Source organism: Phacochoerus africanus, chromosome 2 (assembly GCF_016906955.1).
Source record: "Phacochoerus africanus isolate WHEZ1 chromosome 2, ROS_Pafr_v1, whole genome shotgun sequence".
NCBI lineage: Eukaryota > Metazoa > Chordata > Mammalia > Artiodactyla > Suidae > Phacochoerus > Phacochoerus africanus.
Window position 1 is genome coordinate 92,773,333 of NC_062545.1, and position 72,089 is coordinate 92,845,421.

The following is a 72,089-nucleotide window of genomic DNA, read 5'->3' on the forward strand; positions in this document are numbered from 1 at the left end:
ACCTGACCAAAAAAAAATGTTCAGATGTTTTAAAGTAAGAATTAAACATCTCAAAAAATACCATGTTAAAGAAATAGGGGATAACTGTTCAGAGTAAAAATGGCCCATATTTTGAAATTTTAGAGTTCCTTTAATGATATAGGCACTCTAAGTGGAATCCAGCAGTGACCTCCCCCCATTCCAAGTACAAAGACCTTCTATGTCCCTTCCCTCGTTTGAAAAGCTGAACTTTTCCAGGCCTCCCTCAGTAACAAATAGTAGGTGCGAGCATTTAATGATCAGGACGATAGTTAGGATGGTAGACTCACAGACTCAGTGGTACATGTTCCGGGGTTGTTATACAGGTACTATAACTGCCACCAGAGGGAAAAAAACCCTAACTTCCTCTTCCTTTTTAGGACCACACCTGTGGCATATAGAATTTCCCAGGCTAAGGCTTAAATTTGAGCTGCCACTGAGACCAAGGCCTCAGCCAGAGCAACACTTAGCCTCATCCAAGGAGGAATCCAAGCCTCATCAGTGACCTATATTGCAATGAGTGACCATGTGTGTAGCAATACCACATCCTTAACCCACTGAGTGAGGCTAAGGTTTGAACATGCATTGTTAGTGGGTTCTTAACCCCCTGAACCACAATGAGAACTCCAAAAGCTAATTTCTTGATGACTAGACTGTGGTCATGACATAAGCTTCTCCATCTTGAGCAGTACTCATTCTATGGTACTGAAACTGTTCTAAAACTGGGCTTAAGAGACTGGAATTAACACTCTTGCTTATAATAATCTATGTCTTTTTGGACATAAAAATAATTCCAGCTTGTTCTGTCTGAAACTGTAAGCTGCCCACTCAAACTGTCAGCAAAGAGATGCTTCAAGCCCATGTTGACATCTTTCTTCCTAAGACCTCAATGCCTTTTCTCAGCATGAATCATTTATAGAGGATGGACTTCCCTCCCTAATTCCATAGAAATGGAATGATATTTGATGGGTAGGGGAAGGGGGAACAGATCTTTGTAGAAAATTACCCTACACAGGAAACCCCTTTTGCCTTGTCACTACAGCAAAGCTACATTGCAACTAAGTTTTTTTTTTTTTTTTCAAATGTCCCTGGTATTTAGAAGTTCCAGGGCCAAATATCAAATCCAGGCCATGGAAGCAACCTAAGCCACTGCAGTGACAACATCAAACCCTTAACCTTCTGTGCCACAGGGGAACTCCTGTAACTAAATTTATAACCAGAATCCCCTGTGCTCTGCTCAACTCCAGCTCTGGTACTCTTTAAAATATTTTGATCATGCAACACCTTGCCATTAACATGTTGACTCTTTCTGTACGTTAAAGAAATAGAAATGAAGGATAAGTAATTAACAGATGACCAGATTGCTTCCCTAGTTCTCCTTCAGCAATCTGGAGAATAGAATTTAAAGAAGATCATGGGGATTCAACAAAGGCTGCCTGTTGTGGGGGAAGGCTACAAGTCTGATCCCCTATGTCAATGGTTAATTGAGATTATTTCCCCTTTTTCCTTTGTAACTTTCATGAGCTGAATTTTCAGAGTTTGGTTTAAAGACATGAGCCCACTCTCTCCAAATGCTGCCTGCATTCTGACTTAAAGCCTCTTGGCATTGCTATTCAAGTGGTGAGCAGGGCCATCTGATTTCCATAACAGAAGCAGAGCCATCTTTGAAAATACAGGAGTTAGAGTTGTTCAGGATATTTTCAGCTACAGAAACTCATAATTTATAATTATAATGTAATAACACCAAATTCAGTGTGTGTTTGTTTTTTTTTATTTTTAAATACACAAAACAAACAAATGAACAATGAAACATTCATTCCATTGCACTTTTGTCCATGTCACTATCTGTGAGTTTAGTCAAATCCACCTGGACTCTGTGGCCTTCGTTTCAACCATAGTATTTATTCTGAAAGACAGCATTTGGACAGGAATCTCATTTTATTTTCAAATTAATCTTAACTTAGACATGATCAGCCTAAATGGAGATTTGAGGACACTGTTACTCAGTCTCAGGAGTGCTATCTCTGAATATTTTTCAAGAAATCAGAATTACATCAGACCATAGTAATTAATTTTAATTGAATATTTGGAGGCCTCTGAAGAATAAGACAAATAATTTTCTCTAAGGTCCTGGTGGTACAGGGAAAGAAAGCTAGTACAGAAGCCTTAGCCTCTCCCCCAAACCAAAAACGCTCTCCTGAGGCTGGACGGGGCTGCCTTTTCCACCTGCAAGGGTGTATGAAGGTCAGAGAAGATACAGATATTCTGTATCATATGTGGAATCTAAAAGACACCTTAGGTGCATTTATTTCTTCATGAGAAAAATCATTTGGGAGAAATTTTGAGCCACTGAAAACATTAAGTATCAGGAACAGGAAGCACATACTTTCTACAGAGACTTGTAGAGGGGACCTGGCTTAGCTGACATCTACATAGCAGTGTCTTAAACAAGTGTTCTCTGGGGGTGAGGAGTAGAAGGGCCCAGAATGATTCCAAATATATATCTCAATGCTTCTGGGAAATTTTATAAGAATTGAACAATGGCTAATAGGCAGGCATTTAAAAAAAACTGAATAAAAGTGAATCTTCTGGAGAAATAGAATCAATAGGGTAAGTTCTAAGTATGATTTTAAAGCATGGGAAAAAGAGGCTCATTCACAGGAGCAAAAAGAAAAAAAATGAGAATAAATTATATGGATAAAAATTGTATATCCCTTTTTTTCCAGGTTTAAAGATAATATAGATTGTTTAATCTATATAATAACATCATTCGGGATAAGGGACTAGATATTTTATTTGCACATAAGTCAAAACCCTTTTTCCTTAAAAAAACTAAAAGTATACCTACCATATGATCCAGCAATCCCACACTTGGACATGTATCTGGAGAAAACCATAAATTGAAAAGATAAATCAACTATACTTCAATAAAACTTAAAAAAAAAAAACATACATAGTTAATGTGAAGAAAAAAGAGAGAGAGAGAGAGAGAAATACAAATCAAAACTACAAGGAGGTATCACCTCACACCAGTGAAAATGGCCATCATTAAAAAGTCTACAAACAATAAAAGTTAGAGAGAGTGTGGAGATCATTTGAGATCACTAATATGCAGAAACACTTGTTTCTTCTCTTATTTTTCTCAGAGGAAACACAACATATATTATTTTATTTCCCAAACGTAACATATGGTAACATTGTCCCCCTGTGATAGAGTTCATTGCTGCTGGACAATCAAATTCAAGTGAGGAGAGAATTTTTCTCTGCTTGCTGTTCCTTCTCCTGTATGGAATCAGTTTTGGCCAACCTGGGCATGCCTGCACCAATTCAAGTCAGCTCTCTACTTCACACTCCCATGCACTTTTTCCTCAGACACTTGTCTTTTGCAGATTTTTGCTACTCCACAATCATTGTGCCAAATATGTTAATATCTCAAGCCTGGAAAAAAAATCCATCCCCTTTCTGGGGTTCATGGTGAAATTCTAATATTTTGCACGTGTGTAGTCACTGAGGTCTTCCTTGTTAACTCGGATGGCCTTATGACTGTTTTGTGCCCATCCATGGCCCACTGCTGTACAAAGTCTTCATGTCCTGAAAACTCCATACAGTGCTGGTTTCTGGCTGCTTACTTTTATGGAACTGTGTGTTCTCTGACTGACTTGCATTTAGCTCTTGAGATCCCATCCTATCGATCGACGGTAGTTAGCCACCTGTTTTGGGATCTATCTGCCATCTTCATTCTTGCCTTCTGTGACATTTCAAGTAATGAGCTCATGGTGTCTTGATTAATGAACTCAAGTCCACTTTCAATCATGGCCAGTGATTGGCAAGATCATTGCCGTGTGATCATCCTCACCTCCTGTGTGTTTATTCTCATCACCATCCTGAGGATGTGCTTTGCCAAGGGAAGATGCAAATCCTTTTCCACCTGTGTCTCCCACCTCACAGCATGGTTGTCTTTCAGGGAATAGTCATTTTCATTTACTGCCAGAAAGCTTTGATTTTAGGGTTTGCATTTTAGGGATTTTAGTTACATTTCTGTAAAACAGTCACATAAAATTTTATTTTGTATTTCTTTAAGTGGTTTTATTTTACACATAAAATCTGGTTACTTCTTCACTTGCAAATTATAGGGATGAATATGCATTTCTCATTCTCTTACCAAAAGCATCTCAATTTCCTGGCGGGGACCCAGCCTCTCCTGTTTGTAGGTCCTGGTCTTTGTATCCAAAAGCATTTGGTGAAGTATTTTTTCCTTTTTTTTTCTTTTTAGGAACACAACTGTGGCACATGGAAGTTCCCAACTTAGGGGTTGAATCGGAGCTGCCGGCCCATACCACAGCTCACGGCACTGATGGATCCTTAACCTACTGAGTGAGGCCAGGGATCGAACCTGCATCCTCATGGTTTCTAGTCAGGTTCATTTCCACTGAGCCACAGTGGGAACTCCAACATTTGTGACGTGTTCATGGCCAGTCACCAAGAGACCCAGTGATTGGTTTCTGAGTGGATGCTAGTTAGCTATGGACTTAACTGTGGGATTTTTCTGGAATTACTGGAAGATTAGTTTCTGCTGAAGTTAATCCTATGGGCAAATAGAGGCTCAAAATTGCTCATAGCTCTCTTTTTCAAGATATATATATATATTTTTTCTATATAGATATATTTATATTTCTTCGTTAGGCAACATCTTCTTTCTAAAATTCAAGTCTTCAAACATGCCATGGACCTCCTTGAAACCCCTTATAGTTTTTGTTTTTTTTTCCTCTACCATGTCTCATACACTATTCTTTACTTGACAAAATTCTAAGTGTCGAGTTCAATTTATCCTCTTTTGCTCTGTTTTGTATCTAGAACACTATCTGACACAAATTCATAGACTGAATGTATTTATTGAATTAAGACATTCAGATTGATTCTGGACTTAGATGGCCAAAATTCCATTTGCATATGATGCACATATAGCACATATTCAAATTATTGACTTCATTTGTAATTTACTTTCTACCTACATGGGCTTTTAAAAAAATTTTCTGTAGTCATTCTACTCTCATTTTGACTTTATGGATCTTCTCATTTTAAACACCTGGGTAGATGCAGGTTTTTTGCTTCTTTCTAGTTTATTCCATATCCTACTACATAGAAAACTCTGATGAGATTATTTGAACAGTTTAAATCAATTTAGATAGCAAGTATAGTAATCCAATTTTATGTATAATAATCAACCACTTAGAAAGCTGTAATATATTTTTCCTTGAGACACTATTAAGATGTAGAAAAACATATTTCATAATTTTGTGTTTAATCAACTCAGCAGAATTATAATTTCCCGGGTAAATGGTCCCACTGGGATTGGGTATCAGAGTATATGTGCCTGGGATTTGATGTGAGATGAGAAAGCTAATCTCAAAAGCATCAAAGCAAAATATAAAAAGGCTTGCATTATCCTAGAGAACTACCGCCTTCCTATGGGAGGCACACCTTTCTTCTAAGAACACAGAAGGCCTGATCAAATGGATTATAATAAAAAATTCCAATGGGCCAATTTCTTTAGTGTCAAAGTGTCAAAATTGATTTTTCACATGAAACATGAACTGATGTTAACAGTGTGGTAAGAAGGTAAATGAAAAAGATAATCTGGTAAGTGTTCTTATCTTAATCCTAGGATGTTAAAGGTTGATGGAATTTTAAGTGCTTATCTTCCACAGCCACTGATTTTATATTTATAAACTGATGTTTTGAGCTTAAACATGTCTGGGGTAACACAGGTTTTAAGTCCTCAAGATTTAGCCAACAAAAGCAACAGCAACTACAAAAACATTTAACACGAGGTTTCAAAAGGGCTGGATTTCAGAACTAGGATTCACTTATTTATGTAGCTTATTTAGAATCGTTTCGCTTTTTATTTTATCAGTGGATTTCAAGCACTGTTAGTAAGTTCCTTTGTTCCTCAGAGGCAAAACCACATCTCAAGGTAAAAAAGATGGAACTTCTACTCATCAATATTACACTTCTCCTGGAATGGCAATATTTTATTTTAACTAGGAGAGTAGAGGCTAGTTACTCTGAATTTGCTGTATAGCAGTGTAATCAACTGCAATCACTTGGTATTGATGGAAAATGAGAGAGCTAATGAAAGTCAGAGTGGAGTCCAGATTTCAAGTTCACCTACTGGTTTGATGGGGTGTCATTTAATGAGAAAAACAATGGCTTTAAAGAATAGAAGTTAATGTTATCAATATATATATATATAAAAACTATGCATCATGCTGTACTTACTGTATATATCTAGGTGTTATCAGGATGCCTGCACTGATTTAAAGTTACTATTCTAGGGAGTTCCCTTGTGGTTTAGTGGGTTAAGGATCCAGGGTTGTCACTGTAGTGGTTTGGATCACTGCTGTGGCACAGGTTCGATCCCTGGCCAGGGAACTTCCATGTGATGTGGTTGTGGTCCAAAAAACAAATACATACATACATATGTAAAATTATTATTCTAATTATTTTAACTATTTAAAAATTTTTTGTTAACATTGAGGTTATTATTAGCATTGCCATTTTTACTCTGTCACATCCAGGAGCACTGCAGAGAATAGAGATGGAGAATAGCACCGTGAAGATAAAGTTCTTTCTCAGGGATTCAATGACCATCCAGAACTACAGAATGTGCTTATTGCTATGTTTTTGTCCATTTACTCTGTTATGCTCATGGGGAAACTTAGGATGAAAACCTGACCAGAGGCTCACAGGAACCTAACCTTTATTTCTCCTAGGAGCCAGGGTTCAATACTGGCTAACTCAGGTAAATTTACAGAACACGGCCAACGCAAATAATGGTAATTGACTGTGCCTGGCAATGAAAATGTCATTGATGAAGTGGGAACCACAAAGGCGACAGAATAGAGAGATAACTGAATGTCATGACACCCATGGTGTGGGTCTGGGTCTGTGCATGGCCTTCTAAGTCACTCTGTGTGGGAGGTCAGTGCCCCTTGCACACCCCTATGTACTTTTTTCTGTGCGTATTGTCTTTCATAGATGCATGCTACTATTCCGTCATCGCCCCCAAGTTACTTGCTGACTTGCTTTCCAATAAGAAGACAATTTCTTACAATGGTTGTGTGGCACAGTTATATGTTTTTTTGCTCTTTGGTTGACATGGAATCTTTCCTATTGGCTGCCATGGCTTATGACTGGTATGTAGCCATCTGCAGGCCACTGCTCTATTCGGTTATTATGTCCAAAAGGATTTGCTGCCAGCTTGCCATTGGAGCCTTTTTGGGAGGCCCCATGAGCTTGGTTATTCACACCACTAATACCTTTTATCTGTCTTTCTGCTCCGAAGAAATTAACCATTTCTTTTGTGATATCTCCCCACTCTTCTCTCTGTCCTGCTCTGACATGTATATACATGATGTTGTTCTGGTGGTCTTCACTAATTTGGTGGAAGCTATCTGCCTTCTGACAGTTCTCTCTTATGTCTGCATCGTAGCAGCTATTCTTAAAACAGGTTCTTCCCAGGGAAGAAGAAAAGGATTCTCCACCTGTGCTTCCCATTTGACTGTGGTCACTATCTACCACAGTACGCTGATTTTCACTTATTTGCGCCCCAGTACTGGTCAGTCCCTGGATATTGACAAAGTGACCTCCATGTTCTATACCTTGATTATACCTATGTTGAACCCCCTGATTTACAGTCTAAGGAACAAAGATGTGAAAAATGCCTTTAGGAAAATGATGAGCAGGAAATTGCTTTATTAAGCAAGGATGACACTGAGCCTGAGAACTGTTCAACACTCTTTCTCGAGTATTGGTTCTAACCAATGGAAAAGTCAGCTTGATATAGAAGTTCCTCAATTCTATAGGCCAAGAGGACTCAACCATAAAGTAGGCCCAGAGCCTAACATTAGAGCCAGGCCTTCTCACATCACTTATATTATGCTTAATTCTTTATCATTTTCAAGTTGAAATTTTTATCACATTCATTGTTGGTGGAAGTGAAAATTAGTATTGTTTATAGAAGATTGTTTGCTAATATTTGTTATGGAGCATAATTCATTGGGCATTTAAAAATTAAATATGCATGAACCATTTAAACTAGTAATTCTGTTCCTAGGAATTAAACTTTTAAAAGTTCATCACTTTCAAAAGTATCCATTGCATCATACTTTGGAGTAGAAAATTATTGAAAACAATCTAAATGTCCCTGAAGAGGGGACAGGTTAAATAAAATAAACTTGAATGTTTAAATATGTACTCCACGGGTAGATGTATCCTTCATATTATATTCCATATTTCCTATTCTTACTCCTTTTCTCTTCTCATCCTATGAATTTTGTTATTAGCTATTCTCAATATTAGATAAGCCATTGAAATATCATAAGAAAGGAAATTAAATCAATCCACTGAAACTCTTTGCTAATGTGATTTCTGAATAAATACATACACATCTGAGCTGTTTAAATTGTATTCATCATAAAAAGATTTCCTCAAATAATAACACATTCATGACCTTTTTTTCTGACTTCCCTCTTCAGTTACTGATCTTAGCTCATATTCTAAACATCACTAGAATCTTCTGTGTTCCTCTTAAGACTCTTAGAATTTTCTTATCATGGAGTTATGTGTGTCCATGTTATAATCCTCTACTAGATTTATCCATTAATAATTATTCTTTATTTGAACACTTGCCTCTTTATCGCTGTAGCTTCCCTATTGTATATACTAAGATTTTATAAAATATACAAATTTTTATTATTGATTATATTTAATTTAGATTATATATCTGTAATAGAAACTATTTCTTCCTCTTGCAGTATTTTTGGTTCATTTCTCGAAGGGGTACTGTATACACACATGTCTATTTTAAGATATTGTCAAGTATGATGGCTTTTTATAAAGCAGTTTGTGAATATCAACTACATTGATGCCTGGCTCATAAATTTTTTTTCACAAATAGATTTAGTCTGGGAGTCCCGTCATAGCTCAGTAGTTAACGAATCCGACTAGGAACCATGAGGTTGTGGGTTCTATCCCTGGCCTTGCTCAGTGGGTTAAGGATCCCATGTTGCTGTGGCTTTGGCATAGGCCAGTGGCTACAGGTCCAATTCGACCCCTGGCCTGGGAACCTCCATATATCTTGGGAGCGGCCCAAACAATAGCGAAAAGACAAAAAAAGTATTAGATTTAGTCTGAAATATCTTGATGGGTAAGCAACAAATATTTCTGGAAGATACCCTCTGAGAGCAGAAATGGGAACTGAAGCAGATGAATGATGAGATGATAGTTTGGTCAGCTGCTGGGGCATGACCAGTAAAGAAGACATGGGTGGAAAGCCTAAAGCAAGTGCCAGTGGTTCACATGTACCTGGACCATGTCCACGGGCGGGAAGATCTGCCCCACTCTTCCCTGGACAGGTTCCATTTACACTGCTTCCTGGGTGTCCAGTTGGTGACCCTTTTACTCTCAAAAGTGTCCCTATACAAATTAGACCATGGTGTTCACTGCACAATTCTATGCATTTGCTAAAAATCACTAAATAATACACTCACCCTGGATAAATTTCATGATGTGTCAATTATACCTCAATAACTTCTTTTTAAGTCAAAAAAAAAAAGCAAAACGCTAAGGTGAGTTGAATAGAGTAAGAGAGGATGAACTAGAGAGGAAAGCCTTCTGAAAATAAAAATGGATGCCTGCTGAGACCAGCTCAGCAGGGGAGGGCTGAAGAACAGGTGCTGTGAAACTTAAGGAAAAAAGTTAACATAAAGCAAGACACAGAGACATTTATCTTAATTAAAGGTGGGAATTGGGGGACTCAAGGTCTCAGGGACCAAGAGCACCAACTCAAGACCAGTAAAGAAGACATGGGTGGAAAGCCTAAAGCAAGTGCCAATGGTTCACATGTACCTGGACCATGGCCACGGGCAGGAAGAAACATATATATATATATATATTATTTTAAAAGTTCTTTTATTATTTTAAAAGTCTCACAGCTGGTATATGGTTAAGCTTTTATTCTAACCTTTAGGCATTTAACAATTATCAGCATTGAGGAAGCTTGGCATTAGCTATCTATGCATAGCATTCTAGAGAATCATCATTGTGCTTCTGCAGACAATATGCCTATCTGCAGCAACCCTGGGTGCCTGGGTTTGCACCTTGGTTCACCTTTCTAATGCATATCCTGCTAATGACTGCTCATAAACCACTTGGGACCATGAGGCTCATCTTCCTCTTATTCTTTAGAGGACATATCATGTTGTGCAAACAGTATGCCTATCTGCACAGTCTGGCTTGCCTAGACCGATGCCGTATGTCGTCATTCAGCTGACCCTATGAATAACTTATGCCTTTAGGTCTTTGTTCTTAAGCTTAAGTCATTTACCAGCACTGCGACTGTTTTCCAAGCAGGAACATGGAGTACACTAAAGCAGGACAAGATGGAGTTTTCAGCACAGAAAATAGAAGCAAAGAGGCTAAGAAAATATTGTAGAAACATGTCTTGCTACAGATGCCGGGTTCTAAATCCAGACTTCCATTCCACTCACTGCAGTGGAAACTGACTTTACAAGAAGGGTTTTGTCCGCACAATGGGTGGTGAGATACGATTCGGATAATGTGGGATTTCAGTGGGGACAAATGGAATGAGAGCCTGAGCGAGATGAGAGCCACGTGCATTGCCCTAGACAGCAGGAAATGGTGCCAGAAGTGCATTGGTTCTCACAACAGATAGTGTTCCCTTTGTCGGTGAGTGAGCCCTTTCAGCTACAGCCCCTGGGACAGAGTCACACAGAACATAAAGCATGGTATTTCTGGGTTGTTTAAACTCATTTCTTGGTCATGGGGGATCTGGGAATTAGATTACTAGAGTAGTTGCAGGCATCTGGCGGGGTGTGGGAGTGGTATGGCCAGCATGGGTCACTGTAAGAAATCTCCACTCATTTCCAACCTGGAATGAATTCAGGGAAATGCAAGTCCTGGGGTTTCCAGGCAGAAAACTCCAAACATGAGCATGATCTGAACCTGGATGTGCAATTGGAATCTGAAAGACTGGGTGAGCTGAAACTCCATCTCATGACTCTATATGGTGAACAATACCATCTTTTATTTCAGCACCAGGGCCTTAGTCCCTGATGGGGAGGTAGTTGGCTAAGGTCACAGATCTGACAAGTGAATGGCAGTATACAGGTTTGAAATCACGTCTATCTGAGTTCAAACGGTTATTTTCTTAAATTCTCTTCTGTCTTTATCATTTTCTTAAAGTGAATATAAAAGGAAAACAAACAAACAAAAAAAAAAAACAACATGGGTTTCCTGACCATTTGTAAAGTCTCTTAAATCGAAATCTTGAAAGGAAAATCTAACAGAAAAAAGGGAGTATCTTTTTTTGTTACATGTATATGTGACAGATGGCCAGTGAAACTAATTTTACATAGTAGAGGGGGTTTCATTTTTATAGATATGAATATTTTGAGGGGTTTTTAATAAAGTACATTGAGTTAAAAAGAGATTTGGACAGTAATTGTGTGTTCATGATATAGGATATATTCTATGAACAACAAATAAATTGTCTATGATTATATAAGAAAGTATTGAAGACATAGTAAAACATTTTGGTCTAAAATTCTGTTTAATCTACAATGCAAGACAAATGACCTGCTGAAAATTTCATGTCTCTCATATGTTGTTTCCTTCCTATGATGCTTTGATTACAAAACAATTGACACATTTTGTACACGAAAGGAATATTCATAATTAGGGGAGAGGACCTACATAAAAACCATGCATAAGACATTACTCTCTCCTCTTGGAACCAAAAATAGATCCTCCATGTTCCTTTCTTGGCAACAACCTAAGATAAAATTAACACTTCTGAGAAGTTGAACTGGTGGTATGTTTTCACAACTGGATTAATTGTTCATTGAATACAGGGTGAATCAAATATGCAAAATTAATTTAGTTTTTGGAAGAGGTTACAGGATTCACTAATATTCAACTACTCAGCACAACACAATAGCAGTGACCAATGTTAAAATTTTGTTTATCATTTCCAATTTAAATTATATATCACTGGGGCATTTCAGTTTATTTATTTTTTTTTGGGGGGGGGCACACCCACGGCATATGGAAGTTCCCAGGCTCGGTGTCAAATCAGAGCTATAGCTGCCGGCCTACACCACAGTCACAGCAATGCAGGATCCAAGCCAGGTCTATGACCTACACCACAGTTTGTGTTAATGCCAGATCCTTACCCCACTGAGCAAGGCTAGGGATCAAACCTGCATCCTCATCGATGCTAGTCTGATTCATTACTGCTGATTCACAATGGGAATTCCATTTCTTTCAATTGTAAGTGGTGTAATGCTATGAACCCCTGGGGAGCTGGAGGATGGGGGAATATTTGCTGATATACTTGAGGCAGAAGGAAGAGGAATAGTCTGAGAAGATTTTTGCAGCAAATAATTCCTGTCCTAGAGTCTCATTTCTGCCTAAGGCAAAAGAAAACAAATGCAGATGGATTTCACCTAAAGAGAACATGCTAGAATGAAATTAAAAGAGGGTCTTGGTGGGTTTTTTGTTTGTTTGGGAAATTTACAAATGTTCAAATTTGCATTACTTTTTCAGATTATACTCTTTCATTTATTCAATAAATATTAATTATCAGTATCCTGAAGCCAAGCATTGTGAAGAGAAAAGCAGAAATAATGGTGACTAAGACAGTAAGGTCTGTGCTTTAATGGAATATTTAGTATAGAGAGGGAAATTTCTTATTTATTTATGTAACAATTATTTACTTCTCAGTGTTGGAATATTTATAGGATGATGTAAGTACATAAAAAGATAAAAACAAATCTGATTGGACCCACTAACCCTCACTTTTGCCTGAGCAAGTTTAAACAACATATAATATAATTTCTATGTGGAATCTAAAAACAGAATACAAATGAAATTATTCACAGAACATAAACACTCACCGGTTTTGAAAACAAGCCTGTGGTTACCAAAGGGGACAGGTGTCAGGGAGGGATGGACTGGGGGTTTGGGTTTGGCATGTGCACACTGTGGTATGTGGAACGATTGACCAACAGGGACCTCTACCTGATATTCTGTAATAATCTGTATGAGAAAAGAATCTGAAAAGGAATGGATGTGCATGTAGCATGTATGTATAACTGAATCACATTGTTGTACAGCAGAAATGATCACAACACTGTAATTTAACTATACCTCAATAAAACTTTAAAGAAAAGTAAAACAACAAAAAAGTTTGAAGGCTTAAGGAAGATAACTTAAACTAGCTTGGGTGGAAATATTACTTGCCCAAAATATCTCATACTAGAGCAACTCAAGAACAGGAAAGAGAGGTATAAAAAGACTATCTTTGCAAAAAAGTAAAGTGACTCCAAGATGACTTTTCCTTAGTTTGGAGAAAAGATGAAGGTCAATAATGCCTGCTCCCTACAATCAACTTAGGCACAAAGGTAAGTAAGGGGCAATATCCAGAGGGTTGTACAGGTGAGACTACAGGAATCTATATCAAGGGACTTGAGCTTCAGCTCTCAGAATCTTTAAATAGATTTGGATGACAACCCTGTATTATCCAGCACATAATTTAGTACTGATTGTTTTCTTTAGGGGCAACGTTCACTTCCTTATTCCTTAAGCTGTAGATCAGTGGGTTTAACATGGGGATGACCACTGTGTAGAAGACAGAGGCTACTTTGTCCGTGTCCATGGAGTAACTGGAGCTGGGTCTGAAATACATGAACAGGAGTGTGCCATGAAACACAACCACAGCGGTTAAGTGGGAGGCACAATTAGCAGAAGGCTTTGCATCTCCCCTTGGCTGAGTTCATTCTAAGGATGGTGGTTAGGAAGTAGCTATAGGAGAGGAGGACAGTAATGATGCTACAGCCCACAACACAACAACTGGAGATGAGCAACATTATCTCATTGATGGTTGTATCTGAGGAGCTGAGGGCTAGCAAGGGTGGGAAGTCACAGGAAAAGTGCTCGATGATATTGGTATTGCAAAAGGATAATCGAAATGTACAACAGGTGTGGATTGCTGAATCCTCCAAACCTTCTACGTATACAATAGCCACAAGCCGGGTACAGACTCTCCTGGACATGGCCATTGTATAAAAGGAGTGGATTGCAAATGGCTACAAAACGGTCATAAGCCATGACAGCCAACATAAGGCATTCCACATCTGCAAAGGTCCCAAAAAGGTACATCTGGACAGCACATAAATTGTATGGAATCCTCTTTTGCTCAGATAAGGAATCAGCCAGCATCTTGGGAGAGACGGAGGAGGAGTAGCAGACATCACAGAAGGACAGATTGCTCAGGAAATAGTACATGGGTGTGTGGAGTCTGAGGTCCTTCTGGATCGACAGGATCATCCCTAGATTGGCCACCACAGTTATGCCATAAACCATCAGGAAGAGCACAAAGAGCCCCTGCTGCACGTCCTGTCTGCTTGAAAGTCCCAGGAACGTGAACTCAGTAAACATGGTGCAGTTCTCAGCTGCCATCGCTCAGACCTGGAAATCCCTGGTTGTGAAAGAGGAAATGGAAGTGGAGGGTAACATCATCTTACTATCTTAACTGTTCACCTACTAGTCTTTTCTCTATTTAGATAATTAGAGAAAGATATAATGCTAGGACTGCATGAGGTAAACTGACTCCTTAAAATATATCCAATTTAATATAAATCAATAAATGATAATAATAATGTCACTTACATTCATGTAGTGTTATACTGCTTGTGGCCCAGTTTTATTTAAATTAAATCATGCTAGTTTCAGACCAACATCGTAGTATTTAGGATCATTTTTGCTACTTCTCTCTCATATTAAGGAATTGATGTCTTCAGAATCAAGGGAGTAGTTCTTCAATTAGTTGCTCCAGATAACCCACATCTTCCAACAAGATTGTTGTTCTTTTTTAAATACTGTAAAATACTGTTTGATCCTGTTATAGAGGAGCATAGTATGAGTGGTACAAGTAACAGATATATAGTCCTTTTTATTTCCTTATTGTCTACCATTCAAGTAGGCAGAGCTATAGCATGTTCCTGGGTACAACATGTCCCTACTTCTCCATTCATCCTTCAGGTTCCGTCCAGGATCCACGAACAAAGGAAAGAAATATTTGGGGGATTCAGGATCCACTGGAGCAGGGAGGGAACCAAAGAAGGTAGAGTGATTCTGTGAGCTCTGTTTTGGGGAACTCAGATAGGAATACCCCAGGGCTCACCACAGTCCTCCTGGCACTCGTTGCTCAAGGGAAATTATGAAGAATATTGGAGCTTTAATTGTAGGGCTACTGGTAGGTCAGGTGGCACAGAGGCAAGAAAGACAGTGTGGTTTCCTGTGAGTCCTCCTGCCATAACAGACTGCAATCCACATGATGTAGTCACCAACAGATCAGACATATAAGAGGCTTGATAAGAAGACTCAAACGTTCACAATCCCCTACATCAGAGAGATTCGTATCTGAACTGTGCTGCCACCTCCATTCTTTAGAAAGTATAATAAGTTATACTATTGTTTAATTGTCTCCTTTGATACTATTGCTTGTATTTTTGAAATCTGCCTCCCTCTGGTTTAAATGAGTTGGTGTTCCTTGAAATTTCTGCCCCATTGTTATGATGCTACTCAACCAATTATCTTATATGTAACATCATAAATCCCCTTCTCTGTTCTTGGAGACTATCTATGATTTGGAGTTAAAGGTAGATAAAGAACTGAAAAAGAGGATCTGGAGAACAATCTGGTCATCAATGTGCAGGTCTCTAAACCCTTGGCTTAAACTTATTTAAATATCTGCCCATGTAGACAGATCATTTTTAAAAATGGTTTCTTTTAAAAATAAAAAATTCAAAAAAAAATATGAAAGGACAGGTGACACATTGAAAACAATATAAGATGTTTGACCACCACATTCTTGCTTTTTCATTGGTATTCTCTGCTCTCTCTCTATAGACATGTTTTAATTAAATACACAATGTAATTACAATAAAAGTTGTATAATATTTCATACACTTCTTTGGTTTTATAACATGCTTTCAGTTGAAAAGGACAGAATAACTAAAAGAATCTAAAATATAAACCTAAGAAACAGTAAACAAAAATTATTAGTACCCGAATCAGAACTATGGAGTTTTTTGTGTGGCCTACAGTTCTGTCTGTAAGAAGGTTCAGCGTTGTCTCCTGTCTGACTTAGATTATATAACACAATGTTTGATCCCTCGTTGAGTGTTGAACACTTGGTCTCTGGGGAATAAGTGACAAATATAACAGTATGGTTTAACACCTGTTATTTCTTACAAGCCAGGTGATTGAGAGAGAAGAAAATAATTTCTTAAAAATTTTACTGTTTTTACAGTTTTTCTAGTCCCTCTCTACCTTCCTGCCCAAGTATACTTATTTAACAATACTAAAGTGAGTTCTGTCAATGAGCATTCCTTATTTTCAGCTCAAAAATCTCTCTACAGGCATTTTGCTTTATTTCCATAATTTAGAACACACCAGTTCATGCTCACACTTGTGAGGTTTGTCAAACTCACATAGGTCTAACAAGATAATATTCTTATTTAGTTATTATGTTACAGTGTTTATTTAACTGAGTAAGCGGGTAAAAAGCGATTAGGTTACAAATCCTCAATGTTTGATTTCTCACTTTTCCATAAAAGTAAGCACCCCCCCATTCCCATATTCTTTAAATTTAACCATTTAAAAACCTACCTGGAATGAGCAAGTCTTTCTGTCTTTTCTCTCTGGTACATTCACAACAGGAAGACTGCGTTTTATTTCTATCTAGTGATTGTTGGGAATTACCTCTAAGCCTCAGATTGGATACTTCTGTGTTATGAGAACATAATTCATTACATTTCTGTTCCTCTAGTTCCCCTTGAGAATGGTGCATTAACTTTGGAAAAGGCTGAGTTTATAATTCTTCATTCTTTTCACCAAATTGATCAATGTCATAAATTTACCAGAATTTAATTATATGCACAATGGCTACCATACACCCACAGGCTCCTCCAGTGAAAACAGATGACTAATGAAATTGACATAGGTTCTCTACTAATGATTTCCATCTCATTTTCATTTCTGATCCAGTTTCTTCCATTTCTGAAATATCTCCCTAACTTCCCATTTAGAGTTATGACAGTCTTACTTATTGCTTTTATTCATTAGTCTTTGTATGAACCCTTTTCCCCAAGTACATACCAATCACCCTATTTCAATGATTTTTTGATTGTGTAGCTGCAGAAAACTTTTCCCTTCTTCAGTTCTAAGTTCTTTGACTAGCCAAATAATTAAATTGCTATTAAAACAGAGTAACAAGAAAAAAAATAGTTTTCTATGTATGGAGATCCCATTAAAAGAATGAGATGAAAAGTGACCAAAGCAGGCAATTTTTATGCCTTTTAGACAAGAAAACAATACATTTGTGAAGAATTGACAGGACAAAGAGGTTTAGGACCCTGGGTAGTAATTAGTAAAGAACTAACAAGGTTTGGTTATACAGACCTCTTGGTCCTAAGTTCTCTGTTTCTGATGATGTGAATATCTTTTACCTTCCTGGCACAGAGAGGAGAATTTTTTTTTAAATCTAATTTTTAATGCTACACCTGAGGCATAAGGGTCAAATGGGAGCTGTAGCTGCCTGGCTACTCTATAGGCACAGCAACTTGGGATCCGAGCGGTGTCTGGGACCTATACCATAGATCATGGCATTGCCAGATCGTTAACTCACAGAGCGAAGCCAGGGATCAAACCTGCATCCTCATGGATAATAGTTGGGTTCTTAACCCCCTGAGCCACAACAGGAACTCTGAGGGGAAGATTTATTTCCTGCTTTCTGGAGTACAAAGGAGGGTCAGCATGTCCTTTTTCCATTGGCTTCTTTTTAAATAACTTTAATTGAAAGTAATTAATATGCAAAATGCTATATTTTGGAATATCATATGCTGCTCTCTTTCAATTGTCTAACTTCCATCACACATAGTACACTCTTTATTGAATTCTATACTTTATTTGTATATGGACATACCTCATTTTATTGTGCCTCACTTTATTGTGACTTGCAGATAGTTTTGTTTTTTGCAAATTGAAGGTTTGTTTTAACCCTGCATCAAGCAAATCTCAGTGCTGTTTTTTTTCCAATAGAATTTACTCACTTCATGTCTCTGTATCACATTTTTTTTTTCAGGGCTGCAATTGCAGCATGTGTAATTTCCCATTCTAGGGGTTGAACTGGAGCTGCAGCTGCCAGCTTATGCCACAGCCACGTCAATATGGGATTAGAGCTGTATCTGCACCTATGCCTAAGGTATCATTAACCCACTGAGGCCAGGGGTAGAAGTTGCATCCTCAGGGACACTGTCAGGTTTTTAACCCACTGAGCCACAATAGGGAATGCTAAAGACTCAGATGATGGTTAGCAATTTTTAAGCTATAAAATGTGGGTTCTTGTTTGTTTTGTTTTTTAGGACCATACCCACAACATATGGAGGTTCCCAGGCTAGGAGTCTAATCAGAGCTGCAGTGCTGGCCTATTCCACAGCCACAACAGCACCAGATCTAAGCTGCATCTTTGACCTACACCACAACTCACAACAATGCCAGATCCTTAACCCACTGAATGAGGCCAAACCATGTCCTCATGGATATGAGTTGGGGTCATTACCATTGACCTACAACAGAAGAACCTATAAAGTAATTTTTAATTATGGTTTGTACATTTTTTTCAACACAATGCTATTGCATACACAATGGTATTGCATAAAACTACAGTGTAGTGTAAATCTAAATTTCATATGCATTGGGAACCAAAAAAAATTGTAAAACTCCCTTTATTGCAGTATTCACCATATTGTGGTGGTCTGATACTGAATCCCTTAATATTTCTGAGGTCTGCCTATATGTGTCTTTGTACTTTCCTGCAATCCTTAGCATAAGATTTTCATAAGTAATGACTTAGTAAGTGTGTGTTATTAAACATTTTCCTGTTGTCGAGCTGGTGAATGTTCTCTGTCTCTGGTGATATAGGCTGGTAGATATTCAACAAAATTATAAATAAACAGAATTTGAAGGTTGTATCTACTAGTATAATTCATATGAACAAGGACAATCTTCTATTTTAAAAATGTCTTGGGATAACCCTTTCCAAAAAATAGCCAAGGTCTATTTGTTTCCAAAATAGCTACTTTGTATACATAAAAACATAGTGAGAGAATGGTGATGATCAGGAGCTGGAGGTGAAGGAATTGAGGAGATGTTGGTTACAAATTTGTGCAATGAACTAGTTCTGGAGATCTAACACACAGCATTTTGTTTAATGTTACAATACTGTGTTATATAAAGTTGCTAGGAGACTAGATCTTAAATGTTCTCACCACTAAAAATAAACAATAATTATGTGAGAGATGCAGATGGTAGCTAAAGATATGATAGTAATTGTATTCCAATGCATAAATGTATCAAATAAATACTGTACTGCACAATTCCAGGGAGCAAGGAGAATAAATAAGATGTTGCCCCTGAAGTTGTGCAACATGGCAGCCTTAGGCAATTCTCTCCTTATTGGCTGTGTTCTGAGTGATAATTCATAATAGATGAGTCACTTCAGGATGCCAAAAAGCACACTTTTCTATGTATTCATTAAAATACACTGCTGAATGTAACAGAAAATAAGGTTTTACTACTGGTTGTTCTGTGTTATTTTAATTATCATAGTTCTTTACCATGAAGCAGGAAATTGCAAAGTAATTTTGTGTGTGCAAAGTAATTTACAAAGTCATAAGTATAAGCCAATGCATATTTACAAATATTACAAGAGGTTTGTTTATTCTGAACCTTCCTTGGGAACTAGATATAAGCCTAAATTTTTTGCGGGGTCCTATAATGTTAGAGTAAAATGTAGGCTAAAATCATTAAAATAAGATATTCTTTGATATGTGCTAAATGGTGCCTCAGTAATATATTAATTGTTGCTTTATTGCAATTGTTTGAGTGATGATGTCTATACAGATATACTTAATTTAATATTATAGGAGATATTTTGAGGCCAAGCCCAAACTAAGTGATTGTAGTAATTTGCCACGTATTAAATTGAACCGGCTAATGCATTTGTGTTACCTAAGAACTTTACCGCCATTATCAACTTCTCTGGTTATGTATTTGAAGGATGGAGTTTGTCTTTGCTTCCTTTATTATGATTCCTTTTCAAACTCCTTTTCCAATCAGGTGCTTCTCTGTCTCCTGGGGTGACAAATCTCTTTGGGTTTCACTCTGTTGAGATAGGACATATATTTAGCTTCCTAAACACCACTGCCCCTGCAGACCATTTAGTATAACTTCTCTCCACCACGAGGGAATGAACTATAGTGAGTACACTATTATTAAAAATTGGATAATTAACTTCTTAATGGGTTTTACATTTAATTGAAGTTGGCTTCCTTACATCATGGAAGAAAATCATGTGGCTGGAATTTAATACATCAGAGACAAGCAAGTGAGAAAAAAAAAAACTGTATCTACATGACTTGCCCTGTGCTACTGTGACTCTATATGTAAAACTTTATAGACAACTGTTTATTATAAACACCTGGCTTTAGAAAATAGTTGTGTGGCCCTGAGTCATGGGCCAATATGTGGAAGTTCAGTCATGATAATCATACCAAGGAAAACCAGCTTCATTAAGCCTCCTTGTTGCTGGAAAAAAAAAAAAAAAAAAAAAGGAGTGCTCATGGCTTATATAATTCATCTCTGGATTTTTAATAAAAGTAGATAATTATTTACTAATCTATAAATGTTGCACTATAAATACATTAGATATATTTAAAATATAAAAATAGTCTAGACTGTTTTGTGTATAAAAATGTTCTAAGGATAAAAATGTATAAGCATAAAATTCTGAAATTTCTTATAATCTAATTAACGATGAACAGATTTTTTGAAAATATTTTTGATGTGTAATGCGCATGTCAAGAATTAATAATACCTATATTGATATACATTTTCCAAAAAAATACCCCTGTAGTCACAAGACAAAGTAAAAATTTTTCAGAATCAGAAGTTTCCATAATGGCTCAGTGGTTAACGAATCCAACTGGGAACCATGATGTTGCGGGTTCGATCCCTGGCCTCGCTCAGTGGGCTAAGGATCCTGCATTGCGGTGGTCTTGACATAGGCTGGCGGTTACAGCTCCGATTAGACCCTCCTGGGAACCTCCATATGCCATGGGAACAGCCCTAGAAAAGGCAAAAAGTCAAAAAAAATATTTTTTTAAGAATTAACAGTCTTCTATATATATGCTCCCTCCTAAGCTGCTGCTCTCTTGCCACCAAGGATATAGTCCTCATTTTGCCCCAAATAAAACTTAAATTAACTCTCAGCTTTTAGGTTGTGCATACTTCTACTCTGTCTGAAGAGAGGTTTGAACTATATAATCCTATATTTATTTTATTCTATCAATGAATAACACACAAAGTTATTTCTATCTTTGGGGAGATAAAAAAATAACAGATGAGTGGAAATATATTTATATTAAAGGACTATATTACATCAATTTGACCAGAAATGGAGGTGGTAATGATGGAAGAAAAATAGCAGAGGTTTCAGGAGCCATAACACCATCAATATGGACTCATTTAACTATCTTTCTGTTCTGCATTTTGGTTGTAAGAAACTTTTCAGAAAAATGGATATCTAAATTTTTCAGTCATCAGAGAAATCATGTCCTTTACATAAAGGGGAAAATAAAAATGACAGACAATATTAAATGGTTAGGATGTGGAATAGCCAGAACACTCACTCACTGGAAATATGTAAGGTGAAATATGGATTTGCATACTTCATTGGAAACCAATTTGATGATATTTACTAAATCTAAATTTTTTTGGGGGGCTTTTGTCTTTTTAGGGTCACACCTATGGCATATGGAGGTTCCCAGGCTAGGGGTCAAATGAGAGTTGTAGCTACACCACAACCACAGCAATGCCAGGTCCAGCCTATGCCATAGCCATAGCAATGCCAGGTCCGAGACTTGTCTGCAACTTATACCATAGCTTAGGGCAACGCCAGATACTTAATCCACTGAGCAAGGCCAGGTATTGAACCCTCATCCTCATGGATACTATATAGGATCGTTAACCACTGAGCCACAATGGGAACTCCCTAAATCTAAATTTTATGCACACATGTGTATACATACATTTTCAAACTCTGATCTTATACACAAGATAAATTAATGTGTTTCTCTAACAAATGACATGTTCAAGAATTAGCATTACTAGCATTCCTGGTAATACAAAAGAGGAAAAAAATACTATACTGTCTATTAACATTAAAGTGGATAAATAACGACATAATTGCACAAACAATTACTATACAACCCTGAGAATGAGTGTTCTGCAACTACACGTGACAAGAGATGGATTGCACAAGTATGCAGTTGAGTGAAATGATACATACTGTAGGCATCCACTTATGTATGGTTCAAAAAAGCACAAAATTAATTTACCAAAACAAAAGTCAAGAAATACATAGTCTTGGTGGTAAGAGACCAGCAGTTTATGAGCGAGCATATAGAAAGGATTTGTTGATTCTGGAAATGTTTGCATCTTGATCTGGGTCCTGACTACAGGGGTAATTTTTTTGAAAATATATATTCATATAGTTATGATTTAGGTATTCTCTTTATGCACAACATTTTTACATATCAAAAACATTTTCTAAAAGCAAAGCCATTTCATCATTAAATTATAGAAACTTCAGAATTTTATTATTATATATTGTTATCCCTAGACAATTTTATACACAAAAATTCCCAGTATATTTATGTTACATTATATAACATTATATTACATTGTATTATATATTACTCCAGAGAATAATGTGGCACTAGATGGTCTCCTTATACCTCTGAGACTGAGACCCATCTTTGCTTGAACTTTAGGCCTAAATGTCTTATTCCTGCCATGCTGCTGTTCAATATAGCACCTAGATGATAAATAAAATTTCAAAAGAGAATAAACTTCAGATGGGTTAATCAACAAAATAATATAACTAAAAAAGCATCCTCCACTTTTTTCTACTTTTATGCATCCCCTGCCAGGTCTCAGAATCCCAGAAAGAGTAATACCCTGGAGTCTCATTATCTTCCTTGGTTTTACTGGAAACCTAAAATGTTTTTATTCAAAGACATTTTATAAGGGGACCTAGACAGCCTTAGGTATTGACTTTTGGCTTGTTTTATTGTGGCAAACACTCAAAAGCACCCTTGATTTTTATATTGGCCTTCAAATGCATGTCCTTTTCCCTGTTTACTAAACAAGCTACTTCCAGTGATTTATCACCAGCAAACTAAAGCATAGATATCAAATATCTTCTCTCTCTTTCTCTTTTCTTTTTTTTTTTTGCATTTTTAGAGCCACAACTATGGCATATGGAGACTAGGGGTCCTATACCAACTGCACCCACCTGTCTGCACCATAACCACAGCAACACAGGATCCTTGCTGAGAATGTAACCGACACTACAGCTCACAGCAGTGCCAGGACCTTAACCCATTGAGTGAGGCCAGGGATTGAACCCATGTCTTCATGGATGCTAGTCGGGTTCACCAACCGCTGAGCCATGATGGGAACTCCAAGTTTTTAAATATCTCCTAAATGCCCAGAAAAGACCTCTTAGTTTTAATTATTTTTCAAAAAATATATCTATAATTCTTTATAAGTATGTGCTATTTTTAGCATTCCCAACCACTTTATGCATTTAGATATAAGATATAAAATGTGGAGTTCCCATCTTGGCTCAGTGGTTAATGAATCCTACTAGGAACTATGAGGTTGAAGGTTTGATCCCTGGCCTTGCTCAGTAGGTTAAGGATCCGAGGTTGCTGTGAGCTGTGGTGTAGGTTGCAGATGTGGCTCAGATTCCTCATTGCAGTGGCTCTGGTGTAGGCCAGCGGCTACAGTTCCTATTAGACCCCTACCCTGGGAATCTACATATGCCATGGGAGCAGCCCTAGAAGAGACAAAAAGACCAAAAAAAATGTATTTTTAAGATACATACAAGAGCCTCAGTGATTTCCTTTCTTCTGCCACATATGAATATATGTTTAATAAAAATTAACCTCTCTTGGCTTTCTTTCTCTTTTTTCTCTCTTTCTCTCTCTCTCTCTTTCTTTCTCTTTCCAGTTTGTGTTACAGATGCTGTGTAAGTGTTTTGGATATGAAGGATGGGATACTTAGTCTTTGAGCAAAGATTGTTGACAGTCTCATATTCTAGGCAATGATTTAATAAAAGGGTGATATTAAAAACAATGATTAAAGAAGATAGATGTGAACTATAAAAAGGAATATTTAATCAGAGCCGAGAAGTGGAAAGAGTTGTTAGTTAATAATTATAGTATATGATATAATTTACCAGGCACTTTAATTGCTTTTTGTCATCTATCCATATTGGATTTATTTAATTCTAGAAAGGATACAACTGTGTACCTCAAGACATCTATAACTTTTGAACAAGCTGCCTAGAATTCTTTCCTTCTGCAAATTAAGTATTTTTAGAACTGAGAATAAATATCTCTATCCAACAAAGCCTCTTTCCTGCACACTAAATTTTGATATTTGTTTGGGGATTTTTAACTCTACGTCTTTTTTTACTTAATGAAAATTTTAAACCTTCTTATGAATTATTTGTGTTCTTAGATAATTCGTATTTGTTTATTTCTCTAGATTATAGCATTTATTTTTATACAGGCTACTGGATTCTTCGTGAAATGGAAAGTACTTAAAAGAAAAATATGCACTTAGCAAACACTCAATAAATCTATTTTAAATAATGTTTTATGAACAAGAAAACAAATGAGAATATCAGAAATTAGAGGCATCAGGAAGGTATGAACAGAGAGGGGTTTTCATAGATAAATTCAAAGCCCATAGTAAAGCATGACAAGTTTGGGAAACTGCAACATTTTCTTATTGCATGACTCTAGTATAAATACTCATTATTTAATAATTTGAGAAAATTATGTTTCTCATATACAATACCATACAATTTTATACAAACAATAATTATTATATGTGTGCATATGCATAATATCTTTAAAGCCATCCTTTTTAAAATTTTTTAGTTTAGTTTTCAGTTTTTCTAGGGTTTTTTTCACGTCCTTGCTCCTTAGGCTGTAAATCAGAGGGTTTAACATGGGAATCACAAGGGTGTAAAACAATGAGGTTATTTTGTCTCAATCAAGAGAGTAGGAAGAGCTTGGTCTTAAATACATGAAAGGCAGGGTTCCTTGGAAAATTGTAACTTCAGTGAGGTGGGAAGTACAGGTGGAAAAAGCTTTGAACCTCCCCTCAGCAGAGCAGATCTTCAAAACTGATAGGGAAATATAACAATAAGAGACAAGGACTCCTGAAATGGAACTCAGTTCAATGAAGCCATAAATAGTGAATATTGCTAACTCATTGATCTGTGTATCTGAGCAAGACAGCAATGAGAGAGGAGGAATATCACAGAAGAAATAGTTAATCTCATTTGATGCACAGAAGCATAAGTGGAATGCTAGTGTTGTGTGTATCAAAGAGTCTGCCATTCCCACCATGTAAGCCCCAGCCATGAGCAGGGAGCACACTCTGCTGGACATGCTGACTGTGTAGAGCAAGAGGTTGCTGATGGCCTTGTACCAATCATATGCCATCACTGCCAGCAGTAGACACTCAGTATCTGCAAAGGTGCAGGAGATTAGGAATTGCAGAGCACAGCCAAATAAGGGAATTGACTTGTTCTTGGCCAAAACGTTGAAAAGCATCTTGAGTCCAATTGTTGTGGAATAGCAGAGGTCACCGAAAGAGAGGTGACAGAGGAAAAAGTACTTGGGTGTGTGCAGCTGGGGATCCATTCTTATTGAAATGATCATTCCAAGGTTTTCCAGAAGGTTAATTGGATAAACAAGTAGAAACATGGTAAACAGGGCGACTTTCATCCCCAGTGTATTAGTGATTCCTAAGAAAATGAATTCAGTCACTGATAAGCAATTTTCTTTTTCCATTATTTTTTTCTTTTTTATCTAAATTTTTTATAAAATGATCAAGAAAAGGATAGACAAATGTCCGGACATCTACAAAATATCTGTAAAGCAGAACACAATTTCTTTCTGCAATTGTCTTTTTATGCTCAGAAAATTATCCAGCATGTACCCACTCTTTCAGAGAAGAAGCATTATAATCTACTTAGTAAAAACAAACAAAAAACTATTATAGGCATTGAAAAAAAACCACTTTTATCTAAACCTGCATGCCATCATGGTGCATATAATTTTCTATGAACTTTTCATTTTTCTAGGAGATTTCTTATCTCTAGAAGTATAGTTGAATGAATGCATGTCTCATTCTACTTTCAAAATACCATGAACGAGACACCACTGTTAGAAATATAAGGCTGTAAGTTATAGGACTGAGCATTTTCTATGTTTGAAAGAACTCACATGCAGACCAAAAAACGTTGACATTGTTATGTTTCTCAAAAAACATATCTAATGAACATTGGTTTAAAATGTTTTTCTGGGAGTTCCCGTCATGGCTCAGTGGTTAACAATTCCAACTAGGAACCATGAGGTTGCGGGTTTGATCCCTGGCCTTGCTCAGTGGGTTAAGGATCTGGTGTTGCCTTGAGCTGTGGTGTAGGTTGCAGACGTGGCTCGGATTCCAAGTTGCTGTTGCTCTGGTGCAGGCCAGCGGCTGCAGCTCTGATTAAACCCCTAGCCTGGGAACCTCCATATGCCACGGGAGCAGCCCAAGAAATGGCAAAAAGACAAAAAATAAAATAAAATAAAATAAAATAAAATAAAATAAAATAAAATAAAATAAAATAAAATAAAATAAAATAAATAAAATAAAATTAAATTAAATTAAATTAAATTAAATTAAAAGCTTTTCTGTTAATTCTAGGAACCAGAGCATATAAGTGACTAATAATAACAAAGATGATTATGTTACTAGTCCTGCTCTAAGTTATCTTCAGAATTTGGTGAGACATGAAGTATTTTTTAACTTTCCTCTAGAAATATATTATTGCTTTGCCACTATACTCTTTACCTCTCTGTGGAGTGGTCTGCTGTCAAAGGATAAATTTCTGGATCCATCAGAGAAGTGATTTTTAAAAAGTTCATACAGCAGAATTTAACATACACACTTGCATGTCTTTAATTTCAAAGATTTTTCATATTGTAAAAAAGTGAAAATAGTATGAAGGAAAATAAATATGTCTGATATACAGATGTGTGTGTGTGTATTTGTGTCTGTTGTTTTTGCATGTATGTATCTCTATGTTAAGAGAAGAATAGGAATGTCAGTGATAGATATAACATATGAGGGATCTAAAATATGGCACAAATGAACCTTCTACAAAACAGAAACAGACTCACAGACATAGAGAACAGACTTGTGGTTTCCCAGGGGGAGGAGAGGAGTGTGATGGACTGGGAGTTTGGGGTTAGTAGATATAAAGTATTGCATTTGGAACGGATAAGCAATGAGGTCCTGCTGTACAGCACAGGGAACTCTATCCATTCTCTTGGGATAGACCATGATGGAAGATAACACAAGAAAATAATTTGTATATATATGTATGACTGAGTCACTTTGCTGTACAGCAGACATTAACATAATATTAATCAACTATATTTTAATTTAAAAAAGAAAAAAGAATGTCAGTAATTTTTTTTAACTCGAATATATATGGCATGTGGTTTACATGGAGTTAAATTTGCAAATATTGCTCTTTATAATGTGGTAACTAAATTTTTTAATAAAATATTTTTAAAAATCTTAAGCTCATGTATATATTGTTCCAATGATAAAAGAGTAAAGGCTTTCCTGTGTACCTACAGTAAAATTAAAACAATCATTTTATGGATACTAAATAAATTGATACAGATTCTTCCAGTTCTGCAAAGAAAATATTATTTTTTGACCACTAAATTGATGAGTTTATTAAACTGAAAAGGCAAGGACATAATGATTAATTTATAAGCCTCTCATTTTTAATGTAAATGTTTTCTCTTATATTCTTAAATCTGGATAATCAGGAACTTACCTGAGATGAGCAGGTCTTTCTCTACTTGGTACTAATGGCAAAAAGTAAACAAGTGGCATTTTATTTTACTAGTTAGCATTTGGGACTTCCATCATCTGGTTCAATGTATGCTAATTTTCAGTACTAAAAGTCTATGAAGAAAAATCAAAAGCAATGCATAAAACACCAACAGATTTAAAAAATCAGTATCTAAATTCAATTCTTAAATTTCATTCATAGTGAATACAGGTGTTGTTTGAGAAAATACCTGAGTTCCCCTAACAATCTTTAGAGATGAAAAATGTGGAAAGACTTCTTGTTTTATATCTGTGCTATTTCTTCACTTTTGGAACAGTGATTGACTCACAAGTATTAATGACTAATTCATCTTAAAATTTCCTCTGTATTTAGTTAGTCAAAACCAAAGTATTTATATAAATAAGAATTGATGATGTATTAATGACGTGTTCCCTTAACAGTCTTTTTTTTTTTTTTTTTTGGCTGCACCATGGCATGTGGAAATTCTCAGGCCATGGATCAAACCTGCGCCCCAGCAATGACAATGCTGAATCCTTAACGTGCTGCACAACAAGAGAACTCCAACAAGAACAGTTTAGGTTCATTACACTCAAGTAGTAAACTAACAGCTTGAAGAAGGGCTGCATAAAATATTACTCCTATAACACTGATTTGTATAGTTTGGCAATTTTATCATTTGCCATTGGAAAAAAAATGTCAGCAAGCCCTGTCCTTTGCTTTCCAGAAACAATATGAATGTGTGTGTATATGTGTGTGTATCCTATTTACATTCGTGTGAGTGTGTTTTTCTATGTGCATGGACACTCATTGAAATGAGGTGGAGGAGGCAGGGTGGTAGGTCTTGGTATGTGGTTTATGCATGCAGCTGTTGCATTTCTTTAGTATTTCTTTAATTCTGCTTAATAATTGGCGGGGGTAATGTTTATAGTCATTCCTATAGTGCACACACATGTACTCGTCAGGAAATGTCTATGTATATATATGTATATATATATGTATATATATATAGAGAGAGAGACATTTATATACATTCTCGAATTAACATCAAATGCCACTTATGACTATAATTTAATAGTGATTACTTTTAAAATTGGTATCATGCATAGTAACACTAAAAAACCTTTATTTTGAGTTCATGCCTTTATTATAAAAAATAACATTTTTTCATGCTTTTTAGGGTCACACCCATGGCATATGGAGGTTCACGGGCTAGGGGTCGAATTGGAGCTGTAGCCACCAACCTACACCACAGCCATGGCAATATCAGATCCAAGCCTCACCTGTGAACTACACCACAGTTTGCAGCAACGCCAGATCCTTAACCCACTGAGCAGGACCCAGGGATCAAACCCCCAACCTCATGGTTCCTGGTTGGAGTCTTTTCCTGTTGTGGTATTGTGCCACAACAGGAACTCCACTTCTATTTTTTTTTAAATGGCTGCGCCCATGGCATATGGAAGTTCTGAGGCCAGGAATTGAATCCAAGCTGCGCCTGCGACCTACACAGCAACTAAGGCAACACTGGATCCTTTAACCCACTGCACCAGATCAGGGATCAAACCTGTGCCTCTGAGAAGCTGCAGTGTGATACTTACCCACAGTAAAAAAGAAGGAACTCCCAACATGTATCTGTTTTTAACTGAAGAAACGTTTACTTGAATAGAAAATAGCCAATATTATGTTGTTTCTTTTTGAATCTACTAGAGGGTATACAATTTTCGTTCAATAGCACCTAGCACTTACGTCACTAAATTCTCCCCTAATTCACTCTGTGTAAAAATATGTGATTAATAAATACTTTCTCCATAATATATGATGCAACTTTGTTTACTAGAGGTGATATTTTCTATTTTGGTGAAAAGAAGAAAATAACTAGGAAGAAAAAACTAATAAGAAGATCCCATCCAGGGAAAAAATCTAAATGTCCATTGACATATGAATGGATTAAAATGTGGTATATACACAGTGGAATACTACTCAGCCATAAGAAGAACAAAATAATGTTATTTGCAGCAACATGGATGGAAATAGAGATTCTCATACTAAGTGAAGTAAGTCAAAAAGAGAAAGAAAAATACCACACGATATTACTTTTATCAGGAATCTAGTATATGGCACAAATGAATCATTTACAGAAAAGAAACAAACGCATGAACATGGAGAGCAGACTTGTGGTTGCCAAGGCGGAGAGGGAGGGAGTGGGATGGACTGGGAGTAGGGGGTTGGTAGATGCAAACTACTGCATTTGGAGTGGATAGGCAATGGCACAGGGAACTATATCCAATCACTTGTGATGGAACAAGATGGGGGATAATATGAGAAAAATAATGTATGTATTTGTGTAACTGGGTCACTTTGCTCTACAGCAGAAATTGACAGAATGCAGTAAATCAACTTTAAATTTTTTTTAAAAGTTTCCCATCCAGAAATTTTAGTACCTGTGACTAAACTTGTGGTTTGTCTTGGCTGTGGCTCTATATGCCCACTCAGTGTTGTCTCTGGAATAACTTAGAATATATATCTATGTCTGTGTCTATTCCCTGGGTTTTTCAATATTTGATTCTCAGGGGAAAAAAGATTTCCAATCATGGTTCAGCAGTAATGAACCCGTCACAGGTTTGATTCTGGGTTAAGGCTCCAGTGTTGCTGTGAGCTGCAGACATGACTCAGATCCCATGTTGCTGTTGCTGTGGTGTACACTGGAGCTGCGGTTCTGATTCAGTCTCTAGCCTGTGAACCCCACATGCTGCGGGTGCGGCCGTAGAATGCAAAAACAGAAAAAGAAAAAGAAAGGAGTGAAAAATATAACCATATAGTTTATTGTTGAATATTTCATATAAGTAGGGTTATCAAAGTAGAAATATAGACTTTTCCCACTATGCTTCTTTTCCTGTTCTCTTCAAATTCCAATCATTTCACCTGGTTAAAATGTTTATGGATTCCACTCAACCAACATTTGTTATTTATGCATTACCAATCCCCCCAAAAGTTGCCTTGTTTTAATTCCATAATAGACAATGTAAACACAAAAATGTACAACACACACACATGCACATCCATTAAACTTATTGTGACAATTAACAATTCTATATAAAAATGGAAAAATTCAACACAAATCACACTGCATAGAGTTAACCATGTTTCCTTGTACATACTACCTGATTTCTAAAAAAAATGAGACCTCAATAAATATATTTACATACAAAATATTCTGAACAGAGGCATTGTACACCTTTACATTAATGTATACCCATCTATTTCATTCACATTCTGGATTTTATACAATTGTAAATACATCTTTGGCTTTTTAAATATTATTTTAGTGGAAAGAAGGAAATTTATATACAGAAATGCCTATTTAACTATATATATCATAAGCAAATGAGTGATTGTGTGCTTAATACAATTCACCACATCCAATGTATCTTTATGGAAGTCCTTTCAAATGGACTCAAGGGACAAGAAACAATTTTAGAGTAGTATTAGGAGTTTTCATATATTGTCTCTTTTATTACTATACAATATCACATGTTTAATATACTATCTAATTTATTCTAAATTGCTATTAACAGGATATGTCAGGGATACACTTGAGAACTCCAGATGTTTTCTTGTTTATTTAGAAATCTCACTTGGAAGTTAACAGGGACACAGGATTTATTTTCATGTGTTTGTTTTGTTATGTTTCTTTTTTACATATAATGATTTTAATTTTTTTCATTATACGTGGTTTACAGTGTTCTGTCAATTTTCCACTGTGCAGCATGGTGACCCAGTTACACGTACATGTATAGATTCTTTTTTGTCACATTATCATACTAGAAATTCTCATACCAAGTGAAGTAAGTCAGAAAGAGAAAGACAAATACCACATGATATCACTTATATCTGGAATCTAATATATGGCGCAAATGAATCTTTCCACAGAAAAGAAAATCATGGACTTGGAAAATAGACTTGTGGTTGCCAAGGTGGAGGGGAAGGGAGCGGTATGGATTGGGAATTTGGGGTTATTATAAGTTTCTTATGTTTATTTGCTGCTATTTTCCTCCCTTGTTTTCTATGAAGCTAGATCACTTAGGCAAAAAAAAAATCAGTGAGAATTTTTAAAATTTGGGAAGAAAGATTCTTAGTGACTAATTTTGATGGATTTTAAATTCAGTTGTCATCCTTCGTGTGATGAGCCCCAGTGCTAAAATACTAAGTGTATTCTTGTGGGGGACATTGTTGAGCCAAAGGACAAACCATATAACTGCTTGCTAGTAATTGTCTACTCGTTAAAATCCAAGAAAGGGATGCATTTGTGTTACTCACATTATTTATTACCACTCTTTACTTTCCTTGCACCCATTTTTAGGATGTGAAATTTTCTTTGTTCCTTTCTTCAGATTCTTTTCAAATTAGTTATTCTCTCAGGTTTTTCCCTCTTGTTACATTTTGTTCAGCCAAGACCTAAACTTAGCTTCTTAAATAAGGCTGATCTTCAGACCATGTAGATCCACTTGCTTTCCATTTTCTCCTCCTCAGTGGTTTAAACCTGACTTTCTGGAGCTATGCTATTATTACAAATTAAATAACCCAATTTAGCTACTGAAGAATTTCTCATCTAAGAATGGAGTTTTTAAGAGTTGGAAAAATATATTAGGAGAAATTTTATACATCAAACTGAAGTAAGTTAAAAGAATTCATCTTCAGAGTTCCCTGGTGGCTCACCAGGTTAAGGATATAGAATTGTTTTTGCTGTGGCACAGGTTTGATTCCTGGCCTGAGAACTTATATATGCTGCAGATGCAGCAAAAACAAACAAACAAAAAAGAATTCATGTATATCTATAGGTTTCTGGGTAACTCTGGTGGCACTAAAAGCATGGTGCATAAGCAAGTGTCTACCAGAAGATCACATTTTTTTTTGTCTTTGTGCCTTTTCTAGGGCCACTCCTGTGGCATATAGAGGTTCCCAGGCTAGGGATCTAATTGGAGCTGCAGCCGCCAGCCTATGCCTGAACCATAGCAACGCCAGATCCAAGCCATATCTGTGACCTACACCACAGCTCATGGCAATGCTGGATCCTTAACCCACTGAGCAAGGCCAGGGATCGAACCCACAGCCTCATGGTTCCTAGTCAGATTTGTTAACCACTGAGCCATGACAGGAACTCCGAGATAACGTTTTTCATAAAATAGTTGTCTATCCAAGAAACACTGACACAAGTTTTATTTCACAATATTGTTTCCAAAGTACATGAATTTCTTTGCTTCCAGAGGAAATGTTAGAATGTCCTGTGTGTGGACAAAGACACAGTTGTTCTACAAGAAATAATATGAGAATTTTAATAATATGAGAATTTTATGAATACACTGTGGACAAGAAACTACTAGATTGAAAAAAAAAATCTTGTGGTTGCTTACAATCTGATAGAGAAAACACTTTGGTTTTAAAAAATCTATTTAGAGTGTAATACATATATAGAAAATTTTCATTTGAAAAAGTATCCCATAGGATTTCCCTTCATGGCTCAGCAGAAACAAATCTGATGGGCATCCATGAGGATGCAAGTTTGACCCCTGGCCTCACTCAGTGGGTTAAAGATCTGGCGTGGCTGTGAGATATGGTGTAGGTCACAGATGCAGCTTGTGTCTGACATTGCTGTGGCTGTGGCTTGAGCCAGTGGCTATAGCTCCATTCGACTCCAGCCTCGGAACCTCTATATGCTGTGGGTGTGGTCTCAAAAAGACAAAAAAAAATTACAAAAAAAGAAAAAGAAAAATTACCCTGCAAATAAGGTTTAAGTAATGAAAAGTGTCCCTTCATCTACAACTAGGACAAAAAGTGATCATGACTAAAATCTCCAAAATCATCTTATAGACCCATTTCAAGTTGATGTCCAACATAAGTTAGTTTGTAATTTTGTGATCTGTATAGCAGTAAAATTGCAGGGATTTTTCCCCTTTTTTGTCTTGCTCATTGTACTCAGTATTATGTTTGTTAGATTTCTCCATGTTGTTTCATGTGGAAGTATCTAATTCATCTTCACTGCTGTGTAGTTTTCCAACATGCAGGTTTACGATGAAGTAGTTTATCTAATCTAGGGCGGATGTCAGGAAAATATGGTGCATGCAGTTTCATTGGATGTGGGAAACACCATTTCTTAATATACGCTCTCAGGAAACTTGTACCTAAAGTTTTATTGGAGTTGGGGCATACTGTTTATGTATTTATGCTCTAGGATAAGACATGGGCAATCATAAGTGGTTATGATAACAAGTTTAAGGCTAAAAAACCCTAAAATGTACAATAGCTAACACTTAAAAAAATTGTTGACTACTGTACTATTGTGTTGATGAAATTTAAGTTGCTTTCAGTTTTATACTACTGAAAATAATTCCATGATGAATATTTCCATGCATGTTGTTGAGTGAATATGTTCACTCATTTTGCTTTGCTGTGTTGAGAGCATAGAATAGTTATACATCCAGGTCTAGCAGACGTAAGCATAAGGTTTTACAAAGTATGGTGCAATTCTCATTTCTGTTCTCAAAGTATATGAATGATTCACATCCTCACCAATACTTGACATTTCAATTGCAGTTGTCATAATCCTACATTTAGATATTCATATTTTTCCCTGAACATTAATAAATGTGGATATCCCCTTCAAAGTGAGAGCGAAATTCTGAATTGGAATAACAGGCCACTAAAAAGTGTTCTATTTATAAGTATTTCATCTTCTGAAATCTTTTACCATCCCTCTGGCTTAAAATTCAGGGAGAGGAAAGCCTAAAGTTTATTGAATCAATGCTATTTTTGGAAATTCATTTATAGAGTTTAAAATTCTTATTCTGTAATGAATATGCACTAGATCATATAAAACAATCAATATGCAGATAAAATCACTATTTAGATGTTGTAAGATATAACTATCATAAGAGGGAAGTGGGTTAATCAGATTACATATCAACATTCTCTAATTTTAAACAGTAATCCACTGATACTATACTTTTATTGGATTTATATTTTCCAAACAGTTTTTTTCCCATGCTACTGCTCATAAGTGACAGTTTCAAAAGAGTATTGGTTAATTAAGAGTATATGGTATATTGGAAACCCTTAAAGCCTATTACAAAAATATGTATTATTCATGGGCTTTTTTTTCTGGTATGATAACTTCTGATAGGTTATAGTGTCCTACAATGCTCCCTTGAAAAGCAGAAGAGTTTCTTGGGCTTTACTTCCTTTCTGAAAGGTTTTTACTCAAGGGCATTTAAAAATGGCAGATGGAAAATCTAAGACATTTGATGGATTTTAAATTGTAATGTCTAAAATTGTAATGGATAATTAAAAGTGTCCTGAGTCTTATTTGATCCTTCAAATATATGGGCATATCTATGTATCTCAATAAACTGATTTAGTTTTAATCATCAGAAAATAGAGCTGAGACAGAAAAATATTGATATTAGGAAAATACACAGATGAATGCTCTTTACTTCTAGTGTAATTATTATGAAGGTTTTTAAAGATCAATTACCTTAGTATCCAGAAACATTTAATGTACCTTCCTAAAAGACATAAAATATGTATATGCATTATATAACATTTATATTACATGTACATATGTTTATTTTTGTATTTGTCACACAACATATACATACATAACTGGGGTACTAATTTCTAACACACATTCAAAAATGTTATCTGGTATTTTAAATTTATTATTGAGTTGTTTGTTTTCTAATGTTGTGTTCCAGACCATATGCAGTGCTTTGGATAACAGAAATGGAATGCCCAATCATTGTGCAAAGAATGCTCACCATCTCATAATAGAGGCAGTAATTTGGTAAATAAGGTATTATTAAAACAATGCTTAAAACAATGCCTAATAAGGCATTGGCTTATTAGGCATTGCAATAAAAGGAACGTTTAAATAGGATCCAGAAGGAGCAAGAAGGGAAGTAAATTTTCCTGGAAGGTTGATAAAGGAGTTGACTTTTGTAATTAAAACACAGTGATATATTTTGCCTAGGCACTTTCCATTGCTCTTTATAACCTAACCATTTGGACATTTTTTCTTCTATTTTTCCCAGTTTTATTGAGGTGCAACTGACAACATTGAGTTTCCTTAAGGTGCACAATGTATTTTTTTGTTACACCTATAATTTGTGTAAAGGTTGCTCCTATAAGGTTAATAAACAGATTGATTACCTCACATTGTTTCCTTTTTATTTCTGATGTGTTGAGACCATTTAAGATCTACTTTCTTGGCAAGTTTCAACTATAGTCAGCACGTTGTGGATTAGATCCCCAGAAACTACTCATGTTATAACAGAAAATTTGTACCACTTGCTCAGCATCACCATCCCCTTACCCCTGGTCCTCCAGCTCTGGTAACCACCATTCTACTTTGTTTCTTTGAGCTCAACTCTTTTAGAGTCCTCATACAAAGGAAATCATAGGGTAGTTTTCTTTCTCTGTTTGACGGATTTCAATTAGCATAAAGCCCTAATGGTCCGTCTATGTTTTGGGAACCATGATTTTGTAGGGGAGGAAAATTTGTCACCCCCAAATGTGCCTCTTTGGTATGAGGATTATTTCCAGTTGAATATTTTTAAGACCCAGACAGCTCAGGAAGTTTTTTTTTTTTTCTTTTGTACCTCTCCCTTAACTGCCTAAAAGTATTTAGCTAGAGGATCTGTTCCAGGAAGGGAAATATTCTGTAGATAGCTATAGAATAATATGAACTAGGTGTATGGACAGGGAGGAGGAACTTAAAAAAGTGAACTAAAATTTTTCTCTATGCCTCATTGTTTCTGTGCAACCAAGGAAACATTTGTTTATATTGTCTTCCTGTGAAGTGCTTTCCTCTGCTTTTAATTTTCAGACTCCTACCCCTTTCTCTTTTGTTAAAGATACCATATATATCTCATTTTTACCTGTCTTTGGAATCTCTCATGTTATAGACATTTTAAATAGGTTTCTTCTCATGTATATAATTAAATTTGTGTTTTATTTCTCTTGTTGATCTATCTCATATAAATATAATTTTAGATCAGCCAACAGAACATAGGAGGGTAGAATTGACTTTTTTCCTTCCTCAAAACTTCATTATTTCTAAAAAGTCTACCTCTAGAGTGGAAGCTTTTCCATCTCCAGACCTCTCTAATTGTCATACTTTGTGCCTGCTACATTTTCCTACCCCAACATGAGTCTTTTTTTATATTTGAGAATGAAAATTCAGTTAAACCTCTTTTTACACTAGGTTTGGAAACTTTCCTTGGATTTACTATCTATTGCATTTACTTCATGCTGATATTGAGATTAGAATGAGTTATTTGGTACTTAATGTCAGTTACTTAAAATAGCTTATAAGATTGATTGGTATGGATACTACTTAATGTACTTTGAATTAAATGCTTAATTCAAAGCAATTAAATGTTCCAAGTTCACTTAGTAAACGTACAATAAATTCAAATATATAAAATTATGGTTTTAATGAACAAATGAACCAAAAAATTGGCAACATAAGAAAGGGTTACTCTACAAAGAGGAAGTAATATATATAAATTCTAGACACATAATGAAGTATGATATATTTGGGGTATTGAAACATTTATTAAGATTGGGCTTTAAAATAAATGTCCGTTTTATCAATAAAATATTTGAGACATGATTGCTTTTCTGGAATCATGAAAATTAATTTTACAAATACAATAAATACAATGTCTATGTGTGTGTAGTATAAATATTTAAAACCAATTTTTGCATTTCAGTTTTTCCAGGGACTCTTTCACATCCTTGTTCCTTAAGCTGTAAATCACAGGGTTTAACATGGGAATCACAAGAGTGTAAAACAATGAGGTCATTTTGTCTTGATCTAGAGAGTATGAAGAACTTGGCCTGAAATGCATAAAAAGCATAGTTCCCTGGAAAATTGCCACAGCAGTAAGGTGGGAAATACAGGTGGAGAAAGCTTTGAACTTCCCCTCAGCCGAGTGGATCTTCAAGACAGACAGAATTATATAACCATAAGAGACAAGGACTCCTGAAAAGGTACTCAATTCAATGAAGCCAACGTATCATTAACACATTGACCTGCGTATCTGAACAAGATAGCAGTAGGAGAGGGGGAATGTCACAGAAGAAATGGTTAATCTCATGAGAGCCATAGAAGCGTAAGTGGAATGTTAGTGTCTTGTGTATCAAAACATCTGCCATTGCCACCATGTAAACCCCAGCCTTGTGCAGGGACATTCTAGACATGCTGACTGTATAGAGCTCTATAAAGCTATAGAGACTCTATGGAGACTGTATCGAGCAAGGGGTTCCTAATGACCTTGTACCGATCATAGGCCATCACTACGAGCAGAAGACACTCAGCATCTGCAAAGATGCAGAAGACCATGAATTGCAGAGCACAGCCATAGAAGGGGATTGCCTTGTTCTTGGCCAATAGGTCCACCAGCATCTTGGGTCCAATTGCTGTGGAATAGCAGAGGTCACAGAAGGAGAGGTGGCTGAGGAAAAAGTACATGGGCATGTGCAGCTGGGGGTCCATTCAAATCAACGTGATCATTCCAAGGTTTGCCAGAAGATTAATCAGGTAAACGAGTCGAAATGTGGTAACTAGGGTCCCTTTATTCTCCGTGTTATTAGAAATTCCCAAGAAAATGAATTCAGTCAAGGAGGAGCAATTCCCTCTACCCATTCTTCTCTGTTCTTGTCTATACTTCTGAGAAAATGATTAAGAAAATGACACATGCATGTGTAACATTCCTGTACATTGGCAAAATGTTGTAAAAGAGAACATGATTTCTTCCTTCGAGTGCCTTTTTATACTCATATTAACCAGTATTTAAATAGTATCCCCTATTTAAAGATGTATTATTCTATTCCGCAATAGCAAAAATTATCTGAGAAATAATGTTGAGGAACATTGATCTGAATCTAGATGTCATTCATGAGATATGTTACTTTCTGGGAGTTCCCTTCATGGCTCAGTGGTTAACAATCCCAAGTAGGATCCATGATGATAAGGTTTGATACCTGTCCTCGTCAGTGGGTTAAGTATCCAGTGCTGTCCTGAGCTGTGGTGTATGTCACATGTGGCTCAGATCCCACATGGCTGGGGCTGTGACATAGACCTGTAAGCCAGCATCTATAGTTCCAATTTGACCCCTAGCCTGGGAACTTCTATATGCCATGGGCCAGGCCCTAAAAGGCAAAAAAAAAACAAAAAAAGGAAAAAAGAGATAAGTTATTTTATACAAGTCATCACTGTCTTTACTTGCCTTACCTCAGGGAATAAATTTGGATGAATTTAACTCTCTTCTCCTCTTCAAAATTATATGGAAGAGACACCAGTGATAGAGATACCAGGCTGGTAAGTTATATAGGATTAAGCATTTGTATCTGCATGAAAATATTCACATTGATACAAAAATGTTTACAACATTTGTTTCTGAAAAACTTGATTAGTTTAAAAATCTTTGTCTAATTCTAGAAACAGTGAACACATCAATGATCAGTGGTAAATAAAAAAATCATATACTTCACTGGTATTAGTATGTTGTATTTAGTATTTAGTGAGATATGAAATAAGTATTATCATATTACTGACCTATTTTCTAGAAGTTTATTATTTAGATTTTCCACAATAATTATTACCTCTTTGTGGAGTTGTTATTATCAAAAGACAAGTCCCTTGACTAGTGGAAGAAAAGAGCTAAGAGAAACTGAAACAACAGAATTTACCACACATGTTTTCATCATTTTAGATTTTAAATAGTCCTTTATATTATAAAATAGAAATGAAGTAAGCAGCAATAAATGCTTGTAAGATGCATAGTTTTCTTTCCATTGTGATTGTGTGTATTCATACCTGTATCATGTACTTACATGTGTGCATACTTTTAATGTATAAGGGGATAGAAAGTAAGTAGTGGAGATTTTCCTTAGGCCTAAGAATAAATGCAAATGGTACACCTGAAGATGAATTTCACATTTTTATTTTAATGTTGTATTCACACTAGTTTTCCAGTAAAACAAAATATACCTTAACCTAGTATATACATTTCCCCAATAATAAATATTATCTCTCCCATGAACCAAAAGCAAGATAAAATGAATAAAAATGGTATATTGTGGATATTAACATGTTCTGAAAGATTCTTACTCTTCCGAAAAGAATATATCTTTTCTAGCCATTAAATAAAAATTTCAATGAGTAATCAGGCATAAAATGCTCTATTCACAAATCTAGTTTTTTTTTTTTTTTTTTTCAGAGAGGTAAGCTTTTATTCTCATACTTAAATTAAGACCTTGAAACCCACTCTAGGTAAGGAGGGCTTGCCTACCTGAGCAATAGGCAAATGGCATTTTATTTTACCAAGCACACTGGGACTCAAATCTCTGAAGGTACTACTGCTCTTAGGCTTTGTTGTTATGCAAACACTTCATTAATTATACTTCCCCTTCTGTATATTCCCCTCTGAATTAAAAAACAAATTAGCAAAGGCTGATCTTTTAGCCTTCACTGCTGTCACTAAATTGATCTATGGTAGGAAGAAAATTGAAAACAGTTTTTATGGTTTATTTCACAGTTACTCTCCACCAATATCCTCCTCTAGTCAGAGGAAATCTAATGAAAATCAAACAGATCCCTGCTTAATCTTTTCTAACTCCTTTGGATTGTTCACTGTGTTTTGGAAATATTCTTCTTCATGACCACTTTTAGGAAAATTACAACACTTTGCATCATCATTTTTATTGAAATGTAGTACTATTATTAAAAGCTATTATTAAAAGCATATACCATAAAAGTCAAACTCCTAATGTATAGAGTTATTTGGTTTTAATATATTTCATCCCAATGTCTACTTCATGAACATTTAGATCACTGCAATAAGAAGTCCATACCTATTGCTGTCGCCCCTCTTCTCCCATACCCCAGCCCTGGCAACCACTATTCTACTATCTGATTCTATGTGGTTTCCTCTTCAGTCATCTCCTATAAAGTGAATCATCCAATATATGTCTTTTTATGGTCAGGTTTCTTCAGTAAAAGGTTTTCAAAGTCCATCCAAGTTGTAGAATGTGTTAGAATTTTGTTTCATTACAGGGCAGAATCATATTTAATTTTATGGATATAAAACACGTTGTTGACCTGTTCTTTCATTAGAGGCAATTTGTTTTTACCCTTCATCATGAATAATGATGCTATAAGCTTCCTGTCAATTCTACCTTTGAAGGCTGCTTTCATCATCACACATTGTCTCACTCCCATCCACCAACCACGTATTTGAGGTCAATTAACAGTCTTTGTAACTCCTCATTTTCTCAATAGTACACTCTTCTCTGAATTATATTTATTTCAGCATATCTCCACTAAATTTAAGTCTTATTTTGTATTTTCTAAACTGCACCATAAAAGGATTTGAAAGTAGTGCTTTCTAAATATTTGTTGTTAAGTTTTTCTGTCTATTAAAGTGGATAATGTTGTACAAAAATAGAAATATTCTATTTGGGGATTTTTCTACTGATATAACACACATGTGCAAAGTTGACATTTAAAAATTGTGCATGAGTGATGATTTTTCTAAATCATCAGTTTCATATTTTTCTTAAATAAGTTGATTGATATTATCCATACCAGTTCTATGCAACATTAAGAAAAACCAGAATCTTCCTTTTCATGTCTTCCCCTAATCCTCTCCAACATATAGCAATGAAAATCTTCATACTCCTAAAACTTTGGTTTATCATCTTGGTAGGTATCTAGTGTGACTGGACTACTTCCCAAGGTCCTAGAACAAATCCTCCTTTCACAATGATCTGAATGATCAAAATACCTGTCACTTTCCATACTGTATGTGTGCTTTTCAAATATTGTCAATTACAAAGTGACTTTGCAAGTATATGTCCAGCACAATTTAAGAGACACAGTAGGCATGCTCACACATCTAATTAAAATATTAAAAGCTATTAAGAAATAAATGTGAAGTTAGTAATTACATAGTTCTCTAAGGGGCTAATGGTCATTTGGGTAGATTAAAGATAGCTTTACACTTTATACACATGTCCCTTAGAGATACAGTGCCTATTTATCTCCCCTTTGCATTCTGCTTTAGCTGCTTTGACCAACAGTAATTGGTAGAAATGTCGTAAGTGACTTCTGAGTCTAGCCTTTAAGAAGACAGTGTCTGAAAACTATTAGGTGGCATGTAGGAAGTCCCACTAACCTGAATAAAACATCTGGCAGCTTCTGTGGAGTGAGAAGGGGAGAATCTGAGTCTATATTTTAGCCATTCTCATCCTGGGCCAGATATGAGTGACCTTACAGCTATTCCACCTCTCCATTGAATGCTTCATGCGACCTCAGTCAATATGAGAAAGAACTAAGTAATGAGTTAATGGTCCTTAAGTCCTGTAGTTTTGGAATACTACTGATGTTACAAAAGAATACAAGAACAGTGTTGGTAAACACATCAGAGAGACTATTTTAGGGACATTTATATTTACTCTTATGTATATATGCCCCAAAAGTGAAGAAAATCATTGAAAATCATATGTCTGTATATCTGACAAAGAACTTTTATCCCAAGTACATGAAGAGCTCTCAACAATAAGAAAACAGTCAATTAAAATGAAGCAAAGGATTGAACATATAGTCTCACCAAGAACATGTATAAATGCAAGTTCACACATAATATTTTACAAGAATGAAAACATGAAATACTCAAACACCAAGAATTTATAGCTCTTTACTCCTAGTGTAATTAATATGCATATGTTTATGGATCCAGTATTTTAATATCTGCACCATTTTATTTACCATGCTGCTGAGATATAATCAATACTCAAAAAATGTTATCTGATGTTTTGGTTTATTATGGATTTTCTTACTTTTGTTTTGTCAGACAACAGAGAGTGTTTTAGATAAACAGGAATGGAATGCTCAGTCCTTTAGCCAAGATTGCTCACAAACAGGGTGAAATAAAATTATGCTTTACCCAGATGAGTGTGAACCACAATAAGAAAATGAGAGTCATTCAACCAGGGCTGAGAAGAAGAATGCTTTCTGGAAATGAAATTGTCATGGAGGATGTGGCAGAAGAACTGATAATTGACAATAATAGCACAGTGACGTACCTTACCAAATTTTTTTCATCTGCCCTCATAAGCTTCTTTTCTTCTTTTACTTCCCAAGTTTTATTCACATAAAATTGACATATAGCATGTTTAAGGTAGACAACATGAAGATTTAATATATGTATACATTGTTTAGTGATTATCACGGTAAGGTTAATTTAAAAATGCATTGACTCCTATAGTTCCTATTTTGAGTGTGTGTACGGTGAGGACCATTAAGATCTAATGTCCTAGCAAATTTCAAGTTTACAAAGCAGAGTTATTAACGAGAATCACCCTATACATTAGCTCTCCAGAATTAATTCATCAAATAACAGAAAATGTGTGTACTTTGGGAAACAACTCCCATTTCATCCACCATCCAGAAACTACCAATCTACTCTCTATTTCTGAGTTCAAACTTTTTAGATTCAACACATCAGTAGGGCAGATAGTATATATCTTTCTCTGTCTGACTTATTCCATTTAGTATAATGCCTTCAGAGTGTAGCCATGTTGTGGCAGACATGACTTTTTTACATGAAAAAGGCATAGGCTTGCTCACCTCAAGGCATGTCTAATTATCATATCCTCTGCCTACTGTCTTTTTCTCCCAACCTGAATAATTGTCACATCTAAGACTGAATATATTGATGCAAAGATATACTATTTTTATATTTTGTTTTGGATTTATAACCCTCAATTTTTTTAAAGTTCCTGATGATTTTGAGCCTTTTATGCATTATTTAGCTGTTTAGTTAATTTATGTTTGATATTAGTACTGAACTTATGTTCATTACTATAGCAATTATAGTATGTGCCGTAGCCTATAAAAGACCTAAATGCTCAAAGATCTCCCAGTAAACACACAATAAATCTTCAGGTAATTGACTACAGTTTAAATGAAAGAATGAAACCAATAAAATTTGACAAAATTAGAAAACTCCTAACATTTTTTCAACAAAAAGGAAGTTCCATTCATAAATTCTTGATACATAATGAAGCAAGCTTTATTCGTTAACTGTAATATTTCTAAAATTTGGGCTTTATAGCACATATTCATCTATTAATTTGATGTATTTGATACAACTTTTTTCTATTGCATCATGCAAAATAACTTTACAAATGGAAACCTCACAGTATCTGTGATTCTCTCTCTCTCTCTCTCTCTGTGTGTGTGTGTGTGTATGTGTTTGTGAGATATACACTTTTAAAACCACCTTTTAAGCTTCAGCTTTTCCAGGGACTCTTTCACATCCTTGTTCCTTAAGCTGTAAATCACAGGGTTTAACATGGGAATCACAAGAGTGTAAAACAATGAGGTCATTTTGTCTTGATCTAGAGAGTATGAAGAACTTGGCCTGAAATACATAAAAAGCATAGTTCCCTGGAAAATTGCCACAGCAGTAAGGTGGGAAATACAGGTGGAGAAAGCTTTGAACTTCCCCTCAGCCGAGTGGATCTTCAAGACAGACAGAATTATATAACCATAAGAGACAAGGACTCCTGAAAAGTACTCAATTCAATGAAACCAAAAATGCTGAATATCATTATCTCATTGACCTGCGTATCTGAACAAGATAGCAGTAGGAGAGGGGGAATGTCACAGAAGAAATGGTTTATCTCATTAGACCCACAGAAGCATAAGCGGAATGCTAGTGTCGTGTGTATCAAAGCGTCTGCCATTCCCACCATGTAAACCCCAGCCATGAGCAGGGAGCACACTCTGCTGGACATGCTGACTGTGTAGAGCAAGGGGTTGCTGATGGCCTTGTACCGATCATAGGCCATCACTGCCAGCAGAAGACACTCAGCATCTGCAAAGATGCAGAAGACCATGAATTGCAGAGCACAGCCATAGAAGGGGATTGCCTTGTTCTTGGCCAATAGGTCCACCAGCATCTTGGGCCCAATTGCTGTGGAATAGCAGAGGTCACAGAAGGAGAGGTGGCTGAGGAAAAAGTACATGGGCGTGTGCAGCTGGGGGTCCATTCGAATTAACGTGATCATTCCAAGGTTTGCCAGAAGATTAATCAGGTAAACAAGTAGACACATGGCAAATAGGGTCCCTTTATTCTCCGTGTTATTAAAAATTCCCAAGAAAATGAATTCAGTCAAGGGGGAGCAATTCCCTCTATCCATTTTTCTCTGTTCTTGTCTAAACTTCTGAGAAAAATGTTCAAGAAAATGACACACGCAAATGTAATATTTCTGTACATCTGCAAAATATCATGACAGGATTCGATTTCTTTCTATAAGTGTCTTTATAGTCAGAAAATTATCAGTCATGTATCCACTCTGGAAAGAGGTATTGCACTGTCTTCCCAATAGCAAAAATTATCTGAGAAATAAAGTTGAGAAATTTGACCTAATCTAATCATGTCACTCATGAGATATGCTATTTTCTACAACTCTTGTCTTGCTTTACTTACCTTACCTCAGGGATTAAATTTGGATGAATTTAACTCTCTTCTCCTCTTCAAAATTATATGGAAGAGACACAGGTGTTAGCAGGTTATGAGCTGTACATTATGGGCTAAGCGTCTTCTATGTATGAAGATTTTCACATGGATACAAAAATGATTACCAATTTTGGTGTCTCAGGAACATGATTGCATTAAGAGTATTCATATAAGTTCCAGAAACAATGAACATATGATTGAGTAAAAATAATGAAAATAATTATGTTTCTGGTTTTGGTTTATTTTCAGTATTTGGTGGGATGTAAAATAAGTAATATTGGCCAGGTCTCTAGACATGTATTATTGTTCTGTCACCTATTTGTGGGAATTGTCTGGTGCCAAAGTATGAATCTTTTGACTTATCATAGGACAATGCTTAAAAGAAGTTAAAACAACCTTATTTAACATAGACATTTACATCTCTTTGGATTTTAAAAGCACTTTCATATTATGAAATGGAGATGAGATATGTAGTAATAAATGCTTCTGAAATATATTGGCTTATCTATCTCCTGTATGTGTCTATTTATGTGTGTTACATGTTTGCATGTGTGCATGTCTCTGTTGACATATGAGAACTAGAATGTGGGTGATGTATATATATATATATTTTTTCTTTTTGTCTTTCTAGGGCCACACCCATGGCGTATTTAGGTTCCCAGGCTAGGGGTCCAATTGGAGCTTTAGGCTGTAGCTGCTGGCCTACACCACAGCCACAGTAATCCCAGATTCGAGCCACATCTGTTATCTACACCACAGCTCACAGCAACACCAGATCCTTAACAAGGCCAGGGATCGAAACTGCAACCTCATGGTTCCTAGTCAGATTCATTTCTGCTGCACCACAAGGGGAACACCAGTTGGAGCTAAGTAACTATGACATATGATTCACAAGAAGTTCAATTTTTACGTGATGTTATTTGTAATGTAGAACTTTGATTACTTTTGAAATAAGACAACAGCAAACCCTTTAAATGTATGTTTATACTTTCCCAGTGATAAAAGGAGCAAAGGCTTTTCAGTAACCTAGGTTAGAGTCAACTGTTGAGAGGAGAGAAGAACTGAGAGGGTGGGAATAACATATACACACTGCTGCATAAAACAGTTGATTAACGATAACTTACTCTATAGCACAGGAAGGTCTACTCAAAAGTTTTTAGTAACATATATGGGAAAAAATAATGGATATATTTTTAAGTATGACTGATTTAGAGTTAAAAAAAAGTATGACTGATTCAGTTTGTTGTATACCTGAAACTAAAACAACATTGTAAATCAAATATACACCAATAAAATTAAACTTTAAAAATGGATAACTATTTAAATGTTACTGTATTCATGCTAATAATATCAGTTAGAGTCTTTCAGTTCTGAGAAGAAAATACCATTTGTGGCCATAAAATTACAGTGTTTAAGTTGAGTTAAGGAGCATAAATGATTCATTTACACATCTCTCAAATTTTTTTTTTCTTAAAAAATACCCCCCCCACACACATTATTAATTTTGGAGACTTAACCTACCTGAGATGAAGAGGCCATGGGTAGCTGAACAATGAGCAGGTGGCATTTTATTTTACCAGCCACAGTTGGGATTTAAATCTCTGAAGCTACTCTCCTTATGCTTTGTTGTCATGCAAACATGTCATTAATTATATTTCTGGTTCTGTATATTCCCCCATGATTATTGAAACAACTTTAGCAAAGGCTGAACTTCAGTGGTTCACTATGGCAACCAGTACAATCTGTGTTAAGGATAAAACTGAGAATTATTTTTATAATATGATTCACAGTTACCTCCTTCTCAATTGAAAGTAGGAATCTAATGGAACTCAAATAGACCACTACTTAATCATTTGCAACTGTTTTCTACTGTTTATTTTGTTTTTTCTCTTTTTGAACTATCCTCCTTCACCAAAACCATGAGTATTATTACCTTCCAGTGGCATTATTTTTTTAAATATAATATATATACTATAAAATTAACCCCTTGAGCATGTATACTTTTTTAAAGTATATTTTCAAGGTCATAGAGCCATCACAACTATCTAATTCCAGAATATTTTTTTGCCTGAGGACAGCTCTGGAGGCCAGGGAGTGTACAATTTTCCCGATAGGAGAGGGACGCGTGTTGGCTTTTGCAACGGAGACAGCCTCTTTGTCCCTTCTTTCTGGGCACTGGACTCCTCAAATTTTATTGGCATAAGTGGTTGATTATGTAGACAGTTTCTAACTACAGATTACATCATAGTGTTAAAAATACATCAGTTAAATTTTGCATGGTACAGCAGCTATACATCATGTTCTAAGATCTTTGTTTTAACTAAATTTAGTGAGTACAATTTAAGGGCAGTTAGGTACAATACATCATGTGGAAAGGAGGAGACTCAGTACAAATCATCCCATGGCCAGCAAGTCTCCACAAGTTGAGGTCACAGACACAAAAATTTGGCATTCACAAATCTTGTTTTTAGACTGGTGCTTATCTTTAAAGCATTATGGCAAGGAGACAGTGTAAGAAAATATAAACCAACTTAACTAGCTATCACTTAAAATCTTCTATAACTCATAGCTAGGTGTCTTTTGGTCATGAATAATATTTGTCTAACTTCTATGAACCTCATTAAAATCCTAACTCTAAAGTTTACTGTATAACTGTTAGTAGATAAACACTATGTTTTAATTAAGTTGGATTTAAATAGGGGAAAGTCCTTCAGGATGAAATTTTATATTATTTTTGTAGGTTTGTTAAATCACAAATTACCACGGGAAAATAAGAATGGAAAATGGGAATAATAAGCAGGTAATCAGGAAAGACTGAGGAAAACTGAATAACAAATAAAACAACAAGAAAGACCAGGTCACCTGAGAAACAATCCGTGTTCTCCAGCACAAACATGGAAATTGTTTTCCCAGGAAAGCCCCAATTCTTCCCCATCAACATCAAAATGAGGGCTGTGTAACCTGAGGCCTGCCCTCAGCTTGTACCACGCAGGCAGGCTTTTATCCTGACCAGAAGCCCACCTTCAGCTTGTACCATTCAGGTGAGCTCCCTTCCTTGGTTAGGAACCTGCCTTCAGATTTTTCTGCCTCCAGGCAAGGTCCTTTTTTTTTGAGTCCCTACATTTTCTCTGCTCCCTGGATTTTTTTCACTCTAATAAGGGACTTATAGCCCTTAGCAATCACTCCAGTTTCTCCCCTCTCAGACCCTGGTAACCACTAATCTACATTCTGATTTTTGTGCTTGCCTATTACAGACATATCACATAAGCAAAATCACACCGTATGTGTTTTGTGGGTGTGCCGTCTTTCTTTCTCTCAGCATAAAGTTTTCAAGATTCATCCATGTTGTTGCATGTGCCAATTTTTTTTTTCATTTTATGGTTGAAAAATATTTCATTTATGGATATATTGTTTTTATCAGTTGGATATGTTTGTACTTTTGGGATATGATGTATACTGATGCAATAATCATTCTTGTTTCAGGAATGAAATAATTTTAACTTGCTATTATCCATATTTGTTCTTTGCAAAATTGAGTACTGGAAGTTTCACTTCCTCAGCATCTATAAATCCTTCCCAAAAGTTAGCAGTGAATTTTCCATACTTATTTTACTTTGATAATATCTTGATGTCAGGTGTGATTTGGCAACTTCCAAAGGTTCGAGACCAAACCCTGCTTTCACCATGACCTGGATGATTCATGTGTCTGTCACTCTCCTTTCTGTGTATGTGCTGTTCATGTATTGCTTCATTCAGTGTATTTGCTAAGTTCATGGACATCATAGAACAAAAGATCACACACACAAACTCATTATTTTTTTATAAAATGTTAAAAGCTCTTCTAAAAGAATCTGGGATATGTAATTTAGAGTTCTATAACAGGATGATGATAGTTTGGGCAGATTAAAGATGGCAGTACTTTTTTTTAACAGAATTTCCTTAGATAGTACCTATTTACTGTCCCTTTGAATTTTTGCTGTCCTTTGACTTCTGTAACTACAGAAATTAGAGGAAATATTAGATGTCACCTCTGAGTCCAGCCTTTATAAGAGAGTTTCTGGAACCCATGAGCTATCATGTAAGAATTCCAAGTAATCTTTGGATAAACCATGTGACAGGCCATGTGACTACCTGGAGAGAACAAGGGAATCAGGTGAGTCAACCTTTCTAGCTGTTTGTATCATTGTGCCATAACAAAGACCCTGTAGCATAACCTAGCCCCTCAGTGAGTAACACATGACCTCAGTCAACATGCAGAACAACAGAATACAATCCAGTAGTCTTTTTTTAAACCATGGCCTTATGGGATAGTAAAAGAAAACTGAAGTACTATGAATAGAATATAATCAGGAAAAAAAATCACTAATCATTTCTTATTACTGTTCCATATTTTTATAAAATATTATTACTCCTATGTACTAATAGGTAATATAGATGCTAGATAAACTGAATAAAAGATTTGCAAACCACATATCTGGCAAATAATCTGTAGCCAAGATATAAAAGGAATTCTCATAAATAATAGCAGAATCTACTTAAAAATGGGAAAATATTTCAAACAGATAGGTCACCAAAAAAGATATATAAGAGGCAACTAAGTAATAATAATAATAAAAACAGTTATGGAAATATATCTTGAAATGCTGTATGTTCCCTAAGTTCAGTCTTCAAATGCACATTATTGGTGTTGTCATGGCTTTGATCTGCCCATTAAGACAGGTTTTATATGTGGTAGCTGACAGTTTTTCTGAGATGCCAGAGAAGGATGTTCCACATTTTTAGTAATAATTTGATATACCAAAAAATAAAATATAGAGAGGAAAACAAATACTTTGCCCTGCAATTAACCTACATTCTTTAAGCTGCTACTTAGAAAAAATTCTTTAAATTACTTTGGAGCAGATTTGGTATAGAAGTTTGCTCAACATATTATGAAACTGCACTTATGAAAATGGATTTAATTTTGTATTATAGCTTTTCTAATATTCCTTCCTTTCACCATCTTACTATAGTATAGGCATTTTAATTAAATATATATATATATATTATATATATATTGTATCATTATATATATATTATATATATTATATATATATATATATATTATATATATATAATATCCATCAAGTGCTTAAAATAGTTCAGGCACTATTCTCACCATTTAGTCAGTTAAACATTCAACAATCAATGATAAAGGTACTCTGTTCTCCCCTTTTTGCAGGTAATTGAGGCAGAGAACAAATGAGTCAATTATTCAAAATGCAACTCACTAGCTGGGTACAAGCACTGGCTTGTGAAGCAAAGGAATCTGGATTCCTTCCTGATACAGTAATCATGTAAAAGTAATCTTGTAAATGAGATAGTCTGCACATAAAAGCACATGCACGCGCGCGCGCACACACACACACACACACACACACACACACACACACACACATACATTTCTAAAGTATTTTCTATATCCCTTAAGACATCCATTACAACCCATTCTAACATGAACTCCAGGCTGCTAAAGGTCAGACAGCGGTCCAACTACTATTTGGAAACAATTTTGAAACTTTTAATTGTTTTCATGTATCCTGGGGCTACAAAATGCATTTGGCTATGTGAAAAAAAAAAAAAGTGTTTGATAAAATCGCTTGTGGGAGATGTAGTGTATGTGTGGTTAAGGCTGCAGCAGGCTCCTCCTGTGTTAAGTGAGGATTCAGAGGAATCTTGGAACTTGATATTTCATGAGGAATCTACCTTTGATCTGAAGACTTTTTTAGTGGCGTCTTTTACATCTTTATTCCTCAAACTGTAAATCAAGGGATTCAACACAGGGATGATAATGGTGTAGAACACAGAGATAATTGTATCTGTATTGGGAGAATATAGGTAGCTGGGACACAAGTAAATAAAGAGAAGTGTCCCCTGGTAGATGGCGACTGAAGTCAGGTGGGAAGCACAGGCCGAGAAGCTTTTCTTACTCCCACTGGAAGAGCAGATCATTAAGACAGAGAGAAGAATGAAATAGTAAGAGATGATGATGATGATGAAACAGATGATTTCCGTCGAGCTGCCATACGTGGAGAGAAGCAATGCATTAAGTGATGTGTCTGTGCAGGATAACTTAAGCAGAGGAGGGAGGTCACATACAAAATTGATTAATGACATTTTTATCAGAGTACTTCAGAATAAACGCAAAGGACGTGTGAACCAGGGAACTCATGTTGCCTCCAAAGTATGACAAGACAATCAACCATATACAGATGCCCCGAGACATCACCACCGTATATAGTAGAGGGTTGCAGATGGCGCCATAGCCATCGTACGCCATAGTCGCCAAGATGAAGGATTCTGTACCTGCAAACATATAGAAAATATAAAACTGCAGTGCACAGCCATGGTAGGAAATTGATTTGTTCTCAAAGAGGAAATTGATGAGCATTTTAGGAACAATGACTGAGGAGTAACAAAGGTCTACAAAGGATAAGTTACTAAGGAAAAAATTGATGGGTGTTTTGAAGGTGCGAATTGATCCTAATTAACATCATTAATCCAATGTTCCCCATTAAAATCATACTGTACAGAATCAGAAACAGGAGAAACAGTTCAAACTGCAGTTTGGGGCGAGTTGGAAATCCTAACATAATAAACTCAGTCACCAAGGTATAGTTTCCATCTGTAAATTCCATATTGTGTGTTGTTTTCTTCTTATGAGAATTCTATCGTCCTAAAATATTATATTGATGGAAAGAGAAAAAATGCATATAAGGTTATTTTATTGTTTCAACAAACAAATTGGCAATCAAATAAAGAATCCCAGCCCAGACATCCTTCCAAGTGTAAACTCTGAGAAATATGTTTCAGAATTACTAGTTAGATCTCATGATTGCTAGTTTTATTTGACTTGTTTGATTAATGACTAGTTCTTCCACTGGACGGACATGTCTGATCATGTTTGAATTTTCTTACCTTTCTGTATCCTAAATATAGTTCAAAGGCTGACCCAGAGAATTAAAGGAAGTAATGAATAGAATGATGATATGAAGAAATATATATATGTTATTTAAAATATATTGATGTAAGCATATATTTTGTAGTAATAACTGTAGAACAAATAGCTCTGTCCAGGATTTAGTAGGTAGTAGTGTGCTGTACTCTTGACAGATGTGGTTGGAGTGGTTTAATAAGATATACTTCAGCTCATTTTTGAAAAATACAAAGTAAAAGTGATATTAATGAAATGGAAAAAAGTCAGTAAATATCAGTTGTAAGGTAGTTTTTGTTTGTTTTCCTGTCTTTTTAGGACTGTAGCCATGGCATGTGGAAGGTCCCAGGGTAGGAGTTGAATGAGAGCTGCAATTGCCAGTCAATGTCACAGCCACAGCAACACCAGAACCTAGCCTCGTCTGTGACCTACACCACAGCTCAGGGCCACACTGGATCCTTTAACTCACTTATCGAGGCTAGGGATTGAACCTGCGTCCTCATGGATACTAGTCAGGTTTGTTACCACTGAGCCACAATGGGAACTCCAGTAAGTGCGTTTTTGACAGGAAAAAGTTTAGTGTAATTCCATAAATCCTGTCAAGATATTATGTCAATATGTTTTTCTCTCTGGGATTCATTACAATTCTTGGCCTCTAGTAAGCACTCAATGAATTTTAAGGGGGCAAAAAATTAGTCATAAGTTAACTTTTGATTTTTTAAAATATGACTCTATATAGCATTGTCACTGATATATATGAACAATTGAAAATAGTGAACAATTATTGATTTATATGTTAGTATAATTCAGGGTGATGAGTCTAAAAATGACGTCAATTCCTGCTTCTGGTATTGCAAAATTTTCTGGGAGTAGGTGGATTTGAATCTGACTTTAAAGTACAATAAATTTTATCTCAACCTTGAAAAATGGGCGTTCCCATTGTGGCTCAATGGTAATGAACCCAACCAGTATCCATGAGGATGAGGATTCAATCCCTGGTCTCTCTCAGTGGGTTAAGGATCCAGCATTGCTCTGAGTGAGCTGTGGTGCATGTAGCAGACAGTGACTTGGATCCCACATTGTTGTGGTTGTGGTATAAGCCAGGAGCTATAGCTCTGATTCAACCCCTAGCCTGGGAAATTTCATTTGCTGCAGGTATGGCTCTAAAAAGACACACACACACAAAAATAACCTTGAAGAATGGACTTGAAATACATAAAAAAGTGAACACACTATCCAATTGGCTATGTTTGTGCTGCCACAGTGTGCCAGAACAAAATGGCTTAAGGTCATTCTCTCAATTATGTAAATATCATTATGTCAGTGATAGTGCTAAGAACGTCATCATCCAAGTATCTTCTTATCATTAAATCCACCCTTTGGCATAGGCACAGAGAAGCCTAAGAGAATCACAAGAATCAATGTGCTGACTTATGGCCTCAGAATGACACTACATTAGGTTAGCAATTAATTTATTCTTGTTTTGCCTGTTTTCAAAGTAATCAGGGTATTTATAAATGATGAGAACAGACTTTAGAGTTAATAAGAATTTTATCAGAATCTCATGTTGGCCACATATTGGCTGTGTGGTCTTACACTCATATAGCAACCATGTGAGATATGTATTTTCATTATTATATTACAGATTAAAATATACTTTTATATATGCTTCATAATGTTATAATACAGATGTAGTAATATAAAATACAGTACAGTATAGTAGTATACATTATCATATAGATTAAAATAATATATATGATATGAATGGTTATATTATTTTAATCTGTGGACAACATATAGTACTATATTATACTGTATTATATATTACTACGTCTGTACTATAACATATATAGCATATATAATATATATTTTTAGATCCATACTAATTTATGGGAGCAGGGGAGATTTGATAATGACACCAAATATCTCATATGGTTGCTATATGGGTTGAAATAGGAAAATTATCTATCAACCAACTATCATTTATTGATTGATTGATCAATCTGTCTATCCCTTATTGTTGTCAGACTTCAGACAGATTGACACATAATAAGTAAACAGTAAGGATTAGTTTCAACTGCTCTACTGCTATCTCTTATTGTTTGTTTATGATTAGCATTGTGTTGCAAAGTTTTATTAATAATTTTTATCATTTTATAATGATTATGCTGTAAAATGCAATATTCTAAACACACAATAGGTAATCCATTTACTTATCACCAAAAAAATCTAACAAAACTACAATGCAGTACTATCATTATCATCTTTCTTTTACAGAGGAGAGAATCAAGCCACAAAGTGTTTGGGAGCTGAGATGTAATGAAAACAGGTTTGGACCTCAAGCCCCTGACTTCTAGATTGGCTTATTGTAAGCTAGATTCTCATTACTAATTTCATATTGTGCATAAGTATGTGAAGCTTAGAGTAATATTCCAAGTCATGCAGCTAGTAGGTGACAAGCATAATTCAAATTCAGTTGTGTCTGAAGTCAGAGCTCCTGAGAGCAACATGAGGGTGGTAAGAGCATCAATAGTGGGGCCACTGTGAGATAGGCTGAAGTGCACAGAGTGGCTGAAGAAAGAGAGGAATGATGTACATATTTACTGAAAACAGAGAGCATTGCTCTTGGGGACTTGTGCTGAGCTTTCATGTAGCCTAAGAATTGCAGGTAGAGAAACGGGAGAGGGAAGAGGAGCACGTGGTAAAAGTAGATGTTGGTGGAACTTGGATTGTTATTTTAAAGGGGAATGAACAGAAAGAACCAACCAGAATGCTATGATTCTCTAAATTCTTCCCCAAGATATAACAAAACAATGTTAGATAGAAAATAAATGAATTGAAACTATAAGTAGATAGCACTGCTTCAGTTCTCTTATCTGTAGCAGGAAATCTTATTTAAACAAGTGTTTCAGGTCCCTGTGGGAGCTATGTAAGAAAGAGTGGTATAAGCTAGATTTCTTTGTGGGCACAATACTAACTGATACTGTGGTTTCTTAACTATTAGACCAAATCAGTGGTTCTTGCTCTCAGATCCACAAAAGCCTATTTCTGCACCAATAAAGCCAGTCTTGTAACCACCAAAACTGCTTACCAAGGAAGGAGCTGCTTTCCAATTACCTAGATGAATAATTTCACCAATAGAACCAGGACGTTAACGTACATTTTCATACCATTGGGGACCTAATAATTGAAGGATTGCAAGTGTGCTCATTTCCAAGGTGCTCCTAGGGAATAATTTGCAGGTTATTACCATTGTGAATTACTTTTTGAATACCTTGATAATTATAATAACAACCCTGTTAGTCTTAGTTTGACTAGACATTTTTTCTCATTAGTATTGTGCTTGTTTTTAATGACATTTGAAATTCTACCCCCTCTTTATTGCAGAGGTTCTTTTATATATATATATATATATATATATATATATATATATATATATATATACACACACATATATATTTTGAGAGTTCATTGCAGAATATTATTTATATTTTGGCCAAAATTAAAAATAACCCTAATGCCCACCCATAGGAGATTGGTTCTGTTTTTGTTTTCTGTTTATTTTTAAATTCAATGAATTGTATTATATTTCTAGTTGTACAACCATCATCACAACCTAATTTGAGAACATTTCCATCCCAAACTCCAGTCCATCCCTCCCACCCCCAGCTGTCACTTTTAGTAAGCATGTTTTACAAAGTCTTTGAGTCTGTTTTCTCTTTTGCAAATAAGTCCATTTGTATCCATTTCTTAGATTCCAGGTATAAGAGACAGCATGTTTGTCTCTCACTGTCTGACTAACTTTATTTATTATGTTAATTTCTAGGTCTATCCATGTTGCTGCAAATACCATTATATTGCAGAGGTTCTTTGTGAGTAGTTCGGTCATTTAAAAAAGTAACTATCATTATTTAAATTATTTTAAAAACCACATGGAAACTCAAAAAAAAAAGTTACCTGATATTATCAGTACTGAAAGTTGATATTTTTGGCGGGGTTGAAGTGTGAGCCCAGTGTAAGCTTCTGTAGAACTTGGTTGGTATCAGCAGCTGTTTTCTGAGATGGAAGAACTTATAAATAAGCATCTTATTCCTGAGAACATGGGAGTGAGGCAAAACCATCTCAGTTAGAAAATACAGGTTCTCATCATCAACTTGATTAATCTTACATACATTGTGTATGACTGTTCCAGTAAAACAAAGATATTTCAGGGCTAGCTGAAATTAGTAGAACTATTATAATTACAGGTTCTACAGGGTTTTTTTTTTGTTTTTTTTCACAGCACAGAATTAATTACCCCTATGTTTGCAGAAACTTAGAGGGAATCTTGTCAAAATTTATTTCCAATGCAAAAATTCACTTCCAAATCAAGACTGAAAAATGGTCAGATAACTTCATTTTAATTGTTTCTCAGGGATAGAGTTTAATGACTCCACTACACTGTGGAAGCTTGAACTACTGAAATAAAAATTTCATTCTATGCTAAGCTAAAGTCTGAATTTATTTTTCCTCTTTATTTACTGTGGGATTCTTGCACAGGATATTGGACTTATTTTGTAATTTGGGGCAATTTAGTAGCAGTGTTGGTGAACTGCAAGGTAACTCTTAAAGCAAAAGTAAAATTTAGTCATATTAGTATGATATGGCCACCCTGGAAATTCAACGTTTAAAAAATACTTTTAATAATAATGAAGCTAAGGGAGTTCCTGTCATGGCTCAGTGGTTAAGGAATCCAACTAGGAACCGTGAGGTTGCGGGTTTGATCCCTGGCCTTGCTCAGTGGTTAAGGATCTGGCGTTTCCATGAATTGTGGTGTAGGTCGCAGACACGGCTCGGATCCCATGTTGCTGTGGCTGTGGTATAGGCCGGCGGCTACAGCTCCTATTTGACCCCTAGCCTGGGACCCTCCATATGCCACAGGAGCTGCCCAAGAAATGGCAAAAAGACAAAAAAAAAAAATATGAAGCGAATAAGTAATTTGAGAAATGTGTAAAAATATGCTACATAAAAATATTTTTCGAATATGTTTTCTTTACAAATTTACTTTTGAAAAGTGCAATTATTGGAGTTTCTTCACAGTGGGTTAAAAGTCCAACAGTGTCTCTACAGTGGCTCAGGTCACTGTGGAAGTATAGATTTGATCCCTAGTCCAGCATAGTTAGTTAAAGTTCCAGTACCGCTACAGCTCTGGCTTGGATTCAGCCCCTGGCCTGGGAACTTCCATAGGCCATGGGTGTAGCCAAAAAAATATAAATAAAATAAAATAAAATAAAATAATTTAGAATTTAATTTATTAAAGGATAAAACTACCCATTCTCTTTCAAGACATTGTCTACAGTCAAAGCCTCAACACACAACAACTAATAACACTAACAATATTGGGAAAACAAAGTGAAATCCCCTCCATTATTTTTTTTAGTGCTTAGGATACAAAGGACATATGAATTTGGGTCTTGAGAATAAAATAGAAAAGAGTAAAACTCTGGAGGGATTTGTTATTGACACTGACAATCAAACACCATATTTCTTTAAGAATGTAGGCACATATAGCATCTAAAAATACAGGTATGGCTCTGGAAGAGGGCTTCAGCTGGAATCAGGATTTTGCAAAACTTCTAGTCATTACATAATATTAAAGTGTCAAGCTGGAGATTTGCATGGCCTCAAATACACAGTGATCTTCCTTTCAGAACATTTGCCAACTTTTAAGTTGCTTGGGTGGGAGATTAGAGATATAAGCCAGAAACCTCTGAAATACAAGTGATTATGATTTTGCATCCCCTTCTTGCTGAAGAGATGAAGAGAGCTCTAGTTCTTAAGTGAAAGCCCTGAATCTCTCTGCCTTTGTAACAGGGGTAATTGGAGAAGAATGCTTCTTGCCAAGAACCCAAGGGTCAGTTTCTGATTGGTTGGAATTTATCAGTCTTATTTTCATCGAAGAAATGATTAACCTCCCTTGGGAGAAATCATCTGGGCCATCTTTCTTTGCAGCCACTTATGGCATGCAGTAAACAAGGGACTAAACATGGGAACAGGAAAGACTTTAAAAACAATAAACTCGGGGGAAAAATGCCAAAAGCAAATGAATGTTGAACCACAAATTGGAGTCAGCAAGCAAGGACTTGAAAATAACTCTAATAATATCTTAAAGAAAAATTGAGACTGAAAAGAGTGTGGAGACATTCAGCGAAGAATTAGAATCATTAGAAAGAATCATATTGAATTGAAAAATACATCTAGAATAGCAACTTAGTGAATGGGTTTAATTATAGGATGAATATTTAAATATAAAGAATTGCGTATAATATTTAGAATGGATAAGCAATGAGGTCCTACTGTATGTAGAATTATATCCAATCTCTTGAGTTAGAACATGATGGAAGATAATATGAGAAAAAGATCTTTGGTGTAATCAGGATATCTAATTATGCTAGACAGTAGTCTTTTTCTCATTCTGCATATATTTCTTCCATATTTTAAAATTTTATTTTAAGGAACTCTTCTGACACTTCAGTAAGCTGATATCGTTCTTCTCTCTGCACATGAAACTCTGACTCTCAGGTTCCAGTAAACCACCATCAAACAGAAACCCCTGATCCTATATTTCCCATATTTGGTGTCAGTACCCCAATGGGCCTGGATTAACTTTATGACAGACCAGTCATAACTTTGTAACTTTAAGTACATAAGTTTGTCACTTTAAGTACAATTGAATTAAAGTTGAACTCATGTTCCAGAACAAGCATCAAACTAGAAAATGCTAACAATAATATAACCATAAATCAGTCCTAGAGAAACTGTCAAATCAAGGTGAAAATGTAGTTTACATGAACTATCAAATGCCTTTTAAGAGGAGAAACTCTTCTTTATGGAATATGACAGGATAATATAAATTCCTACTGCTGAGCCTAAAATGGAGACATTTCACTCCTAGAGCGTTACAGGAAGTATATCTTAGTGGGTCTTTGAAAGAAGGTACCCAGGCAAAAGAGCTTAAACAAAATTCAGGAGTTACACCAAAAACCCAATAATGGTCCCTCTGAGTTTATAGAAAGAATTTATCAAGCTAATTGGTGCTACACGGATGAAGGCTCTGAGGACTCTACATGAGAGTGTTAAATACGAACTCACTGGGCAAAGTATCCCAGATATAAGAAGAAAATTACAAAAGTGAGGTGGTACATTTGGCCCTGAACCCTTCTCAATTGGTAGATGTTGCTTTTAAATTGTTCAACAACAGGGAGCAATAACAGAAGAAAGAAGACATAAAAGGGAATGCCACTTTTCTGGCAGCAGCACGGGATTCTTGGAAGTCAAGTAACCCCAAAAGAGGTAAGCCACCCCTGGGGAGGAAACAGCGTCCTTACTGTAAGGAGGACGGGCATTGGAAAAAAATGCTGCTCCAGGTTAAAAAGAAAAAAGAGAAGAAAAACAACTCTCTGGAGATGTAGTGCCCAAGGAATTGGTTTGATCCCTGAGGTGCTCTAGGACACTGTGTGAAGCACATTCATAATAGTGCCCATCATGGGAGAGATTCACCCTTACAATAGATTCAAAAATACAAAATTATCCTACTACAAATGACCATCCAATTCGTCACCCTGAGCTGATGATTTGTGCTAAAAATAACCCCTCTCCAGATGAGGACCCAATAAGAGGAACCTGTCCAGGGCTGATCAGTTCCATTCCAAAATCACCCCCTCATCACCCTCATTCAACAGGAAGTAGCCAGAGTGGTTGTCACCCCTTTTCTGCCACAGGATTGTGGAATGGACAGTGACAATAGAGAATTGTAAGAGAGAGCAAATTTGACTGCATATTAGATCTTTTGATTTAACATTTGCATCTTACCACTTTTGCTTTGAATTAGGAATGTTGTAAAGACAAATATATAATATCACTTCTATGCAAAATCTACAAAATTGATACCGATGAATTTATTTACAAAACACTTATAGACTTCAAAAACAAAGTTATGGTTACTAAAGGGAAAACTATAGGAGTCATAAATTAGGAGTTTAGGATCAACACACACACACTACCATATATGAAATAGATCATCCGCAAGGACCTGCTTTCAGAAGGGAACTCTTCTTAATATTCTGTAATAACATATAGGAAGAAAAAAATCTGAAAATGAATGTACATATGTGTATGTATAATTGAATCACTTCACTGTACACTTGAACACAACATTGTACATCCATTAAAAAATAAAAGTTAAATTAAATTTAAAAATAATATGGCCCACAGCCTAAAATATACAAGTAGCCAACCCTTAAGGCTCTGAAATTTAAAGGTATAATGGTTTGTCCAGTAATGTAGAGATAAAAATTTGCAGAACAGACAATAACATTTGTCTTGTTGGAGGTTTATAGGAACATCATGACATGACCTATGTGGACAGCTGCAAGAAAAAAGGATTGAAACACCAAGAAATTTGCAACCACCACCCACCCCCTTCATCCTTTTAGTATAAAATAAGCCTGAATTCTGACTTGAGTAAACTGGCTTTCTAAGACATCAGTTCATCTTCTCAGTCTGCTGGCTTCCCAGATACAGTCACTGTTCCTTTCCCCAACACTCTGTCTCCAATTTATTGGCTTGCTGTGTGGTTGGTGAGCAGAATGAGTTTGGGCTCAATAACAGTAGAACTGTTCTGTATCTTGAGTGCACTTTTGGTTCCATGGCTGAATGGATTTGTTGAACTTCTCACAGAACGTAAAACAAAGAAGCACATTTTAATTTACATATAAATTTACAATTTACTATATGTAAGTTAAGAATAATTTTTAAAATACTATCAATTAACAAAAGCATCACTATGATTTCATGCATAGCTATTCCTCTGATCCAGTCTAAAGGGTACATTTTATCCTCATTTACCAACCAATCTCTCTTGACAATTCTGCTTCCAAGGTCAGACTGCATGTTTAGAAAAAATCTCAGTTAGATATGACAGGAGGTCTTTGCTGCTGCCCAGAGTCATTTATTTGTCACGGGCACTCTAATGCTAGATTATAGAGAGGGACCCATAGACAATGTTCACAATGTTAGAACAAAGTACATGTCAGTTTGCCACAAATGTAACAATATTTGCACAACGCTGTAAAATTAATCTGATTAGCATCCATGAGGATGCAGGTTCAATACCTGGCCCCACTCAGTGGGTTAGGCATCCGGCATTGCAGTGAAATATGGTGTAGGTTGCAGATAAGGCTTGGATCTGGCATTGCTGTGACTGTGGCACAGGCCAGGAGCTATTGCTCCGATTTGATCCCTTGCCTGTGAACTTCCACATGCTGTGGGTGCAGCCCTAAAAAGACAAAAAATAAAAGTAAAATATGTTAAGACCAGGTAATAACTCATTCTTCTTTATAAGGCCACTTATAAATAATTAGCAGATTTATTTGACAAAATTTTACTTAGAGGAATTTATTTTCACGATTGTATCCGTTCAAAGGAGAGATTGGAACATAGCCAGGTATCAGTACCAATATAGATATTATTAATCATAAACTCTTGAAACAGTTTTCCCAACTTTGAGATATTATTTCAAATGATGACAAAACGGTTGTTATTCTTTGTGTGCCAACTTGTAAAGAAAATCTGCAAAGCCTGCAGATTTAACAATGCTGTATAATGTCACAATCATATCAGAGCAGCAAAAAAAGTTGATGACAAAATGCAGTTTTTAAAATGTAAGATATTTGTGCAAAGACCCCTCTGCAATATCAGGCTATAGAATCCTATAGTTATGAAAACCTTTAACTACAGAAACAGGCAACTCTTTTCCTTGAAATACCAGTACGTCATTCTAAGACTTTTATTATTACTACTCTCCCATTGTTACTCAGCATACATTAAATTCCTGCAAAGTCCTAATGAAATGTGTCCGTGTTCATAGCTGTCTATAGCCACAAGGGTCCATACACATGCACACCAAAGAAAACACCCAAAGTGTTCAGTTATCCTAAAGGCAGGGGATGGGGAGTTTCTGTTGTGGTGCAGTGGAAATGCATCTGAGTAATAACCATGAGGTTGCAGGTTTGATCCCTGGCCTCGCTCGGCAGATCAAGGATCCAGGATTGCCTGAGCTGTGGTGTAGTTTGCAGACATGGCTTGGATCTGACATTGCTGTGGCTGTGGTGTAGGCCAGCAGCTATAGCTCCAATTTGACTCCTAGTCTGGGAACCTCCATATGTTGTGGGTGTGGCCCCAAAAAGAAAGATAAAAAAGACATAAAATAAAATAAAATAATAAAATAAAATAAAATAAAAAAGTAACAACATCAGAGGGCCAGATTTCTTATATCTTCCTGCTTTTCCAGTAACATCTGCTTCCCTCCAAGAATGAAAGGAAGGGCAAGCACTTCTTGACATCTACATGCATCTTATTAGCAAGACTTGAGCCATCACCTCACACAAGCTGGAAAGAAGGCTGGGAAACTGAATGTTTTAAATATCCAAACTCTACAGTTAAATTTTTTGAAGACAGAAGATTTATACTTGTATCTCCTCAGCAGGTCTACAACATTTTCCACATCTTTTTATGTGAATTTCTGTTTTAGTTTTCTCTTGCTTTTTTAATAAATTATCACAAATTGCATGACTTACAGCAGCACACACTTATTAACTTAGGTCACAGGTCCAAAACGTGTCTCACTAACAAAAAATCAACGTTAGCAAGGCTTCATTTCTACTTGTGCACTTTAGTGGGGATCCAGTTATTCTTGCCCAGTTACATTATTGGCAAAGTTCAGTTCCTTGAGGTTCTAGCACTGAAGACCTTATTTCCTTGCTGGCTGCCAGCCGAAACTCATTCTCAAGTTCTGGAGGTGAGATGACAGCCCTTGAGAATGAAATCGGGAGGATGGGAATTAATGACTCTAATTGACAGAAGCTCCTTTTCTTTTACAATATCATTTCAAAAGCTTAAATATTTTAAAGTCTGTAAAACAGGTTAAGACATGGACGAGTAGGCAAGGCACATTAGTGTCTACAGTTGGGTATTTTTATTACCCTATTTAATTTAGAAAATAATTTAAGAATTAAAAAAAATAAAAATAATTCCAAATGTATTTCTATGTTTTAAATTAATAGATATATTAATAATATGTAGGAGTTCCCATCATGATGCAGCAGAAACATGAGCTGTGGTGTAGGTAGCAGACAAGACTTGGATCCTGCATGTGGCTGTGGTGTAGGCCAGCAGCTATAGCTCCAATTTGACCCCTAGTCTGGGGACCTCTGTATGCAGTGGAGTGTGGCCCTCAAAAGCAAAAAAATAACATAAAATAAAATAAAATAAAATGTAAATTGGCATCATATTGTTTGGGGTAAAGTGATGAAAAAGATGAAATAATTCAAAGTAAATTAGGGGCCAAAATTGCTAAGTAGAACATAGAGATATCTACAAAGTAAATGAGTTGACACAAGTGGAAGATGCTGGTATAACATGTGCTTAGGCAGAGAACTAAGTGCCTGAAAGCTTTTCTTTTGGTATTGTGATTAGAGTAATTCCACATGACTGCATACTCCCAATATTTGTTGGTTCTCTGAAAGCTCTAGATTTTGTCAGGAGCCTGAGGTAGGGGGTAGCAATATTTATTGGCCCATTCACCCATTCAATCCTTCCTTCCAAAATTCATTACTTAACTGCTTTAGGCCAGTTTCCATGTTATAGCATCAAAGAATGCAAAACAAATACAAGTATAAAGATATAGGCAGAAATTTGTGTAAATAATCTTGTGTATTTTCAGTATAATTTAATTCAAAGTAATAACAGATTGATTTATGGTTTTTTAATGAAAAATGTGGTGCACATTTGGCTTTTATGCATGACAAGATTATTATTTAGGCCTAGAGTATTAAAGATTATTGGCCTAGTAAATATTTAAGTACAGTAAATTGTGGATTAGCATTTAAAAGTTTTTTAAAGATTTTCTGTTGTGGCTCAGTGGCTTAGGAACCTGACTAATATCCATGAGGATGCGGGTTCAATTCTTGGCCTTGCTAACTAGGTTAAGAATCCAGCTTTGCCATGAGCTGTGGTGTAGGTCACAGCTGCAGCTCAGGTCTGGCTGAGGTACAGGCTGGCCGCTTCAGCTCTGATCCGACCCCTGGCCTGGGAACTTCCATGTGCCATGTGGGCCTAAAAAACATCAAAAATTTTTTTTCTAGGTACCTTAAAACACCTTAAAACTAATGTTTATAGTGACGAGCGTCTTAAAAAGAGAGTGTAAAATATAACGTGCTTCTCTGATACTGTGTGGCAAACACTTAAAATGTCTATAAATAAACTCATCGAATTATTTTTAAACTAATAATTTTCTGAGTGCTGCAATCATATCCTTGTTCCTAAGACTATATATCAGGGGATTAAACATAGGAGTCACAGTGGTATAAAACAGAGAGAGAAGTTTGTCAATTTCTGGAGAATGACTGGATTGGGGCCTTAAGTATGTAATTATAGCAGATCCAAAAAATAAGAGCACAACCAGCAGGTGAGAATAACAGGTGGAGTAGGCTTTGGCCCGACCTCTGGATGTTTGCAGCCTCAGAATAGAGGAAATGATTTTGCTAAAATAGGCAAGTATCAACATAAAAGAGATGACACCAATCAGCAGAACCTGCATACACAGACAGCTCATGCAGAGAAGTATCTCCACAGGCTAGGTTCAAATGGGAGGCATGTCACAGACAAAGGTTTGAATGACAGAAGTGCAGAGAGAAGATCTGGCACATCTGCCCTATCTGCACTGGGATTCCACAGTCCAGGAGCCAGCCTGTCAGATGCACATCCTGTGGTTCACAACCAGGGATAGTGCAATGGGTTACAAATGCGTGTAGCAGCAGCATAGGCCATCACAGCCATGAGGAAACTTTCAGTGGTTGCCAGCATAAGGAAGAAGCACATTTGAGTGGCACAGCCAGCACAGAAATGCTTCTATCCTTAGTGCAAGGTTGACCAGAATCTAGGGAATGACAGACACATAGCAGATTTCCAGAGGAAAAAGTTTGCCAGGAAAAAATACCTGGGTGTCTGGAATGCAGTGTCGAGCCTAGTTATTATTATGAGACTATTTCCAATTAAGATCATGATGTAAATGATGAGGACACCCCGAAGCGTAACCCTTGGAGTTTGGAAGGTCAGAAAATCCCAGGAGTACAAACTGCATCACCGTGGACACGTTGGTCTCTTCTTCCATCTCTTCATATTCATCTGTGGGAATGATTTAATCTGCTGCACTGTTATTCCACTCTCTTTGGCTCTTATTTTCTTACGTAAAACAGGATGATACTCTTTTCAGTTTTTCCGGTTTCCTATAAAAGCAAAACTATAACTGATAAGGTCTATTAAGGGGTGAAGCACATTTTTTCATTGCGAGTAACATATTTTTAAGAAAAAATCTTTAGCCCCATTTTCTGTTACAGATTATCATATTTCTTTGTTTCTGAAGATACGTTTGTAATTTTGCTAGTCATCTGAACACTCAAAAATGCAAAATCGGAATTTTGTTCAGTTGTATCAGTGATTTCCTTCTTCCCGCTGATGTGTTTTTCTTCTCACCTCTCAATTCGGTTTTACATTATATCATAATTAAAAATTAATTTTATTGTGTAGTAAATATTTTGTAAGCCAGGCAAGATAATTTTTTAATGTGATGGCCTTCCCGTGTTATTTTAATGTCCTGTTTAGCTATGATTTTCTTTTAACTTATTTTATTATAAACAAAATTAATGAACTGACCACTCAATATTTGGGATGATTTTTCATTTTTAACTTTATATTTCAATTAGGTCTTTAAATTAAACAGTCACTTTTATTACAATTTTTAGTCAAGAGGAAAGAAACTCTAAGGTGGTTCTCCTGTCCAGGAACTCTCATCAGGTAAGAGGCAGAAACACCAGCATTTTTCAAGAAAGCAGTTCTAACTGAATGCTCACAACTCCACCTTCTGGTGAAAAGAAAGCAGCCACAACTCATCTCTGAGAAAGTTCCCAAATCACTCACTTCCTCAACATTTTCACTATTATGCTTATCCATTTATCCACTCTTTCATTTTTCTTCTTCCTTTTTTCCTCTGTTTTGCACACAAATGTCTGCTGGTTCAGGCATGTGAATATGTTTATCCATCTTTATGTTGTACTTTTTTTGTCTCTGTGTAGATTATACTTTCTTTATGTTCTGTACATTTTTGAGGCTATGTGGAGCATATTTGTTTCACAAAATTTATTACTAACTGCTTAATAAATTAAAGTGAGTCAACATGATTGCTTCTTTGGAATGGTGCCCTAGTGTTAAGCGATAGTTCCTACCCAGCCTTAGACTGACCTCCTCCTTCTCTCGGTTCATTCAAGCATGGTGTGTGTGGTATGTGTGGAGGGGGGGGAAATGGGGGTTAGAAATTATAATCTTTTACTCCCTCTGGCAGAAGTAGCAGAATTGCTTCCTTGTTTGCCATATGTTGTATATAACTTTCATGGTACATGTTAACTGATTTGAAAGTCCACAGAGACTAAGTACTTGGAACAAAGAGATACCTATATCCATATTCTACAGCATTAAGGGAGGACAATGATCAACATTTCAGCTACAAAAATGTAGACATAAATGGGGCAGAAGCAGCAGTTCATCTAAAACTTGGGAATCCCCGGATTTTCTGTGAGTTAGAAAGGGAAAGTTAAATAGTAATTTCTTGGAGTTCCCATTGTGGGCTGCGAGTGCAGAATTGATCTGCTAGGGACCATGGGTTGCGGGTTTGTACCTGGCCTCGCTCAGTGGGTTAAGGATCTGGCGTTGCCCTGGGCTGTGGTGTGAGTTGCAGACGTGGCTCGGATCTGGTGTTGCTGTGGCTGTGGTGTTTACCGGTGGCTACAGCTCGGATTAGACTCCTAACCTGGGAACCTCTATGCTGCAGGTGCAGTCTAAAAACACAAAAGTCAAAAAAAAAAAAAGTAATTTCCATCTACACTATTCCAGACTCCATTTAAGGTACAAAATGTATTTTATCCTTGCCCATTATATGCATTTCTCCCCAAGAAATTGATTGTATGAAATGTCAAAATGCTATAATGTTCTTTAAACATTCAGAACCTATGGCTGATAGGTGATACTACTAGAAATGATTTCATGTGTCTGAGTCTACAGGACCATACCTTTTGTTTTTGTTTTTTGTTTTTGTTTTTTTTTTTGTTTTTTTTTTTGTGTGTGTGTGTGTGAATCTCATCCTGCCACCTTTACTCATGTTTTATTCACTTATCTAATTCAATATAAAGTGTAGTACTTGGACACTGATTAAAATTGTTTGTTGAATGAATCAACAATCTTTTCAGCACCGCAGGCAGCAGCATCTACACTGGATGGGCTCACCTTGTCTTCAGGACTGTCACCTGCTTTATTCTCTTACTGTATCTGCTCTTCGTATAGGTCTCCTCTCATCTTTGATCCTTTCTCTAAATTTTCCTTACTCTTCAAGTAAGGTAGTGCATTTGAAAGCATACTGAAACTCAGGTACAAAAAACAGCCAGAGAAAAAAAAGAACAATAAAACTTGCAGCCAAGAATATAGTGTCCACATTTACTGAAAACAAATTAACCTCAACTTACCATTTGTAAAATGAAACATATTTATGACTATTAATGGAATTATCATGTAAAACCATTTGCAAATTAAGAAATAATTTTTCGGCGTTCCCGTTGTGGCGCAGTGGTTAACAAATCCGACTAGGAACCAGAGGTTGAGGGTTCGATCCCTGCCCTTGCTCAGTGGGTTAACGATCCAGCGTTGCCGTGAGCTGTGGTGTAGGTTGCAGACGTGGCTCGGATCCCGTTGCTGTGGCTCTGGCTTAGGCCGGTAGCTACAGCTCCGATTTGACCCCTGGCCTGGGAACCTCCATGTGCCGCGGGTGTGGCCCAAGATGCAACAACAACAACGACAAAAAAAAAAAAAAGAAAAAAGAAATAATTTTTCAAATCCTGTCTATATGTACTTACTCTCAACTCAAACTCAGGTTCAAAGGTTCCTTAAATCCTGCAACACATTTGCTGGTTCTGACTTTTGGAACATTTTGTGCTTCTATTTATAAACTCAGAAAGAAAAATACTAAATTCAGGTAAATGTAGCCACTTTTGTTTTTACTAAAATATTTGTGCTTATTTTTCTGGTCTTTCAAATTTAATAGTTATTTTTTTTTTGGTATACCAGCTATATCACTATACATTTGATACTACTTAGAGCAAATTCATAAAATCAAATTGAAAATAAGAAATAATCTAAAATTAGTGAATGCAGTTCAGAAGCCTTTTTCTTTAGGAGACATCTCCAAAGATAAAATGAAAATATGCTATTATCTCTTAGTATTTTCAATTCATTTACCATTGAATTTAATTTTAACAAAAATAATGATACCTTTGGTACAAGAGAATGCAAGCCCATTTTAATAGGTCCATCCACTGTCTTACTCTTTAGTTATATGCATTAAATTTTAGAGATATCCCCAGATTTAATATATGTAAACTACTTAAATACCTGCTTATTACAGGCAATTGCTTAATAAATATTAAAACATAAGATGATGATGTGATGATGAAGAGAGCCATAATCTTTGGTATACTAGCCAGTTATATTACAAAGAAATTTGTAATTTTTCATTTGATATATAATGATGAGAATAATAATGTCAAAAGCTGTCTGAATCAGGGTTTGAAATTAAACAAACATTACATCAAGAAGTTCTCTTGTAAATTCTCCCAAATGTATTATTTTGTAGATGCTAAATTATATTGATATGTGTAAAACTAATTCTTTATTGGCACAAAATGATTCATGCTTACCTGTTTGGATTGAAGTTAAAATAGAATCTTACCTTTATGGATTGAGTTAAAAGACAGAGGGAAAATGAGTTTGGCTAACAATTAGGAAATTCAATTCTTTGAAACAGAGTTTACCAGTGTCTATAATATGTTCTTTGCATAACAAAGTGTTTTTTAATAGAACTATTCTTTACTCTGGGTATTAGCTTGTTCCCCAGGCCCCCTTCCTACTTGAATAAATCTTTCTGCCTGCCACTCGAGGGTTTGGTACAACAAAAAACCCTATCTTTCCATACCACTCCTTCTCTAAGTTATCTACCTCTCTTACTGGATTTTCTGTTTATTAAGAAATGCAAGCCTTGTAAAATCAGAAATGCATATTACTTATTACCTACAGCATAAACTAAGATGTTCTAAAGAGATGCAATTGTACAATGTCTTAGGTTAAATAGAATTTTGATTCTCTGTCGTCATAAATTCAGACGTAGGAAATCTAGGGCTGTTGGGAGGCAGTTATGTCTTTTATACACGGATCTTCCATCTCCAATCCACACTAGCCCAGCAGGCTCTTCACCTCCTGGACCACAAAGGGAGTGGGAATAATGGGAAGCACTCACTTCTTCCTTTTTATTTATTTTTATTTTTTATTTATTTTTTTGTCCTTTTGCCTTTTCTAGGGCCACTCCTGAGGCATATGGAGGTTCCCAGGCTAGGTGTCTAATAGGAGATGTAGCTGCCGGCCTAGGCCAGAGCCACAGCAATGCAGGATCCTAGCCATATCTGCAACCTACACCACAGCTGATGGCAATGCCTGATCCTTAACCACTGAGTGAGGCCAGGGATCAAAACCACAACCTCATGGTTCCTAGTCGGATTCGTTAACATGAGCCATGATGGAACTCCACTTCTTCATTTTTCGATGCAAACTAAACAGCGATGCATGATTGCAGTCCCTAAACTCAACTTTAGTTACAAGATCAACCAAGCTGGAATAGAGGTTGGGAATATTCTCACTGCACTGCCAAGTGAGACGAGACTGCCTATTTCTATCCTCAATTCCCTTCCATAGTCACAACCTAAAATTCCAAGTAGTTCCTTTATTGAGTTTCCAGCAACTGGTGTCTTCAGCTTAATTAGAGCTCCTCTCAGCTTAGTGAGCACAGAGTGATAGAATAATTTTTCTGTAACACCCCCTACAAACAAACCCACAGAGACACACACTCACCAAATATAATGGAGGAGAGAATATTAGATTTAATTATAGGAAGCTGAATAGATTTATACTTGTATAAAGAAGAATGGATGAGCATGGAGAACCCACATTAGAAATATGTCCATGTATAGTTCCCGTCGTGGCTCAGCCAAAACACATCTGACTAGTATCCATGAGGATGCAGGTTCAATCCCTGGCCTCACTCAGTATGTTAAGGATCTGACATTGCCATGAGCTGTGGTTAGGTCACAGATATGGCTCAGATTGGTGTTGCTGTGGTTGTGGTGTGGGCCAGCAGCTGCAGCTTGATTCATCCTCTAGCTTGGAAACCTCCAAATGCCACAGTTTGACTCTAAAAAAGACAAAAAAATTAAAAATGAAAAATAAGAAACATTTAATGCTTTGAAAGCCTCTACTAATAAAAGGTTATCTCTATTTACCAATTTTGGTTATATATTTTATGATTTGTTTTATTTTAATTCTAGCCACTGAATATGTATGTGTGATAAGCTCATTTGGTTTTAATTTGTATTTTATAATAACTAATGCTGTGGCATCTTTTATGAAATATTTGAAATTATATGAATTATTTAGTAAAATATATTTTCAAGTCTCTGGTACATTTTCTGATTAGTTTGTTGTTTCTTTTATCACTGTTGATTTTGAAACTCTCAGGAAGAAGCTGCCTTGAGTCAGAATTTCTTCCTCACGGAAACCTCAGTTTTGCTTTTAAGAGTCCGACTGATTGGTTGGGGCTACGTTATAGGTGATCTCCTTTACTTAAAATGTATTGGTGTTAGGTATTAATCACTTTTACAGAATATATGAAAAGAATACCTAGATTTTGTTTGATTGACTAGCGGGTACTATAGTCTGGACATGTTACCATAAAACTAGCTGTCAGAGTCTACCGTTGTCAACTTGACAACCATACAAATCTCCGTAGCCCGACTGATATCCAAATAAAGACAATGACAAAGAAATAATCACTTAGCCTGATACAAGTATTCTAACTACAACCAAAAGAATGCTTATCCTTTTGCCAAAAGAAGATACAAACTCTGGGGTAACGTTCATTCTGGTTCTTCATATTTTGATATATTCATAATAAAATGAAGAAGTACTCATAACAATTACAGATTACACTCCCTGTTTCTGCAGCTTCCCATTACTTGTAACTAATTGTGTGTAACTCCCTTCTTCCAACATCTAGTCCGTATTCCTTTGCCTCCAGAAAGCCCTTCATCTGGTCATGGCCATGTCTTTGTGGCATGATACAAAACCTCATTCCTGAGTGTCTGGGCCATTAGTACTTCTGCTTCAATTGACCTGGTGTAGTTTT

At 36.0% G+C, this 72,089-nt stretch overlaps 3 protein-coding genes and 3 pseudogenes across 3 annotated transcripts; 1 reads left to right on the forward strand and 5 right to left on the reverse strand.

The window, feature by feature from the left end:
• The first annotated feature begins 295 nt into the window (after window positions 1–295).
• On the forward strand, window positions 296–7,779 carry LOC125120666 (olfactory receptor 5I1-like). Its single transcript, XM_047769151.1, is given in 5 exon segments — window positions 296–344; window positions 6,597–6,650; window positions 6,653–6,745; window positions 6,985–7,154; window positions 7,156–7,779. Coding segments are annotated over 5 exon segments (990 nt in total).
• Window positions 7,780–13,617: 5,838 nt separating this feature from the next.
• On the reverse strand, window positions 13,618–14,559 carry LOC125121057 (olfactory receptor 5W2-like; annotated as a pseudogene).
• Window positions 14,560–25,289: 10,730 nt separating this feature from the next.
• On the reverse strand, window positions 25,290–26,099 carry LOC125121058 (olfactory receptor 5W2-like). The gene has a single exon (XM_047769380.1). The coding sequence runs from the start codon at window positions 26,097–26,099 to the stop codon at window positions 25,290–25,292; it is 810 nt and encodes a 269-aa protein (XP_047625336.1).
• Window positions 26,100–37,902: 11,803 nt separating this feature from the next.
• Window positions 37,903–38,711, reverse strand: LOC125120667 (olfactory receptor 5W2-like). The gene is made up of 3 exons (XM_047769152.1): window positions 38,463–38,711; window positions 38,230–38,431; window positions 37,903–38,198 (listed from the first exon to the last, which is right to left on the reverse strand). The coding sequence occupies exons 1-3, from the start codon at window positions 38,709–38,711 to the stop codon at window positions 37,903–37,905; spliced, it is 747 nt and encodes a 248-aa protein (XP_047625108.1).
• A 5,781-nt stretch (window positions 38,712–44,492) lies between these two features.
• LOC125121059 (olfactory receptor 5W2-like) lies at window positions 44,493–45,427 on the reverse strand (annotated as a pseudogene).
• Window positions 45,428–51,474: 6,047 nt separating this feature from the next.
• LOC125121060 (olfactory receptor 5I1-like) lies at window positions 51,475–52,421 on the reverse strand (annotated as a pseudogene).
• Between the last annotated feature and the right edge of the window lie 19,668 nt (window positions 52,422–72,089).

Coding starts and splice junctions, on each gene's coding strand:
- LOC125120667 (XM_047769152.1), bottom strand. CDS start 38,711: ATGGACCCCCAGCTGCACATGCCCATGTACTTTTTCCTCAGCCACCTC. Junction 38,432..38,462: donor GGAACCCCTTGCTCGATACA/GTCTCCATAGAG, acceptor AGCTTTATAGAG/CTCTATACAGTCAGCATGTC. Junction 38,199..38,229: donor GGTCAATGTGTTAATGATAC/GTTGGCTTCATT, acceptor GTACCTTTTCAG/GAGTCCTTGTCTCTTATGGT.
- LOC125121058 (XM_047769380.1), bottom strand. CDS start 26,099: ATGGAAAAAGAAAATTGCTTATCAGTGACTGAATTCATTTTCTTAGGA.